The sequence below is a fragment of the Pinus tabuliformis genome, chromosome 4_2 (assembly GCF_031772625.1).
Source record: "Pinus tabuliformis cultivar Carrire ecotype Pingquan chromosome 4_2, CPIR1, whole genome shotgun sequence".
Taxonomy (NCBI): domain Eukaryota; kingdom Viridiplantae; phylum Streptophyta; class Pinopsida; order Pinales; family Pinaceae; genus Pinus; species Pinus tabuliformis.
In genome coordinates, this window is record NC_142304.1 from 1,122,385,336 (window position 1) to 1,122,457,424 (window position 72,089).

At 37.8% G+C, this 72,089-nt stretch overlaps 1 pseudogene across 1 annotated transcript; it reads right to left on the reverse strand.

Annotated features, from left to right (window-relative positions):
• Positions 1–10,242: 10,242 nt before the first annotated feature.
• Positions 10,243–17,991, reverse strand: LOC149173605 (subtilisin-like protease SBT5.3; annotated as a pseudogene). The gene is made up of 10 exons (XR_016259697.1): positions 17,792–17,991; positions 17,547–17,644; positions 17,113–17,298; positions 16,878–16,989; positions 15,781–16,308; positions 12,317–12,414; positions 11,931–12,176; positions 11,700–11,814; positions 11,366–11,579; positions 10,243–10,853 (listed from the first exon to the last, which is right to left on the reverse strand). The product of XR_016259697.1 is annotated as a subtilisin-like protease SBT5.3 (transcript).
• Between the last annotated feature and the right edge of the window lie 54,098 nt (positions 17,992–72,089).

A 72,089-nucleotide genomic window follows, 5' to 3' on the forward strand; every position in this document is an offset into this window, starting at 1 on the left:
TGTAGTGCCCATGATCTCAAAATTTGCAACGGTCTAAAGAAGTGGCCCAATTCTAGCTATATGACCTACATCCATGGGCTTGGTAGTAGCGTGGTAGACTATGTTATTCCCAATCTCCCTTTATACAACGAAATAATAAATTTTGACATCTTAAACAAGCACGAGCCTGACTCTGATCAGAAGCCTTTACTTATAACTCTCAATTTTGTCATGCATAGAGATCCCATAGAAGATAATATTTATAGCCAAAAGAAATTAATCTTTGATAGAAATAAAAACCATCTCTTTATAAATAAATTAAAAACCAATTTTCTTCCTTTATCTAATATAGACAACATAGAAGACCTCTATCATAATTTTACTACAACCCTCTCATATTCTATTAACAAGTTCTCAATCGATGTTTCAAGTAATAAAAGAAATAGCAAAACCAACCCATGGTATGACAAATATTGTAAAAGTGAGAGGAGAGCAATTAAGGAAGTTGTTGATGAATCTTTTAAAATTGGAAAGATAAAAATATACAAAGCCCTAACTAAAAGAAAAAAAGGCAGTATCTTCGTAAAAGACAAGAGAATCTCTTACACCTCTCTAAGGTAGCTCCTACGAAATTTTAGAGGTATATTCTAACTAGGAAAACTAAAGATAATAATAAAATTTCTTTACACGAATGGTATTCCTATCTTAAAAAGCTCTATGAATCTTCAAATGTCATGGATAACTTTGAAACCCTGCTCACAACGAAAGAAGTTTTCTCATTAGAAGACATTGATTTTGGAGTTAAACGCCTAGCAAATGGGAAAGCTAAGGATATTGAAGGTTACCAAGTGGAAATCTTAAAAATTGGAGGTCTTGTCCTCATCCCCCACATCCACAAGCTTTTCAATCAAGCGGTCAAGCAAGGGTTCTCTAAACCATGGACTTATATCCTCATTATCCCTATTTTTAAAAGTGGGGATACAAATAACCCCTCTAATTATCGGATAATTATGATCAACCCTCTCTTAGCCAAGTTATATGGTATTATTTTGGAAAAGAAGTTAAGCATATGGCTTGAAAGTGAAGGTAAGTGGGCTAAAGGCCAAGTAGGTTTTAGAATGTAGCACTCAACAACGAACCACCTCATTATGCTTAGGATCATTGTGGAGGAATGGCGCAATGAGAAATCCAATCTCTTTTATTGCTTTGTGGATTTTACAAAGGCTTTCGATATGGTTCATAGAAACAACCTATGGAATAGATTAGAAGAGCTAAAAGTTCCTTTTGACTTGAGAGTTTCCACTATAAGGTTATACGAGAATGTAATTGCCAAGTTAAAGAGCAATGTGGGGTGGTCGAAAGATATTAAGTGTAATATGAGAGTTAAACAAGGTTGCCCCCTCACCCTTACCCTATTTGGCATTTACATCGACAAGCTAGAAGGTTTTTTAGAGGAAGCATGTTGTGCTGACACGATCTTAGCTCGGATAGTCATCATTCTTCTTCTCTATGCTGATGATATTGTTCTTCTTGCAAGATGCCCATCTAATCTTGATAAGCAACTTAGACTTCTTAAGGATTTCTTCTCTACCATGGGTATGCCTGTTAACATTGACAAAACAAAATTTATGGTTATCAAATCCAGGAAGAACACTTACGCTAATTTTATTTATGACAATAGTAACTTGGAGGAAGTTTCGTCTGACAAGTACCTAGGAATTGATATTCATCACAAGCTCAACTGGAACTATAGCATTGAGAAAATGATTAATGGGGGGTGGAAAGCTTATTTTGGTCTTGAAAATAATTGTAAAACAACAAATCTCATAATGTGGGATAGAAAGAAGTTCCTCCTTGAAACTTTAGTCACTCATGTTATCTTATATGGATGTGTGGTTTGGGGTTGCAACATCTCTAGGGAATCTTGGAGAAAGATTGAGCAAATCCATAAGTCTTTTATAATGTATAACCTCAAAATTTAAAGCAATACACCCTATCCTATTCTCCTTATAGAAGTGGGTCTTTCCCCTATCAAGAGCCTAGCTATGTCTAAGCTTCTGTTGTACAAGCACAAACTCAATAACATAGGAGACCATAGACTTCCTACGCTAGCTTTAAATTCTAGCCAAAACCACCTAAGGCTCAAACGAAGTTGGTATAAAGAAACCAGGGCCTAGTTAAACCATTGGGAGATTGACGAGAATGTTGCATTACAAAACATTAAAAGTAATAAAAATATTTTTACTTCTAAGTTCAAAGAAAAAATGTGGTGTGAGAAAGATTTAGCAGTTAAAAGAAAATTAAGATATTATAAGGAGGTCATCAACTGATCTGAAATCAATCGTGAATGATCTTAGTTAATTAATGAAGGTATTATAGACCTATGTGCTAGGGTGTGTCTATGTTATTTTAAGCAATGGATCGATAAGATTGCGAATACACAGACACTTGAAACAGTAAGAGAAACACAACAAGCAACTATAAAAACACAACAAATTTAATAAGGAGTTCACCCAATCCTCCTGGGCTATGTCTCCTGGTCCAACCTTCAGTAGTGGCCTTTTCTATTGTGTCTTAAAGTAGATATTTTACAATAAGGAGCTCAATTTGAGTCTCACTTAACAGATGATGATTAGTAGGGTGGTACTTGGATTCCCCAAACCTCTAGAGTACACAGACTCCCCCTTACTGGATCTTGACCTCAACTGGTCTCAATGGTATGAACCTAATTTGGTACTCAATACCGGACAGGTATACACAAAAGAGTTGCTTGAACCTCCCAAGCCCTCTCTGGAGTTCACAAACTCTCGGACTCTATTTGTCTTTGTCTGCTTGATGCTGCCTTTGCTCTGCAGGTCAGCTCGGCTTCTCTGTTCTCTGCAATTCGCTTCTTTCTCTACTTTTGTTCCCCCTTTGTTCTTTGTTTGTTCATGGCTAAAAGACAATCTGCTCCCTGATTGTTCGTTTCCTCTTCCCGGCTCTCTTAATCGCCTTCCTTTGTCCGCTGAAATTCCCCTACTTTACATTGTCATCGCTGTGTAACGCTACACAGAGAGATGGCCACTTGTCGCCTTATGGATTGAGTGTCAGTTCTCTTTTGAACAGTCATTATTTCTGTTACTCCAGGATTTTCCCTCGAAATTGATCCTTCTACTGGCTCATCGGTCATTCCGGACCTCAAATCTTTATGTGCCTCGGTCTATTTTCCCATCGAATCTGGTTATCCATTGGGTTAATTCTCCGTTGTTGATCTGGAGCCTCCAGATCCTAGGATCTCCATATATATCGCACGGGTAAGTTGCTCGACGATTACTCAGGCAATGTAAGCGGTTTTCTCTCTCATCTGTTAGACACGTGTTGCCCGGTGTATGGCATCACGCTAAACTCGACCAAACCCGCTTATTGCTTGAAGTGCACGTGATATCCTATCGATTTTGGGCACGAGACCCACCTTCTGACGTTTTTTGCATGGTTTCCCTATTTTCATCGTGACCGAGTGCTCGGGGCTTTCCTTCTCTGAGGGTTTTGTCCTGCGATATGCTATTAGTGCTGCATTAATCGCGTATCAGAAACTGCCTCTGTTTCAGGATCTGGGCTTCTGATTGCCAATTTGCGTCCATGCACGGTCTCCATGGGCCAACGGTCAGCATGCTTTGACCAAGGGTCCTCGTTGTTCCATGCTGGCCACAATTGCCATTATCTAGAGGTCATTTTGATAAGCTTGTTATTCATAAGATTTGATCTGACATAATTTTGAAACAGTCATGAGAAATGTTTAAGGATCCAATTCGGATCACGGACTTCCCACTGAAAAAGCTTTTGGACCACTAAAAGTTGGTTTTCAAGCATTGACTAAGTGAGGATATAAGTGTCTCACTTGTCCAATCTCTATCCATTTTTCAATGCTTGGCTTTGAACCCTTGAGTCCAATCCTGAGGTACTCAACATCTCCCCTACGTGTCATCCTCAACTTTCTGTCTAGAACTATGTTTTCCTGCAATTCATTGATATATTCAGGTAACAGATCATCAATAGAAGGCAATTGACTTTTCTCTTCGGAATCTTCAATTAATGAAGGTTCAAATAGTCTCAAGTTGTCTGCATTAATGACTGAGTAGATTTGCATGTAAGCTGGTAAATCAAGGCAAAAAGTATTCTCACCAATTTTCTCAAGTATCTTGAAAGTTCCATACCTTATTGGCTTTAGATTTTTACCTTCACCTTGCATTTTATCTTTGCTGATATACAGCCAGACTTGATCACCAACTTGGAAACTATGCTCCATCTGATGCTTGTCATGAGCCTTTCCTTGTATTTGGCTTGGCTCTTTTCTAGTTGTTCCTGTACTACCTGGTGAATCTCTTGGATTTGTTTAATGAACTTAGTTGCCTTGTCCACATCACTGTGTCCATCAACTGCTATGTTTTTACCAAAGAAAAAATCCAAGGGAGACCTTGGTGTGAAACCAAAACAAGTCTCAAAAGGAGATCTCTGTGTAGAAAAATGTTTTGCTCAGTTGTAAGCATGTTGCACATAACACAAATGTTCATCCCAAAGCTTGAGATGCTTGCTGCAATAGCCTCTGAGCAACTAGATCACTGTCCTGTTGACCACTTTTGTTTGTTCATCTGTCTGTGGATGAAAGGCTATGCTTTTCTTCAATCTGGTGTCCATCAGTTCCCACAGACTCGACCAAAACTTCCCAACAAATCGGATGTCTTGATCAGATACAATGGAAGTGGGTAATCCAAAATGAACCCATACATGCTGAAAGAACAACTTTTCAGTTTGTTCAATTATAATCTGTTTATTACAAGGTATCAAAATACACATTTTGCTGAACCTATCCACAACAACATATAAATAGTCATGACCTTTCCTAGATTTAGGCAGTCCTCCAACAAAGTCCATGGAAATACTTTCCCAAGGATGAGAAGGAAATGGTAATGGAGTGTACAAGCCTAGTTTTCTATTGTCGTGCTTGCTTTTAGCACACATGGTACACCCTCTTACATATCTAGAAACTATCTCATTCATTTTTGTCCAATAACAAAATATTTGCAGCTATGCAACCATTTTACTTACACCAAAGTGACCTTATATTAGAGAAGTGTGTGCTTCTCCAATTATCTTTACTCTTTCAGTTTGCGGAATGCATAACTTCCCACAATGATACAAGAGGTGGTCCTTAATGTGATAATCCAATTTTTCTACTCGTTTGCCTTGACTTAAAGTTGCATATACATCTTTGAAATCTATATCTTGAGCATATTGTTCAATGTAGCTCTCATGCAGTACTGAATTATGCTTAAGTATAGTGGATGCATTTATAATAGTTCTAGACAACATATCTGCGATTTATTGTGTATTCCCTTTTTATATCTTATGACTAAATGAAATTGTTGTAGAAAACCCATCCACCTATAGTGTCTTGATTGTTGCAACTTAGTTTGGGAGTGTAGATATTGAAGTGGTTGATGATCAGTATGTATGACGGTCTCTTTGCCCATTAAGTAATGTTTCCACTTTTTCACACTCTGTACTAATGCATACAATTCTTTATCATATGTTGGATAGTTAACTACTACAGAATTAAATGCCTTAGAATGATAACATATGGGTTTACCATGTTGTATCAACACTGCTCCCATGGCATAGTTACTGGCATCTATTTGGATTTCAAATGGCCTTTGAAGATCTGGCAGTGCTAGTAGTGGTGTTGTACTAATATTTTCTTTCAAGGTGTCAAAGGCTTTCTGTTGTTTGCCTCCCCACTGAAACACCTTGTTCAATCCTATCAAAACATGTAAGGGAGCTGCAATTAAGGAAAATTTAGAAATAAAATTTCTCCAATATTGTGTTGCTCCTAAGAAGCTTCTCACTTTTGTAGCAGATTTGGGTTTAGGCCAGTTTATAATGACTGCAACTTTAGAGGGATGTATCTTCAATTCACCACTCGCTACTATATGTCCCAAATAATTCAAAGATGTTTTGCCAAATTCACATTTTGAGAGTTTAACCTAAAAAATTTCTCTTTTCAAAACATCTAGTGTCTCCTTAACATGCTTTAAATGTTCCTCCCATGTTTTTCTAAATATAAGAATGTCATCCATATATACAATAACAAAATCATCAAGAAAAGGTCTGAGTACGTCATTCATTATTCTCATGAAAGTAGCAAGAGCATTAGTTAAGCCAAAAGGATAACCAGCCACTCATACAAACCCTGCTTTGTTTTGAAGGCAATGTTCCATGCATCTTGTTCTGCAACTCTGACCTGATGATATCCACTATGCAAGTCTAGCTTGGAAAAATAAACAACTTCTTTTAACTGATCTAATAGTTCATCTATGCGATGAAGGGGATAACGATTTTTTATCGTTATCTTATTCAGTGCTCAAGAATCAATGAACATTCTCCACGAGCCATCTTTCTTTCTCACCAAAACGATTGGTGACCCACATGGTGATGTGCTAGGTTTGATGAACCCCTTCTTAAGCAACTCCTGCACCTGCTTCTTTATTTTTTCATTCTCTAAAGCAGACTACCTCTTATACCTGTGGCTGAAATGGTTGTTTCATCTCCTGAGTCCGTCCCCAAATCTTTCTGAATAGCTGCAGCAATATTCTTCTTCTTGCCCTCGAACTTCTTAGGTCTCAGCTCCGGATGCAGAATCCAACAGTGCTCATCATCATGCCCATCTTTTTTACAGTGAGTGCATGAAGACTTGATTTTGTGTGCAGTGTTGGCCTTCCTCTCTTTCCATCTCTGTTTTCTTTTCTCCTTATTCTTGCTTGCAATGGGTTTGGATGATCCCCCAACTTTTGGGTTCCCATTCTTTCCTCTAGCTTCTGGATGCGTAGCTTGAACAGATACCTCATCTATACTAGTGGGATTAAACATGAAGATAGTGTGCCTCATGTAGCTGTGTAGACCCCCCTATCTACTTCAACAAGTCTCAGGTGACTCTAATGAAATTCCTAGAATCAAAGTTCTCTTCCTAAATTCTTGAGTGTAACCCTGTACACTTTTCCCTTTCAATTGGCGAAGAGTTTGCCAGCTCATCATGGCTTGCTGCATGAAAGCTAGTGGATAGAACTATTTTTTTATTGCAGAAACAAATTCACTTCAGAAAGAAAGAATCTTACCATGTTTCTTCATGTTAGTTTGCGTCTTGCCTTCCCACCATACCAAGGTAGTGCCTCCCAGGTGTAGGCTGGCCAGCTAAATCTTACTCTTGTCTGAGTCGATACTCTGCACTCTGCAATACACATCAATTTCCCTGATCCAATTATCTAGCTTCTCTGTGTTCAACTCTCCATCATATATTGGTAAGTCAAATTTAACATCTAATTTAATCAAAGATGCCTTCTTTTTATGTTCAGGGCTATTCGGAGGTGTGAGAAAGCTTTCTTCTTTCCCATTGCCTTTTGAATGATCATGGAGGAGAGATTCTTCTTCTCCCTTATCTTGTTTGGAGCCTGATGAATCCTCATCTTTATGTTTCCTAAAGTCCTTATACATTTCCTCTACCATGGACCTCATGGCCAGGAAACTATATATAAATTGAGGGTCTGGCCCCAAGGGACTTTCTTCTGACATTTTCTTCCGAGGATAGACTCTTCTGATCTCTGGGTTAGTTTTGACCAGCTCTCCTTCTCCTAATTTAAGTTTTGATCTAGTTAGCATTCAACAGCAAAATCGAGCACAAGCTTGTCTAACCTTAAACAACCTAGGAGCTCTGATACCACTTGATCTGAAATCACTCGTGAATGATCTCAGTTAATTAATGAAGGTATTACAGACCTATGTGTTGGGGTGTGTCTATGTTATTTTAAGCAACAAATCGATAAGATTGCGAAATACACAGACACTTGAAACAATAAGAGAAACATAGCAAGAAAATATAAAAACATAACAAATTTAATAAGGAGTTCACCCAATCCTCCTGGGCTATGTCTCATGGTCCAGCCTTTAGTGGTGGCCTTTTCTATTGTGTCTTAAAGCAAAGATTTTACAATAAGGAGCTCAATTTGAGTCTCACTTAATAGATGATGATCAGTAGGGTGGTACTTGGATTCCCCAAGCCTCTAAAGTACATAGACTCCCCTTTATTGGATCTCGACCTCAACTAGTCTCAATGGTATAAGCCTAATTTGGTACTCAATATCAGGTCAGTATACACAAGGAGTTGCTTGAACCTCTCAAGCCCTCTCTGGAGACTCTCGGGCTCTCTCTGTCTTTGTCTGCTCGATGCTGCCTTTGTTTTGCAGGTCGTCTTGGTTTCTCTGTTCTCTGCAATTCGCTTCTTTCTCTACTTCTGTTCCCCCTTTGTTCTTTGTTTGTTCGTGGCTTAAAGCCAATCTACTTCCTAACTGTTCGTTTCCTCTTCCCAGCTCTCTGGATTGTCTGCCTCTGTCTGCTGGAATTCCCTTGCTCTGCGTCGTCATCGCTGTGTAACGCTGCACATAGAGGTGACCACTTGTTGCCTTATGGACTGAGTGTCGGTTTTCTTTTGAATGATTGTTATTTCCATTACTCCAAGATTTTCCCGCGAACTGATCCTTCTACCGGCTCATCGGTCATGTCGAACCTCAAATCTTTATGTTCTTCAGTCTATTTTCCCATCAAATCCAATCATCCATCGAGTTAATTCTCTGCCATTGATTTGGAGCCTCCAGATCCTACGGTCTCCATCTATATCGCGCAGGTAAGTTTCTCGACCATTACTCACGCGATGTAAGCGGTTTTCTCTCTCATCTGCTGGACACACGTCACCCGGTGTATGGCATCGCGTTGAACTCGGCCAAACCCACTTATCGCTTGAAGTGCATACGATATCCTACCGGTTTTAGGCGTGAGACCCGCCTTCTGATGTTTTCTGCACGGTTTCCCTGTTTTCTTCGTGACCGAGTGCTCGGGGCTTTCCTTCTCTAATCGCATATCAGAAACTGCCTCTATTTCTAGATCTGGGCTTCCGATTGTCAATTTGCATCCATGCACGGTCTCCATGGGCCAGTGATCAGCGTGCTTTGATTGAGGGTCCTCGTTGTTCCATGTTGGCCACAATTGCCATTGTCCAGATGTCATTTCTGATAAGCTTGTTATTCATAAGATTTGATCTGACATAATTTTGAAACAGTGACAAGAAATGTTTAAGGATCTAATTTGGATCATCAACCCCACCCTAGAAGATCAAAAGTGCATCTCTGTTTTAACTAGCTCAAAGAAGAAAATTAATATAGACAAGATTAGAATGAACTCTCACGAGCTACATAGTGAAACGAGTTGTGGGGTAGTTCCTAAAACACCATGGATGGAAAGGATCTGCCATCTCTGTGACAATATGAACATCGAGGATGAAAATCACTTCCTCTTAGAGTACCCCACGTACAACCACATTAGATCTGAGTTTCATAATCTTTGTTGCAATACTCACCTTTTTAGCCTTTTACGATGTCAAAATTATAATGAGCTCAAGAGGCTTTTTTCCGAGCTTTTTGAGCATAGGAATAAAATCTTAAATCAAACTAAATAATTCATTTCTTTAGGCCCAATAGACCAAAGTTTGGTCTGAATGGACGTTAACCATCATCATCATATCATCACATATATATATTTATATATTCAAAAATATTTTTATGTTAATATAATTTTATTATTTATGGAAGCAGTTTAATGGATGATTGTTGTGCTATAAAATATTATGTAAGTCATAAAATTTAATATTCAAATCTCATGGATTAAGTTGGTACAAATTATTTTTAAATGATTAATAAAATGTATATGATAATTAATAAAAAAAGGAATTGCCTATGGAGGCTGAAGAATTGCATGGACAATCGAAAGTAGTTGGGAACAAAAAAATTTTAAAAATTCTTGTAGATGTGGTGTTTGAATCATGTTTTTTTTATGGTGGAAATAGATTCAACACCATCAAAAACGTCCAAGGCACATAAATTTAAGAATTTTAACAGTTTTTTTTGGATCTACAAAAATCTCTGCCAAATGTTTTCCAAATATAACCAGAATTTCCATAATTTTCAAGGCAAAAAATTATAATTTTTAGACTACTACATAAAATAATAATAAAATTAAATTTTCATAAATCAAGTCCATCAATAAAATAATTATAATAATATTTTTTTTTCAAAATTATGATTAAAACCAATACAAAAGTACAGCAACAAAAAGAAACAAAGAAACGTTCCATTTTAGGGCTTCATTTCATCAAAATGGAAACTTCCATTTTATTGCTTTATTTCATCAATCTTGCACATGCGTGAAAAAAATCAATCAACAATGGTGGGTTGGTTAGTGATTCAGGCCGCGCTGGTCAGTCACATCACCCACAACAATGGGACTTACCACTGAAAATCGATCATGATTCCAGGATAGGGACCCAAATACAAAGTCCCCTGAAATTTTTTTTGCACTGAATGTTATAGTAAAAGATTTCTTCTCCCCTTTCTTGGAAAACTCAAGTTCTGTGGGATTCACTGACACCAAAACTCCAGGAGGACCCGTCACCTCCGCTTTATAAGTCGCATGTCCCTCTGCCACATTTTTCAGCGTTCTCTTCACAATCGCGGTTCCCTGCAATTCTGCGACTGTAATGGAAGGATAGTTGAGGTTCTCGATCTTCGATGGGCGTGCTGGACATGAGAATTCCTTTCCTATTATGGCCCTGATCTGTGTTGAAGTATAATTTAAGGCGCAGAAAAAATTGTAGTAATCTTCGGGTGATAGATCATAGACTAGCCCTGGATTTCCAGCCACATTCGGATTAACATGACCTGCACCATAGTTAAAAGGACCTGCTGTTTGCCTTGATGCATCCCGGATGGGCTCCTTCGTGTTGTCCAATTTTGTGGCTGTAATATACAAAGGAAAATAGAACAGAAAAAGAAATCAAAAGGATGGCAATTTATTACAGATTAACAATTTAGATATTATAAATTAACAATTTAAATATTATTCATTATAGTTACAACATTATAATGTTTGATAGGGATATCTAATTTTGATTGTTTATTTGAGAATATTTTGGAATTTGTTTAGAAGCTATGTGAAATAATTAATTTGATTTTTGTTTATGAGATGTTGGAATATTCCCAAAAACTAGAGTTCTAATAAAATAAACCACCATCTTTATCTTAATGAGATTTAAAAATCTTTTTAAAAAATAATGAACAAAATAGAGGTCAATTATTTGACTATCAGATTCAGTAATATTCCCAAAATCACTATATTCAGTTCTAATGAACCCACCATAACTGCAGTGAAAATGTGAGTTTTCCTAATGAAAATGAAAAATCATTCCCGTAATAAAGAAATTGATGATTTTGTGCGGTATATGTGCAAACAGATGGATAAAGGTATGTACCTGTAGTCATAATGGCAGATCTGATAGCTGCTGGGCTCCAATCAGGATGTGCTCCCTTTAATAAAGCTGCAACACCAGCAACATGCGGGCACGACATAGATGTGCCGGATATTATATTGAAAGGTAGATGCGAATGATCGAATGGGAGACCAGTTGGTGAGGCTGCCATTGAATATGCTGCTAGGATGTTCAACCCTGGAGCTGTAATATCAGGCTGCAATGGAGAAACAGTACAGTTCAAAACTTTTATTTGTGAAAAATTGCAGTAACATACAATGGAATATCATTATTGTGTAAACACATTAAGATTTGAGGATTGGATTCTGATTATGACCTTGAGGATGCCTGGATTAACAATATTTGGGCCCTGAGAGGAAAAGGCTGTCATCACTGGAGCTGGTTTTGCAAGCCGTTTTGTTGTTGGAGGAGAAATGTAAGCAACAGGGGACCTGAATGAATACGATTTTATGCCAAATTAGGATGCTTCCTGTAAGGTCATTCATTGACTAGAACCCTTTTTAATGTGGTGTTAATATAAAATAAAATAGCTGTCTTGAAAACCTACACTGTAGAGTTGATGTAGTTAAAGACTTTTGCCCCATCAGTTGCAGTCAAGTGTGTAGCAGGAAGAATATGAGCATCTGCAGAGACGTCGTTGGCATTTGGAGGATCATTGGCGAGAATCATGCCTAACCCCCCGGCCTCACGAACGGTTTCACCTTTCTCAACTCTTGCATTGACGCCACGAAGGCAAGCAACAATCTTTCCTTTAGCTTTCCGGGGATCCAGAGATCCAGGGAAGCAAAGTTGTCTGCAGCATTATTCCCATAAAACTGTTAAAACTTATCCTCAAAGTCATACTAGTTTCCTCTTTGAAAATAAAATGTCCTGTTGATAAGTGGACTCATGGTTATTATGAAAACTACTAAAATTGGTAGTAATGTAACATACGCAGATAGATTATAGGTCTTTGGAGCTGCAATATCAATTGAAGATACCAGAGGATACAATTTTTTCTCTGGTAACCGGAACTTCGATATGCTTTGTCCCTGGCATCAAACATAAACAAAGATAGCGTAAGAAGTTTTTTTAACTTCTAAAAGAATAATGCAACCGATCAGCTTTGTTGACTTCAATGGCCTTCACAGGCCACCTTCTAAAGGTTCAACAAAAACTCCATTAAACTTCAAAAGTACAATACATCAATTTTTTACTTTTGTAGAAGAACATAATGGAAAGTTCCATAAGCACGATTTCCCTGGAAAATGTCAATGTTGGAAATTACCTTCATATTCTTGGAAGTACTTTGTTTCTCTTTTGACCTTTGAAAATTTAATGGAATGGAATGAAATGGGTATAATTTTATTCGTTTATTTTGGTGTCTACTTGTTATACGGGTATTTGTTCTTAGGCATTTATCGGGAATGTAGAGAAATGGGAAAGTAGATATAGTAATTTAGATATCGGAAATGTGTGTTTAAGTGTTTATTCAAAACATGTAATAAGACACATATACATACATGAGTGAATAATTAGATTTAACAATTTTCTAGAACTTAGAAGCAAATGAGATCGACTTTATCTTATAATGACTAATCCAATAACAATCATAACCTTATTATATGTTCAAGCATTACATAATAATGCATAAGGCAAGTAGGAGTTAATAATTCCAACATTCCCTATTAATGAGTAATTTGTGTCAATCTCTATTAGGTTAGGCGTTTATCATCATCTACCCCTCTACAACACTTGCTTCACATGAATAAGAGGTGTTTTTATCAATAAAGTCTATCTCTATATCTTGATTCTTGTACCTTCATCATGTACACCTCTAAAATTTCAATCAAAACACATGGGCACCTAATTACTATAATTGCTAGCATAGTAGGATGTCCTTTAGGGACATGGTTCATTCAACTTCCTAATGGTCTCTACCTAAAAGTCAAGAAAACTTGAGGTTTTTTTATTGATACCTCTCAAATTCAACAACTAACACAATAGTAAAGAATTCTAACTGACACATGGACCACTCTTTCAAGTGTTACAAACTCCACAATAAAGGCTTTGCACTATACTATACAAATTTATTTAAATCATCAGGGAAACATGGGAAAGGGGTATGCATGGCTATCCAAGGATTATAATAACATGCTTTTTACATGTCACATAGATAGATATAGATACATAGCATTAGCACACTCTATGTCATGCAAATACTTGGTAGAAGCTTTATAATATCTCCTAGGTACCACACAATACTTATCCTATGTACAAGCTCTACGAAAAATACAAGCTCAAAATTTTCAAGAACATGTACCATCATACATCTATTATAGTTACAAGGTCTTTTATTGAAGAAAACACATAAACTTTACCTTGTTTTTTCATCACCCGTTTATTCCCATTGTTGACACAAGAACTATCATCAACATCCTTTGGACCAAACTCTAAAAGAAAACTCTTTGCTACATCTCAAACATCATTGTAATTCTTATTGCAATCTCACCCATTGGGAACAAAATGTACATTGAAGCCAAACATTGGTACCACACAATTTGACTAGGAACATGCCGTACTCCATGGCCTAACATAAGCCTTCAACGAAAGTATATACTGGCACAAAAACTAGTGATCCATGTATGATTACATTAAATTCTCTCTTTTGTCACTCAACCCAATTGTACATTTGCCTTGATATCATCCCTCGTGTTTGAACCCAATTGTAGAGATGTCAAATTATTATTTGACCCCCCAATGCAAGCATAAATGATGCATTCCTCCTATGTCTAGGTTATTCTAAGCCTAGATGCTTCTCTACATTCATTTATTGGTTTTACATATTTTTCCATCCCCAACCAATTAGTCAATCAATTTTGTTTACCATTACTTAGACATGCATAGAAATGAAAACCATATTTGTATGACTTATCTTTAACTAACATTAGCTTCCCATGTAGCATGTTGAATCTACTATAAAATGCACATGAATATTGAAGACCACAAAAGTTTTCCACAATAAATTTATAGTTCCTTGTGAGCACTAAATGAGTTCCCTAAACTCAAACACCAAGGCTACATGCTAACTTTTATGGATTTTACTAACTTAATGACAATTCCAAGGAAATCTTGCCAACCGTTTTGCAAAGCAATTTACATTATGAAGGTTATCTCAATAATTGCAAAGAAACAAGAGGAAATGTTTGGCATTGGATACATTAGGTTACACTCACCATGTAACCAATTGATATGGTTGATTCCACATAAATATGGGTGCATGAGAACAATCTACATGTACAGGTAGTAACATGATTATGATGATAGTTTCTCACTAGGTTCAATGCATGAATGACACTTTTATTCATTGTCGACTTAGCTATGTTGATACCCATCCACTCTCAAGGTTAAGGTGCATTCACACAATGGAGATCTTCTTTAATGGTAAGACCAATTATGGATCTCTACCATTAGTGAGTGTTGGTTTTGGCGTCAATGATATCATGATGGAAAGCCCACATAGTAAAATGGATGTCATGAATTTTCAACCTCCACACTTCAAAGAACTATACTCACAAGGTTGGAATCCCAAAAGCCTAATTCTTTGGATCTCTTTATACACCAAATCCACCTCCCGTGCATTTTCATGTAAATAAAACTCAAAAACTTATGTCACAACCAAGACTTCCATACCATCTCCAAAACCTGATTTTGTTTGAGCAATCAATTGATGATAACCATGCACAATAGCTCCATCATGGTTAATGCAATGTCGAATCAATTCTTACGACAAAACTTCACTAACACTCTTACCATCTTAATCGCTGATTTTTGGAAATCATAACATTACAAACAAATCATAACAACTATTTTTTGAAGATCCTAGCATTACAAACAAATCCTAACATAATGTTATAAATAAATCATATCAATATTCATAAAACAATTTACATTACTTACATTATTAAAGAGGATTAAAAATACTACAATACCATGATCATGGATCCTTTTGTCAGAGTCCGGTCTATATTGGCTCTAATACTATGTAAACGATGTGAGATATACATGATTTTCAAATAAAAAGAGTTGCGTTAAATATTTTATTTAATAGATATAATACTACAAATATAGACATATTTTTATTATATTATCAAATTATTGAAAGAATATCTCAATCAGACACCTAAATATAAATTGATTAGTTAAAAAATCTCTGAAACTTAAAAAAAAACTATTCACATATAAACACGCTTAACCAATCCAATAATAATGATAAAATATAGTACAACGTATGGAAGAGCTAGGAGTTAATAATTCTCTCATGGGAAGATTTTGTATATAGATTTCAGATGATGAATTAAATATACATTCACATTTACCCAAAACAAAAATGAACTTTCAGAAAAGGGTATACTCACTACGTATGTCCTGTTGTTTCCAAGAACAGCACCCGAAGGAAATTGTCTGTTAAGGCTGCTTGCTCCCACAGTTATGATCCATGGTGCCACATTTTCAACTGACCCCGGATCTGGACCAGAATTTCCAGCAGAACAGACAACTACCCTTCCTCTTTGGACTGCATGGAACGCTCCAATTGCAAGTGCATCCTGAAAATAATTAGCACGAGGGGGGATCCAATCGAAACAGAGAACACATCAACTCCGTCATGTATCCCTGCATCGAAGCCTGCAAGAATATCTGCATCATAGCAAGAACCCCAACAGACTTTGTAGGCTGCAACTCTAGCATGAGGAGCTCCTCCTTTTGCAATCCCTTTTCCATATCCATTTACATTCGCATTTTTCACAAAATTCCCACCCATAGTAGACAAAGTATGAGTACCATGTCCGTCTGCATCTCGTGGAGAAAGAAAATCGCCCGTTATATTGAAAGGCCCATTTTCAGCCTCATATCCCTTGATGAAGTACCTGGCTCCAATCAATTTCCTGTTGCAAACAACACATTGGATAATGAAACTTTGATTCTATAAAGAAATGGTCAGGAGAGCTGCCTCACTATCGAATCCCTATTGTACAAGACACTATAGAGTGTCAAACCATCGAATCCCTATTGTACAAGACACTATAGAGTGTCAAACCTTTATTCTATGAATACATAAAGTAGAGGTCCTGATTCTTTAAGCAGGTTTTCTCTCCTACAATGGAGGAGTTGGATTCTGAAGACAACAATAAAGTAACAATCTGTCAAGCACAAAAATGCAGTTGATTGTTTTTTCCCTTAGAGATAGAATGTAACAATAAGAAAAAATAACGACATTAGACTGTAAGGAATATTGCAAGAACAAAGAAGAAAACGTAAGTGTGTGCAAGAATAAGTTACTTGTTAAAGTTATAAACATAAAAAGAACATGGGTTTTTTTAACATTGAATCAAGATTCTTCGGAGAAGCCATTAAACTGACATGTAGACCCCAAAAAGAAGAAGATTTATAAACCATTGGGATTACTACAATTGGGTAAAACGCTGATTGATGAAATGGATTTTAATGGAAACACCTGTTGCATTGTGCTGCAGTGAAATTTGTGCCTTCTTGGCAGATCCCTTTCCATCGAGAAGGAACATGCCCATAACCGGTGCCATCGAAACTTTTAGATTCAGGCCACACTCCTTTAGCAAGAACAGAAACATAAACCAAAGAAATCAAATGAGCTCATTTTAGTATTGCCTGATTAGGAGAATATACAGAGAGAGAGAGAATGAGCTATTTCTATGGATATCATGGGGGGTCACCTGTATCTAAGTTAGCAACGATAACATCCTTCCCAAAATTAGACTTTCTCCACAGAGAGTGGCGAGAAATTACTTCAGTTTCAGACTCTCCACCACCATTTTCCTCTAAGCCTAGAAATCCCCATGAATTAGTTGTGTGCAGAGTTCTTCCTCTGTTAACAAACACAGACAGTACCTGTGGGAGCTCTGAATAAAAAAACAACGCCCAACAGCAGATTTATATATATAGTTAGAAATCCTAAATTCATGCTCTGAATAAAAAAACAACGCCCAACAGCAGCATCATATATATAGTTAGAAATCCTAAATTCATTTCATATATATATAGGTAGAAATCCTAAAATCATTGGATCTCCTAGCTTGAACATCCATTCATTCATTCACTGAAACAGAGAGAGAATGAAAATATGGTTTAATGATGCTAAACAATTCACCTGAGAGAGCGTGGGCGTGTTTTTCTTCAAGAGTAGCAGCAAAACCATTGATGGATCTTGTATAAGAGTAGAATATTGCCTCCTTGGCTGTCTCTTTACTGTAATTTTTCATATGATGTTCTCAAAAATATAAGAAACATACTGATATATCATGATTAAAATTTGATATCTATACTCATACAGAAATAAAATAAAACTATTAGACATTTGATAACATATACGACATCCAAGCATTTAAACATTACCTTCCTAGTATTGATCCCAAAAGCCCATGATGAGAATCAGCTACCAGTTCGTGTTCCAGACTCTCATCATGCTGTCCTCCCAAGTACACCACATAAGACTGCAACAGCCAAAGCAATAACATAACAAATTGAAATGTCAATTAAGATACATTACAGGTTGAAGACTACTTTACATTGTTGATACAGCAGAATAATTTGCATTCATTTTTCAGAAATCACAGCACACCGTAGATTTCAAGAATATCTTTGAATATGATGGAGAAGGGAGAGGTCAGTTGTTATTTTTTTTTTTATATATCAGATTTTAGGAATATGCAATTATTTCGAAGGAAATATATATATAATCAGGAATCTCCAATGGAGAGGTCAATTGTTTAACCCTTTTCCAGATTTTAGAATATGCAATTATCCAGAAATATATATATATATAAAAAATAATAGTTGGGACTTCATTAAACTGAAACATGTTATCTGGTTTTATTTTTCAATATATTAAAAATATTTTTAAAAATTTCATTAAACTGGAACATATCATCTAATTTAATTTTAGTACATATTAAAAATATCTTTAAAAACCACATTATTTAACCCTATAAAAACCCTTTATCTTTTTACCCTAACCTGAGTAACTTAGAAATCACACTCCTCAATCCCAAAAAAAAATTCAACATTCAATCAAAGCACATATCACAGTCATCACAAATCTTCGGTGTGAAGCAGCAGAAAACGCATACGATAATAATAGTAAAATAGTAAAGCAGCATTCACCATCCATGGTCAGAACGAAAACTGACACAGTAAACAAGATATTACTTCTTGCCTGTTTAGCCCCTAAGGTTGAGTGAATGAATGGCGATAAAAACACAACAAGTACAAGCAAAACCGCTATGTAGGCCATGGCTGCTTCCGCCTCGCCTGGTCACGCAGAACTCTTACAAAAAGTTCTAAATGCATTGAATCTATGTGCACGAGTACGATAATATATATGGATAGAGGACGAGAATTCTGTTTTCGCCTCAATCCCTAAGAATATGGCAATTTTCATGCCGGATCATATGTAATTTTCATGCCGGATTACAAGAATCTGATCGAATCATATGATTGGATTTGAAAGCTGTATATTTCGAGTTACATGGAGAAGTGACCATTTCTTTCCGGGTAGGGAATTTCTTTCATCACAATTCTTTGCACAGAGGAGGGGATTCACCACCTAACGACCAGGATACGAAGCATACGCGGACGCTGGGAGAGGGAATCCGATGAAACGAAGACTGTGAAGGTTGACTTTGAATTTTATAATAATAATTATAATTCAATTTTAATCCATTTTAGTCTGCATTTATATTCTCAAAAAAAAAGCATGCTCTTCACAATTAGATTTATATAATATATTTTATGATGATTTGTATGATGCTTTATAGGGGAGAGATTCCTAATGTTGTGCAGGGACCAGTAATTGATATAGTACTGGTCCCACCAAACCACCTAATTGAGACTTTTGAAACCAAAATTTAAACAGAAATAAATAACATTATGTATAAATAAGTATTAAATTATGTCCAAAAATCATCCATACATTGACTGGGCCACAACTCTCCATAAATAATATTTTACTACTTAATACTGCAAAACATATTGACCCAAGTAGAAAACAGCTAGAGCCATAAAGGCTTCCAAACTGGTCTATTCCAGAAGTACAAAACAGCAGTCACTTCAACCCCCACTCATCAGAACTGCAACTTTGCATCCCAAATAAATATGATTACCTGCACATAACAAAAGGAATGTATGTCAGCCATAACTGCTGTGTTGTTCAACAACTAAACACCCTATGTTCAATAAATGAGCCAGCTCGGCGTTCTGCGGTTGACGGGTTGGTCCAGTCATTTGATGTTTTTGCTGCTTGTTTGTCTGATCAATGGTTTTGTTGTTCTGTTGTCAAGTCCAATGGTGCTGAGTTGTACCTTTTTTCTGGGTTCCAAGTCCGAAATATGGATGTCTGTTGATGACATTTCAGGGATATATGTTTACTATTTTGCAATGTCAAACTGGTTTCCCCAAACTGGCGCAGTTTCGACTGGTTTGATGAACTATAGCAACAGAGGTTGAGGCGGGGCCTCAGTGTAATTATATTTTTTGCTTTTATTAATAGAATTAGTCTTACATAGAAAAAAAATAGAGAAATTGAGGAGAAAATTGTAGCAACAATATGCTTACTCACATGAAGTTGAACACAGAGGTGAATTTGGTATTTTGTTTTCAATAAATTTGTTAGATAAATTGTTGGTTATAAGTAGAAGTGAAGAGGATGATTACAATAGGAGGATTGCAACCAAGGACTAAGGAAGTTCTTCGAGACTTGTGGAAAAGAACCTTTACAAATTCTAGTTGAGGTTAGAAAGGAAGACAAGTGGATGTTCTTAGAAGAAATGAAAATCTTAAAAGGCCTACGAGGATTAGAGAAATCAAAGAGGTTCTAGAGGAGAGAAACAAGGATACCAACAGGGAAGGTTCAAATATATATTAGTGAGGTATTGTAGCAGGTTAAGGAGGAACTTGTTATTGCAAAGGCTTGGAGGCAATGTAGAGGTGGATAAGGTGAAGTTCAAAAAGGAAAGGAGAATATGACTACTAACAGTCATGATAAAGGTTCATGTGTAAGACACAATAGTGTAAAGGAATATTTCATAGAAAATGGCATATTGAGAAAGAAGAAGAAGATGAGTCTAGTTGAAATTGACAAGAAGTTGCATATTTTAGAGAAAGGCTCAACATAATGAAGATGATTATAGAGGAGAGTGAAAAAGACCAAAGAAATGGATGGAATGTGAAGAAGAACGTAAGTTGCTTGTAATGAACTTGTTTGTAAGGAAGTTAAGGAGAATATTTAAAATATTGAACACTAAGTTGAATGCTTGGATGAAAAAAGAGAAAATCAAAGGAGTTTAGTCTAAATAGAGGCCATTGAAGGAAGAAGTTCACTAATGTGGACTAAAATAAGGACCTATACCTAGTGAAGACGAGGATAAAATAATTGATAGGTTCCAAGGATCTCATGATTTTAAAACTAATGAAATTTTTGTGAATTTAGATCATGTAGGTGTAGATGTTGGAGAGTTACCTCATGAGGAAAATACCAAGGAAATTCCAATTAGTAGAATTGTGGATTAAATTATTACACCAGAGCAAGGAGACATCCTTAGAGAGGAGAGACTTACTGCAAGTATCATGAACTATTTTGAAATTTCATATCAAAATGATGAATTGATGTATGAAGAATGAAATGTGGCCACACAACCTTGCCATTTTAAATATGGAATTTTTTTTTGTAGTTTCAAGTTTTGATGAAGATGGAAAACCATATACAACTTTCACAGAAATAGATGAGAAATGTAATTTGATTTTTTTTCCAAGTGAAGAACAAGAAGGATTGTATTTATAAATCCTAAAAGAAAGACATTGCCAAAAACCTGTGATGAAGGAAGATGAGGAAACATAGTCCCATAAAGTGAACATGACACAACTGGCTCAGTAAGACAACCAAAAGGAGGACAATGATGAAGAACAACATACAAATGCAATGTCTGTAAGGGATGATGAAGGTCTTATGCCAGAGGAAAGAGACGTAGACTTCAAGGGAAGAAAATATCTCAGAGGAATGGTTGGTAGAGGACATAAATATTGATTATGACATGAAGGCTACAAATTAAATTCAAGGTAATTTTATTAATTTGTGTGAAGTCTTGAAACTTTTTGAGGAGAGATTACTAAATAAAAAAGTGCATATTCAAAGCTTGTAAAGTTGAATCTAGAAGAAGAGGAAATTATATTGGAAGAAACTAACAAGGAGGAAACTACAAGCCATGATCAGGAGAAAGTGAAGTAGGTGTATAAACCATATTTTGGTAAGAGTCTTGAAACTATTATGCACAAGGAAGATATGCAACAACAAGTAAGAGATGAAAGTATGTTTTAGCAGTCAAGGAAAAAGTTGGACGAGGAAATTAACAGTTTGTGGATGCTAATGAAGAGGATGATTGGGACAAGGTACAACAACAGGAAGAGGACAAATAACAACAAAGTATAGTTGGTTTAGAATATCTGCATCAATAAAGCAAGTGGACGACAGTAGAATGGCATTTGGAAGCCTAGAGAATTGAAGGTGGCATCACCAATAGGACAAAAACATGTTGAGATGAAAGGTAAATTGAAAAAAAAAAGTTTGGAATCCAGGAGGATTATTATATCAAAGGCTTATGATCACGTGGTCGTAATTTTTTTTTACCTTGGTAATCTAATGCAAGAGCATTATAGTTTCCCAAAACCATTAAGCTTTTTGAAGAAAAGCTCAAAAAGGGGCTTCAATATTGAAAATGAATTCTAATTCCCTTTTTGTAAAAATTCTTAGTTTCTTATAATTATTATAGAATAGTTTTAGAAAAGATTTTATCCATGAGGAAAAATAAAATCCTTTAAAAGCATGAGAGTTTTAGGAATAAATCATGGAGCGATTTTAGGATCTAGGAAAATCTACTTTGTTTCTTGTTGGCTTTGGTTGGGCTAAACCGAGTTTGATTCTTTACTCCGCACCAAAAAAACCTTAAATCATTGACCCTTTCAACAACAAGCTGCAGGAAAGTTGCAGTCTCACCCGTAGTGACTATGGGAGGTTGCAAAACCAGGTTTCTGCAGCCTTGAGGGATACTGAGATGTGGAAATTTTGTATTTTCTTATGCTTTAACACTTGTAAACTACTTCACACTTATATGTTACTTCGCATAATTACATTCATCACTTAAACATATCATAGACATCCATAAACTTTACAGTACTGAAATAAAGTGCATATAATAAGAAAATCAACACATGAAGACACATATTTTACCATGGTTCATCCCAATGTGGGACTACGTCCACAAGAATTGTTTCTTATAATAGATAATTTGGTACAACAAACAAGCTGCACACAGTTGCAGCTTGTTTGCGCACTAAGCTGCGGATGGTATACACACTAAGATGCAAACCTAGGCCCCCACGCACTCAGCCGCAGAACCTTGCCCCTTTCTTCGAAGTACAGATCACATTAATACAACCATAAACATAGATCTGGATACAATTTATTACTCATTAGATTTCTTCCTTATTTATTATTCATCCCTATATATACTATTACATTGAGGGATTACATCACTACATTACCATGGACCCAATACCATGGTTTCGAAAATACAAGGGACTATGGTCCAAAACAATTCAACTTTTACAATATCATATGCTTTTACAAAAAGGAACGGGCTTCACCGTGACTCCCCTATACAGCGTGATGAATTTGTTGTGCGGTCATTATTGTGCTCCACTACTACTATGCGGTCCACTTCGTAATCCTCGACATCTCTTCTACTGTGCACTCTACCTGCAAAATTTAGATTCCTTGCCAAAAATTTGGCCAAGTTGGGTTGCACCCAACAGGGCCCCAACACTCACATGTAACTCATCCCGATTCACTCAGTTAGTTTGCCTTTGATCTTGTTTGCAATGTTGTTGTATGTCTTGCTGAATTGCTATAGAATCTTTGCCAACTTCTTTTCCTTGCTATGCACTTCTTTTAATAATGCTTCAGTGACATGTTCTACAACCTTTTTTTCCAATTTTGTCTCCCTTTGTCAAAGTTGCTAAAGCTTCTCATCCACTGCTTGTGATAGCTAGAGGGCCTCACCTTGCCAAGATTGAGTCCTTTCTATCAAACTCTGCTCCTCCTTCTTCAACTCTTCTATTTTCTTTTGTAGCTCCTTTGCCTCATTAATTTTTGCGAGCCTCTATGAGATTGGAAAAGTATTCGCAACTTCCTAAATCTCCTCCAATTGGTGTTGCTTTTGCTACATTTCCTCTTGTAGTTTCTGAACATTTTGATCTTCCTGCAGTGAAGTCCAAATTTGCATGCTCTCATCCAACAATTTTCCACGTTCTTCCAATCCTGGCCATCCCAATTTTTAAGTCAATCTCCCTCTGCTCACACACTTCTGGTGGCATGGCTAGATGTAGCTTTAATTGTAGCTATTGATATTTACCTCATATTCGAATTATACATCTGCAATTTTCTTCTTGGATTCCTTGACTGCAAAGTCGAGCTTCACGACCTTATATTTTGTTGATTCCTCCTCATGGATATGCATGTCAGGAACTTCCCTACAAGTGGCTTCAACCACCTCTTTCAGTATCTACTGTTGTAGCTCTTCCTGTTCCTTATCCTTGATGGCCTGGTTGACTTGTTTCTTCAGTGCAACACACTCTTCTTATATGTGAATATTTAACTGTGAGGTGCTTTATTATCACTCCTTTAGCTCATTTTCACTGCCATGGTGTAGTTCATGTAATACAAAAGTAGGCAATGGTGCCATGTTCATATTGACATCGTCCAAACCTTTTGCCTACTGCTTGACTCTGGCAGAGTCGAAATGTAGAGCTCTGGAAGATATCTGCATTATCTGCAATCCCAAATGTTGTTTCCATTAGTATTTCTCGATGGATTACTTTTCCTATCTGCGCTGGTTGTATGGATGTTTACACCCAAATCTTCAGCTCTGCAATACTCTGTTGCACACCTGTGATAAGCTTTCCACAAATCTTCCACCCTATTCCATGATTCCATTGTTATCTCGTGTAACTTGTCTCTGATTTGATCTAGATCACCTTCAATGAGAGCCATTGGTGTGATTTTTTTTTTATCTGCCTTATGCTTCTTTCTACTCTTAATGGTATCTTCTCCTTGGATCTTTCTTTTCTCCGCGACAATTTTCTCTGTTTCTTCCTTGTATGTCTCCTTAGTCGTATTCTCGCCTCCTTGAGGGTCCTCCTCATGGTGTTCTTCATCAAGGTATTTGTCTTTTTGGTGTCCTTCTTAGTGGTGTTCTTCTTCATCTTCCTCTGATTCTTGCTCCTCATCTTTTCCACTGGCTTCACCATGTTGAGAAATGTCCAACTCTTCTTCTTCTGTCACGCTATCTCTTGCTTCCTCTAGCGGAGTCATCCATTCTATTCTCCTGCTCTCATAATGCTTGAGTGGTATGACACAATGAAGCATACCTCGTGGCCTCACATACATCTGAAGGAAGCGAAGGGAACTGTGTGTCCTCCGACTCTTTCTATGCTAACATACAATGATCAATATTAACCAAGAGTAGTGGAAAGATGTACCTTTCTCCTGGACCTCATGGCAATCATCCAAGAATTCCTTTCATAAGTATCCAACATAGTTATACTGGACTCCATTTGTGCACTGTGTTGCTAAAGACACCACTGATGCAGGAACTTCGTTTGCACAACACTTCCTCATAATATTTCCGACCAAAACGTGTGTGAAGAAGCAGACTGCTTGGTCGCCGAATGACTTTATGTCATAGCCCCTTTTGCCTTTGATCAAACCATACGTCTTCTTCATATTATTTTCCAAAGTGTGATCCTGATCCTTGCCTATGAACTCCTCTATGGGGTTCTGCCCTTGATATGGTAATTTTGTGATTCTCAAGATCAACATTTGTTCTATGAGGATCTTATTCCCCATCCACAGGTGTTCATCATGTACTAATACCAAAAATTGTTGCACGCGTGCTATGTTTGCTGAAATTTTTCTGAAGTGCAACACATTCAAAATATTGAGCAGTCTCAACCATGCCAACCCATTCTCTAACTATCGTGGTTCCAATCTTGTCACTTTTTTATTTGTGTAGTGAACTTGCTTCAAGTAACGGTCTCCTGTAAATTGAGGGTATTTCTTTTGGTCATTAAAATCATAGTCTATAAATTTGTTCTGTGGAATTTTCCCTAAAATATCTCCTGAAAATGACACAATTTCCAACAATAGTGGTGTAAATGTCCCATGCTTCACGTCTTTCAAATTATTTGTTGGTTTGGAACTTGGCTTCCGCAGCGGGATGTATGAGGGTAGAGGCAAGATGAAAACTGTGCCACATTCCTCTCCCTGTATTTCCTCCATTTCTTCTTCACCAATATTGGCCTGCTTAGGTTGCTTATGAGGTTTCAGAGGTTTGGTAGGCTTCTTGTCTTGCTTTTTCTTGGTTCTTTCTTCCTTTATTTGCTTATTCCTTAGCAATTTCCATTGTTTCTATGGTGACGGTGCTGCTACAGTAGGTGATGCTACTATAAGTGTTTCAACTGTTGGCGTGGATATATAAGTGGTTTCCATGACTCCAGACAATCCCTTCTCACAAAAATTCCGCACAATCTCCTCCCAAGATCGCTTAGAGACATATACAATGAAGTCTCCTACAACTTCTATGCATTATTAATCACTCAAGCTCTTGATTCAGCAAAGTTCTTAATTTGAGCAGGAGTTGGTTATTTATAATAATTCCAACCTTCGAACCTCCTCATTATATTTGATTTTGTCCCGATTTTGTTCATATTTCATCATTAAATGCATATATATCCTTAAATTCCACCAATTTGTCATCTTAAATGAAACTTTGAGCAAACATTTTCCCTTCTAATGGTCATAATTCTAATTTTTGGTGAATTTGAACACGTTCCCTATTTTAGCACACCTCTATCTTACATCACAACTTCTTGCAAACTTCGACATATTCCCGACTATAGTGAATTATGTTCTTCATCGAAGCTCTCTCTGCAGCATAGTTTATAGTCTAGTGCCCACTTTTAACTGCATGTGACACTAAGAATTTCCTTCTTTCTTCTTTAGGGAAAATCTATAGGGGAAGGGTTGTCCCTGTACAACTTCAACCTACTTCCATTTACTTTTCCTTGAATCAATTATCCATTTAACTTCGCTAACTGCACTACGCCTCCATTAGTAATATACTTAATAACATATGGGCCTAACCAGTGAGTTTTGAATTTCCCTTGAAATTTCACAAACTTTCTATCATAGAGGACAACAAGGTCTCCTACCTAAAACTTCCTTTTCATAATTTTCCTATCATGCCAAGCCTTTTCTCTCGCTTTTTATACTTGTTGATGAAATCCTACTCTAAACTTGTCTTATTCCAAAGCAAGTAACTATGACATCCTTTCTTCCATTATGCTGGAGTCTCCCATATTTGTAAAAGATGCAATTCTTAGTCCAGGGACAATGTATTCCATGGGAATCACAACTTCTTTCCCATAAACAAACCTAAAGGGTGTCTGATCTGTCAACTCTTTGCATGTAGTCCTATAAGCCCATAATACTGTTGGAATCCTAAGATCTCGGTGATCCCTGTTTACATTACATACCTTGGTCAGTGCATTCTCCAAAATTTTATTGAATGCTTCCACAGTTCCATTTTCCTGAGGATGATAAGGAGTTCTCTTTTGGTGGTAAATTTGAAATTCCTCAGTTAATGCTTCAATGGTCATATTCAAGAAATGTGACCCTTGGTCACTTATCAATATCTTTGGACATCCAAATCTAGATAGTATGTATTCAAAGATGAACTTCGCAGCAATTTCTACGCTACAACCCTAAACTAGAAGTGCTTCAACCCACCTTGTCAAATAATCAGTCACAGTGATTATATACCTCGCACTAGTCCTTTTTCTTGGTGGATTGATAGGTCCAACAAAATCAATAGCTCATTTATCAAAAGCCTATAGTGTTACTTGTGGCATTAGTGGCAAAAATATAAATCACTCTAAGAGAAACCAACAATTGAATTCTCAAGAAGTCCCATCATTTTCTAGGTACAAATATTTCTTCCATGAGTATTGTTATATGTGTAATTAATTTGTCCATAAAAGTATTCACTATAAAAAGGAAACCATACCGATATTTCTTGGGCATATTACATGTTTTGTTTGTGATAAATTAGGCCACAAGGCCAAAGATTGTTTGTTGAATGTGGTCCTTAAGGGTCCTCATAAACAAAGAAGTAACTGGAGGAAAAATGGAAAACTAGAAGGAAATCAAACGAGAAGGCAACATATTTCAGTCTGGAAAAGAAACGAATAGCTAGAAGGAAGATTTGAGACAATTAAAGATTTAAAAGAGATGGAGCAGTGCGTGGCATCAAAGAAAGATTGAGACTAACACAATCTTAAGGGGAGCATGCAATAAAAGAGTCATGATCTTCAATGAGCACCTGCAGTAGATCACAATGGCAATGACAATGAAAATTCTAAAGTTAGCATAACATATATATCTGGGCTGAGACCTTTTTCAATGAAATCTGCACATCTCACCTACAAAGGAAGAGAAGTTTAGCTCTTATATTTCCAAAAACAAGAATCGAGATCTAGATGAGTTTCAACACGTCCTATTGCCTCTCCATTAGTTATGATAGGGGTTTGCGCCAGGCATGGTATTTAGATATTTTAAATGGATGAAGCTCATCGCCCTGTATTTTGATGCATATTTTACATGCACTCCATCGCTTTGTATTGGTAGTTGAAGGACCTATTAGGCCAAGTCTTCAAGGAAAAACATGATGATAGAAATGAAATTATTTCCTTTGTAAATGAGATTCAAAGGGTGTAGTGCCACTAGATGTATTGCCTAAACAGGATGGATGCCCACTTGGCTCACTTTAAGAATCATCTTCAATGTGAGACTAAGCCCTTTGCGGCAACTAGAACAAGTGCAAGAAACCCTGCTCTGACATCATCAGATTCCTGAATATGTTGTTCTTTTTTTTTTTTATAAGTAGTTTATGATATTGCACCAATGTGCTCGATCACAATCTAATTATGTTGATACTATGTATTTCTTGATATTAGCCAATAAATCTAGTTTCTCTCATGGTGGATTGAGGCTTGATTATTTTTTACTCCAAACTTATCAATGATGTAACTTGAAATCTGAAAGTAATATAAAATTTAACTTATAAAAAAATAATACTAGAAAAATAATTAAAATTTTCAAATTATGATTAATTCTACTTTTTAAAACATTGTAATAACATAAATGGAAAATAAATTGAAATTTGAATTTGAATTTTTAATTAAAATTTTAAAATATAGCAAAATTATTTTTTTTGGCTAGAGGTGATCTATAGTGAGTATATGAAAGATTTTAAAATCAATAAAAAATAAATTGATAATTACATTACAAATTTTAAAATATATTATTATTAAAAAATATTTGTATATTAAACCTAAATATTAACAAATGCTACATAGTAGCTAGTCCTTGCCACTTAGTTTAAATATAGATAAATTAAAGTAGAAAACAATAAAAATACAAAGATTTAAAATTTAAAAATTTAAAAATGTTATAATTAGATTAATTCTAAATTGTACTTAAATGCATTATTGAATCTTGTAAATTAACATTATTTGTATTGCAACATAGAAATAATTATTAATAGCTTACATTTGACTTTTTATAGTTTATAGATATGGTCTTATGAAAATCTTATTATTAGACCTAGGTATCGAGGTCTTATCATAAATTTCTATTATACCTTGGTTTGTGAATATGAAATTTTTTATATTTATCCGTATTACAAACATCTTATTATTCTAGATATCATTCATTCATTAATAGCGTAAAATCTATCATATGTGGTTAAATTCGCACAAAAACCTAAGTGACCTCTACCCCTTAAAAATATAATGTAAAAATAAAAATATATCTCTTACATATCATTAATATTTTTTTGTTTAATTTACATATGTGATTTTAAATTATATATGTAATTTTAAATAATATATTTTTTATTAGATTATATTAATCATTAGCTACTTTTATAAATAAGAATATAAAATGATTATACTCATTAACAATAAATTTATAACCTTCTCAAAACAAATTGTATCGTAAATGCCAATTCTACACCTTGATGTGATCTATGTACTTCCGGTTAATTAATAGAGGTAATGAGCACATTAATAGAGACATAATAATAATATGTTCAATTTGATTGGTTATCAAATTGAATATAAATAAATTAAATTATTTTTAAAAAACCCTGTATTTCAATGTGTAATATTATACTATAAAATTCTATTTTTTATTTTATCAAAACCAAATTAATATAAATTTGACCAGAAACCCAACGCAATATCCACTCCTTTCTACAAAAATAATAAAAAAAACACTCACTATAAAATAGTATAATCACATGCCCTCTAAAAAATAATAACAAAACAAAAATGGGCATGAGTCTTGCAATACTCTCAAGTCAACGGCCTCATCTCTAGAATCGTCATTGATGGATCTCAAGCTATATTGGTAGGATACGTAGACTCCATCCTCTTCATAAAATAACTTTTTTTTTAATGGACGTTAGTAAAATATTCAATGATAAAATATTGATTTTATTGGTATAAAAGGGTATTAAAAAATAAAAATGATGCACTCCATCTCTAAAATGTTTTTAGTAATTAATAATAGATCATAAGCTATATTAATTTGATAATTGGATTATTCGTTTAAGATGTAATTGCATAAAAATATAAAATTTCTTACCAAATTATTTTATTAATTTAATGTAAATAAAAAATATTATTAAAATAAATATCTTGAAATAGATTCCATGAACATTCTCGATAGGTGAACCCATTATTCAAAATCTGAATGTCAGCGCTTACTTAATTATATGATAGGTGGACCCCACTTCTTTAATTTGTGTTGCATTGTAAACAAATTAAAAATCAAAATATCATTATGAATCGTCAACGAAAATATTTAAAGAGAAAATTGTTCGCTTCATTAATGTTACTTGAATAACATATAAACGGGAAAATAATCCCTTTATTAATCGTATGTGAATAAAAATATTTAAATTTTAAATACATTTATAAATAATTTGAATAGTCAATAAAATATCTCAACTATATTGATATGATAAATGGATTTGATTTCAGTTATATTAAAAACAAAATAAAATCTTTGATGAAGGTGTGAATAGTGAAGGGAATGGTGGTGCCTTGGAGGATGTGTTGAGATTACTATTTTCATCTTTTGGTCATGGCATGGCATGGAACATGTAAGAGGACTTGCGTTTTATATTTGATGTCTTTTTATTATAAATGCATGTTTGTTGTAATGGAGTGGCACGTTGGAGAATGCAGTGGGGAAGCTATTAATTCAATTTCTCCTTAATCTTAATAATTTCTTGTCAACTTTATTTATCTTTTTATGTTGCTTTTATTAGATTTTCTTCATCAAACAATTATTAAGAGAAAAACAGTGAAAACAATGGACAAAATATGAGCCTTATAATCATGATGTTGACTCTATTGACTCATGACAATAAATCCTATGGCCTAACAAACCCTAGAATCACGAAGAACATGATTTTACCTCGAAGATCATCAACAAGAAGCATGAAACCCATTCTCTAAAGTCATAATTTTGGTGGCAAAGCAGTTGTATATCTTGTGGTGCATGTAGATGATATTTTGATGACAGGGAACAATGAGAGCTATATTGCATCCATAAAGAAGGAATTGAGGAAAGGTTTTGAAATGATAGACTTGGGGTATGTTCACTAATATCTTGGTATTGAAGTAACTCAATATCCGAAGTTTATATTCCTCTCTCATAAGAAGTACAATGGAGCTATGTTGAACAAGTTTGGCATGGTTGAGTGCAATTCTTTGACTACTCCAATGGAACATAATTTAAATCTCACATCCACTGAAGGAAAAGAATTTGAGGATGCAACAAAGTATAGAAAGCTTGTAGGAAGTCTCAACTACCTGACTACTACTAAATGAGACATTTCATTTTTTTTATAATCCTCTCCATGTTTATGCAAAATCCTTATGAGAGACATTGGTCTATTGTGAAAAGAGTTCTAAAGTAATTGAAGGGAACTCGAGACTTTGGACTTAAGTATACACAGGTGGGTGACTTCACCTTGATTGGATACTCTGATTCAAATTTTATGTTATGTGTCTTCAGGTTGTGTTATGTGTCTTGGATCGGGAGTTGTCTCCTGGAGGTCACATAAATAATTAGTTCCAGCGAATTCCACAATAGAGGCAGAATATGTGGCAGCAACTGGAGTAACAAAGGAAATTGTGTGGCTTAGGAAAATTCTGGAAGATTTGTAGGAGAAACAAGTGCATTCAACTATTCTCATAACATACAACACTTACACAATAAAGTTGGCCGATAACCCGAAGTTCCATGATCGAACAAAGCATATCAATACAAAATCCCATCTGATTCTACATCATGTTGAGGCCAAGACAATTCACCTATGCCATTGTTCCACAATTGAGAAAATTGTATACATCTTCACCAAAGCGCTTGGAAGAGAAATGTTCGAAATATTCAAAATGATGTTTGGACTCGCCAACTTCCCTTCAGATTAACAGGGGGAATGTTGACACCTAATCTTTGGGATTACGTAAATCAGTGTAAAACAATGTAAATACAAAATAAAGAGAGTTGGAATATGAAGAGAAACTGGGAGATGAATCTTGAGACTCTTTCCCTCCATGTATATATCTATGATCAACCTTAATGAAAAAACACAATTCATTTTGAGGAGTTACCTCTTGGCCTCACAATGTTGGATGTTAGACTAATCCTTCTAGTTCATGTGTGCATCTTCTTGGGTGGTACTACTACCTCTCACTTAGAGGCTGACTTTCCTCCCCTTTACACAATAGAATAAATTTGACACATTTACAACTGAACACTCACCAGGCAAACCTTATTTCTTTTCAAAGGCACCATTGCATTCCTCTATCTTGCTAACAGTTAAAGTTGAGGAAAATATTTAAAACTTGGCAACAGGGCCTTTATTCTAGATAGGACTCCTACACCAAATGCTTTGAGGTCTAATTGGGACTTCATATAGTGGAGATCCCCTGAATTTTGATAGGTCCAACACCATCAATATATTCATATTCATATTCCCTACGGAGGTTTCCTTGGAGTGGGCCCTCCACTCTCCCCAATATAATAACAATGAAATTGAAGAGGAGATACAAATATTGGGGTACTAGGCACTCTATATGTGCCATATTCAAATCATATGTTATGGTTTACACCTCACATCAATGGAGACATAAATCACATGAAGCACGTAGCAACATCACATAAATTCCATCCTAGTGGCTCATTAAAGTGGCTCTCTAGCATGTTTGAGGTATGATGTATTTGGTATTGATTGCTAATCCTTATGTTGATTTGTGTCACAATAGACACAAACAACAAGGTCTTATTCTTCCTGGTAAACAAATGTTAGTGTTCAAATCATCCCCACATATGAACAACTCTAATACTCATTCACTGAGGACTCAGAAGCCCTCCTACTCTAGGTGCTATAGGCTGACCTCCAGTGCACCACAAGGGGTAACAAAGATGATAATTATATGAATTTTTATAAGAAAACATAATAAGGTTAGTTGATGATAGTTTCTTTGTTCTTGTAACTTTATGGTATTTACAGAAAATGAATTTCTATCCAAAAACCATCTCTAAAAGCTATAACTCAAATGCAAAAGATGAACCTTAATAATTAAATTTCGAAATTAGATTATATTTTTTTGCTGAAGCAAGAGTAGAACCTTCTTTACCATTAATAATATACAAAATTTACAAAAAGCCACTCTGAAAAGTGGCGAAGGAGATCACCCTCCCAAAGGAACCGAGAATGGGCCTAGTTAGAAGACTCGGCACCAAAAACTTACCTTTCAACACATCAAAGCTAAACAGGAAAAAAGCCAAAAATGAACCTAAGTAGTGGATGAACAAGAGTGAAAGAAAAAAGGGCCCCACCGGCCTTCCAAGACCTAGAGAGAACCGAGCCCCACAAAAACCATATAACAAAGAGGGGCCCATGCTAAACCCACCGAAAAAAAAAAAATTCATCGAAATCTGCGGTGAAGAACTGTGGGGCCCTATCCAACGGCTCCAAACAAATTCGCAAAGGAGAGAAGCACACCACTTAACTAGCAATGCCTCCAACTTGCTGGACTTATCACCGTCGTTGATTTGTAAAATTGGATCTGACAGTCAAGGGACATATCGCACCCACCAAGAATGCCGGACATTGGCGTGCGTGGGGGCCCCACCAAACTACTCGTTTGATCTCGAGTGTTGATTTCCCTTGCTCCATCGGACGGCTGAGCTGAAAATCGTACACCTGAAGTCATCACCCTTTAGGGAGCGGGGAGAGTGGTTTTTGGATCGGACCCTCCACCACGTGTCCTGCTCTCTATGGCATCGCTGCCAAAAATTAAAACCACTTTTGACATAAAAGCAGTGTGATTGCTACGAAACTGCTCCCTGACGATATTGACATTAGCCAATGAAAAAATTGGGTGATCCAGAAGTTTAGATGCTGCTTTCTTTGGTCAGGGAAACTGTGTCGCCAGTTGCGGAGAATATTCTTAATCGTGGTCAACAATGCCACCAACTTTGTCTTACCTCCCATCATGTACCTTTAAGTCCAACCTTGTGAAGCCCTCTGACCGCTGTCCAAAACTAGTTGGATTCAATCTTTTTTCTTCTATACTCTTCCTTGTCGTCCTCCGCCTGGATATGACAGAGTTTTTGCAGATCGCTCTGCACCATTGTGCTCCACCTCCTTAAAATTGTGCTGTCCTTGCAGCTGACACCTTGATTGGCTAGAATGTCTGCCAATTTGCTGGCCTTTCTCCTCACATGAATAAATCTGAGAGTACGAAGTTGTTGTAGATGTCCTTGAATCCTATGTAGAACCTGAGTTAACCTCTAGCATTTTGTGACCTTTTCCAGCCCTGTTCCATTACTGATTCTCTTGGCTGCATTTATGACTAACTCTGAATCCGCTTCTATTATGACATTTTGACAATTGTTTTGTATCAAAAATTCTAAGTATTGTTCCAAGGCCATTAGTTCTGCCATGTTGTTAGTGGATTTTCCTAAGTGTCCATGGAAGAGGGAGATTATGCTACCTATATCATCCCTTAGAACTCCCCCAAAGCCAGCCACCCTCGAGTTGCCTTTGGAAGCTCCATCAATGTTGTACTTTAAAAATCCTTCAGGGGGAGGATGCCAGAATTCCTCCACCTTATCTCTCATGCTTTCTTTCCTGTCAAGACCTTGAGGAATAAGCCCCTGCATGTCTTACAGCTAGAGGATTCTTAACTCTTCCACTAAGGGAGGATTTTTGGGGAGATTCCTAACCGTGGTGCCAACTATCTCCTTAAGTTGTTTTACGATTAGTTTCACCAAGCTAAGTGAGTCAGTATTTACCTCTTTCAATATTCTTTTGTTCCGTTCTTTCCACACATTCCAAATAATGAAGCTCGGCAAGAGATCCCAGGCTGTATTGAGAACTTCATTATCAGAAAAATTATTCCTCCAATTGTTAAGAGTGTTAGCAATACTTTCTTTGTCTCTATCAGACTGTTTGAAGATGTTGGTAAAAAAATCCCATATCCTGTCGGTGAAGATACAGCTGTTGAGAAGATGCTCAATAGTCTCCTCATGGGTCTCACAGAGATGACATCTGGAGGGTCCCAGCATGCCCCTTTTTTTAAGGTTGTCCCACATTAAAATTTTCCTGTGGTGAACTAACCACATGAAGAGTTTGATTTTCATCCAACCTTTGTGTCTCCAAAGCTTCTGCCAAGTTTTATTTGGAGCTTGGGGTTCCTGATCAAGGAGAAAACCTTTAGCTTCCTTAATATTAAAATTGCCCTCTTTGTTGTTACCCCATCTCAGTTGGTCCTGCCCTTCCGTTACTAAAATTATTCTCTGATCCAGCATTATCTTAAGGGACTCTGCTTTACTGTTGAGTGTTGAGATTTTCTGTTTGTAATGAAATAGGAAAAAATCTCAGCTGGTGACAACAATAGGAATTTAGGTCCTAGATTAACTCCAGGTTGTTGGGAGGGAGTTAATGCCTCCTATATTTGATGTGAGGGAATTAATGAGGCTGTTAGATTCTCTAGGCTATATAACAGGCAACCATTCGGATGTTTGCTAAGAGAGTGTGAGGATTTCTTGATGTAATCTCCAATTTTGATTAATAAACTCCTGATGCCTATGTTTGGTGGACGTAGCCCAGATTGGTTGGGTGAACCACGTTAAATACTGTGTCATATGTGTTTGATTTTCTGCTGTGTGTTTATGTTGTTTGCTGTGCACCTGAACCAACAATTGGTATCAGAGCATGTTGGAGGTGCTGAGATTGATTGCTGTTGGTGCGTTTGACTGGAGGTGTTCAACATCGTTGCTGCGGTGGAGAAATCGATTGCTGCGTGGGCTGTTTGTAATCGATTGCTGTGGCTGCATAACGTGGATTGCTGGAGCCGTCCATTGCCCTGCGCGCTGAGCGTGGATACATTTCAAACCGGCGTGGATCTGGTACTGCGTGGCGTGGAGTGAATATACTGCTGCGTGGATTTGAAGCCGATCTGGTGCTGGTGCGTGGTGGTTTAAAGACTGCTGCGAGGATTTAAGAATGGATCTGGTGGAGATGGAGGTAAACAACGTTGATATATATTTATAAAGTGCGTGGCAAATGGAATTACATTGAAAACTGTGTGGATGTGTTTTTTTAAAACATGGTGGATATATGTTGATTAAAACACAGCGTGAATATAACTGAAAACGGTGTTGATATGTGATCAAAACAGCATGAATATATTTCTAAAAAAAACAGCGCAGTTATATGATCTTTCAAGTGTATACGCAGTAAGTCATGTTTTTTTCATGTGTCATCCATTCAGTGAGATAACGCAAGCAGAAGCCCATAATTTTGTAATTACTGTGCACGCATTTCTTTCTTATTGGCAAACAACAACAAAAAATTATGGGAGGCTGTTAGCAATTGCCCCATTCCCCGTATGGTAAGGTTTGGAGTCGTGCGACGGTACAACTGGTTATTAAAGATGGACTGAAACGCTGTTTTTTTATCTCCAGCAAAGCGATTTGCAGGGGTTCACTGCCTCAATTATATAAACACGCTTAGTTTTTTCAAAACTACAAGCAAACCTCATATTAAAAGCTTGGTGCTCAGTTAATATACTGCAATTTAAAAAAAAAAAAAAAAACGCAGTGCTGGGATATTGAAGTTTTTTTTAAGGACGTATATTTTTTTTTAAGAAGTGCATATGGCAGAAAATTTTGATATAAGTGCAAAGGGAAGTTTTTTGTTTTAAAGGCAAAGGCTGAAAGACATAGGCAGACAATTTTTTTGTGTGAAGGGAAGATATTTTGTTTTAAAGGCATAGGAATTTTTTTTTTTTCAATTGCTGGTATTTAAAATGTTTATATTGGAGATTACTGTGTTTTTTGCTGATATCAAATGGCGAAAACTCAAAGTGCCCGTTTTGAAATTGAGAAGTTTAATGGCAAGAATAATTTTGAGATCTGGAAGGTGAAGATGCACGATCTGCTGGTTCAACAAGGTGTGGCGAAAGCACTGTTGGGGAAAAACAAAAGGCCTCCTTCCATGACGGAGGATGAATGGGATGAGATGGACGATAGAGCTCTGAGTGCAATTCAGTTATGTCTGGCGGACGATGTTCTGTTCAACATTGTGTCAGAGAAATCCGCCGCAGGCTTGTGGTCAAAGCTTGAGAAGCTCTATATGACGAAATCTTTGACAAATCGGATTCTCCTGAAACGGCAGCTTTACGGTTTGCGGATGAAAGAAGGTACCTCAATTGCTGATCACCAGAATGTTTTTAATACCTTATTGGTGCAATTAGACAGTCTAGATGTGAAATTTGATTCAGAGGATAAGGCAATAACTCTATTATGTTCATTGCCTGAATCCTGGGATCACTTTGTTACTTCCATAAGCTTTAGTACATCAGATATCCTTGAGTTTGACGATGTTGTTGGAGCCTTGTTGGCTGAGGAGACGAGGAAGAGGTCAAATGCAGACACCTCTACATCAGAGGTAATGATGGCCAGAGGTCGCTCACGAGAGAGATACTCCGGGGGAAAGTGTAGTGACTCTCGTTCGAAGTCCAAAGGAAAGAAGCCAAAGGTGAAGTGCTGGCATTGTGGCAAGGCTGGACATCTGAAAAAGGATTGCTGGAAGCGAAAGCAGGCTGCTAAAGAAGGCTCTTCGACAGAAAAGAAGGAAGCCAACACCACAGATACAGGTTCAGTATCCGGTTCAGGTATGAGTGATGAAGTATTGTCAGTTAATATTTCAAAACATGATCAACATTGGTTGTTAGATTCCGGGGCATCTAACCACATGTGTATTCATAAAGATTGGTTTAAAACATATAGATCAATTGATGATGGTGTTGTGTACATGGGTAATTATGTAACATGTAATATTGTGGGAATTGGGAGCATACAACTGCAAATGTTTGATGGGACAACAAAAATATTAACTGATGTGAGGCATGTAACAGATTTAAGGAAAAATTTGATTTCATTAGGAGCACTGGATACGAATGGATATAAAACTGTAATTCAAGGTGGAGTAATTAAAATTTACAAAGGCATATTACTAGTTATGAAAGCTAAGAAAGTAGGAAATATATTTCAGTTAGAAGGTAGAACTGGGTCAGATCATGTGTCGGTGTCTGAACAGGACAGTAGTTCCATTCGCCTATGGCATCAAAGGTTGGGCCATATGAGCGAACGAGGGTTGAAAATTTTGGCTGACCGCAAGTTACTTCCTAATCTAAGATCTGGAAAGCTAGATTTCTGTAAACATTGTCTGTTTGGTAAACAAAGTAAACAAAAGTTTAAAACAGGAAAACATACTAGTAAAGGTATACTTGATTATATCCATTCAGATGTTTGGGGTCCAGCCCCTACAACGTCATATGGTGGCTCGTCATATTTTGTATCATTCATTGATGACTTTTCTAGGAAGGTATGGGTCTACATGTTGAAAAAGAAGTCTAATGTTTTTACAGTTTTCAAGCAATTTAGAGCATTGGTAGAAAACAGCACTGGTAGAACTATAAAATGTTTAAGAACTGACAATGGTGGTGAGTTTTCCTCCAAGGAGTTTGACAGCTATTGCAAGGATGCAGGGATCGAAAGACATAAGACCACGGTTTATACTCCTCAGCAGAATGGAGTTGATGAACGCATGAACAGGACTCTTCTAGAGAGAGCAAGGTGTATGCTGAGTAACGCCGGGTTGCAAAAGGAGTTGTGGACGGAAGCAGTGGCAACAGCTTGTTATGTGATAAACCGATCTCCATCAACGACAATAGGCTGCAAGGTTCCGCAAGAGGTATGGATAGGACACCCTTGTGACTATTCTAAACTCAGAGTGTTTGGTTGTGATGCATATGCTCTAGTGCCTAAACATCAGCGAACAAAATTAGATCCGAAATCGAAAAGGTATGTCTTTGTTGGGTATGGTGATGGAACAAAGGGATATAGATTGTGGGATCCTACTACCCGCAAAATCATCATCAACAGAGATGTAAAGTTTGATGAATCCTCTCTTGTACAGTTAGATGTAAATAGTAGATTGAAACAGGATGATGTATCTGACTTTCAGCACATTCAGTTTGACAGCATTTCTAATGATAGTCATAACGACCATAGTTCAGATTCTAGTCATGAACAGGTTTCAGAATCAGATTATGAACAGGGTTCAGATGGAGGACATGAACAGGTCTCAGATGGCGATCATGAAGAAATTCCTACAGTTGATAGACAGCCAATTGTGGAAGCACCAGAAACTTTCTTAAGGAGGTCTACAAGGATCAAACGCCCTCCGAGAAGGTATGATGATCATGTTACTTCAGTTGCTTTGATCGCTAATGATGATGAACCTTTGTGTTATCAGGAAGCTGTAGAAGGTTCAAATAGTGACAAATGGAAAGCAGCCATGAAGGAAGAAATGATGGCCTTAGATAAGAATGGCACGTGGGATCTGGTTGAGCTTCCGAAAGGCAGGAAAACTGTGGGGTGTAAATGGGTTTTCAAGCTAAAACGGGGTGTGAATGATACGGAAGACAGGTACAAAGCGCGACTGGTTGCAAAAGGGTTTTCTCAGAAAGCTGGTATTGACTTTCATGAGATTTTTTCACCAGTGGTTAAAATTGTTTCAATTAGAATTGTGTTAGCATTAGTGGCTTTGTTTGATTTGGAGTTGCAGCAGTTAGATGTTAAGACTGCATTTCTACATGGTGATTTAGATGAGGAAATATATATGGAACAACTGGAAGGGTTTGTTCAGCATCGCAATGAGAAATTTGTCTGCAGGCTCAAGAAGTCATTATATGGCCTGAAGCAGTCGCCTCGGCAGTAGTATAAGAAGTTTGATTCTTTCATGTTGAGTCAGAAATATGTAAGAAGTGAATATGATCATTGTGTTTACTTTAAACAGTTAAATAATGGCATGTTCATTATCTTAGTGTTGTATGTTGATGATATGCTTTTAGCAAGCAAAAGCATTGAAGAAATCAACAGGTTGAAGACTCAGATGGCAAGGACGTTTGATATGAAAGATCTAGGAGCCGCAAGATAGATTTTGGGCATGGAGATTTTCAGAGACAGGAGTAATGGTAAGTTGTGGCTATCACAACAAAAGTATATTGAGAAAATACTTTTGAGGTTTGGTATGAATAATGTGAAGCCTGTTTCAGTCCCTTTAGCTTCCCATTTTAAGCTTTCTTCGAGTTTATGTCGTAATACCGTTGAAGAAAAGAATTATATGTCTCGAATTCCATATGCCAATGTAGTAGGATGTTTGATGTATGCGATGGTGTGTACTCGACCAGATATTTCTCATGCAGTTGGGGTTTTCAGCAGGTACATGGAAAATCCGGGTAAAGAACACTGGTCAGCAGTGAAATGGGTGCTTCAGTACTTGAGAGGCACAAGTAGTTATTGTATTTCTTACAATAAGAGTAGTGAATTTGTTTGCGGATATGTTGATTCCGATTTTGCAGGTGATTTGGATAAGAGAAGGTCAAATTTAGGGTACGTCTTTACTCTTGCAGGTGGAGCTATCAGCTGGATGTCAAAGCTACAGAACATTGTTGCTTTGTCCACTACTAAAGCAGAATACATTGCTTCTTCTCATGCTTGCAAAGAGGCGGTTTGGTTGAAAGGTTTGCTTGGTGAGTTTGGTAGGTTACAGGAAAACATCAGGTTACTTTGTGACAGTCAAAGTGCAATACATTTGGCTAAGAATCTAGCCTATCATAGTAAATCAAAGCATATTCCAATCAAGTATCATTTTGTAAGACAGGTTATCACTGAAACGGGTGTTTCTCTTGAAAAGGTGCATACAAAGGAGAACTGTGCAAACATGTTCACGAAACCAGTTTTGTTGGAGAAGCTACGCTGGTGTTTGGCTTCTCTTGGCTTGCAGAAAATATAAAATAATAATAACAGGGCATCAGGCGAATTGTTGTCAAGGTGGAGATTGTTGAGATTTTCTGTTTGTAATGAAATAGGAAAAAATCTCAGCTGGTGACAACAATAGGAATTCAGGTCCTAGATTAACTCCAGGTTGTTGGGAGGGAGTTAATGCCTCCTATATTTGATGTGAGGGAATTAATGAGGCTGTTAGATTCTCTAGGCTATATAACAGGCAACCATTCGGATGTTTGCTAAGAGAGTGTGAGGATTTCTTGATGTAATCTCCAATTTTGATTATTAAACTCCTGATGCCTATGTTTGGTGGACGTAGCCCAGATTGGTTGGGTGAACCACGTTAAATACTGTGCCATATGTGTTTGATTTTCTGCTGTGTGTTTATGTTGTTTGCTGTGCACCTGAACCAACATTGAGGGTCCTATCCTCTCTGCCCTCTATTTTTTTCCAAATTCTCCATTTTCCAACATTATGTGGATTCTCCCAAAAGTCTTTCACCTTTACTAAACCTTGATTGTCAGTCTCATGCTTGAGGCCTAAAAATTCTTCCTTCAGTAGATTAGGTTCTTGTTGCCATTTGTCCTCCCAGAAAAGTGCCAGATCTCCCTCTCTGATTTCCCAGAAACTATTTTTTTGAACCACTTCTCTATTCCCCCAGGCCTTGTTCCATATGGGGGAGCCTTTCACTGTTCCAGTCTTATGTATGATTTCAGAAGCCAGCAAAGCATTGGCATATTTTTCCTTCCAGATGCTTGCCCATTGAGCTTTAGGATCCTTAACCGACCTCCACCAAAGTTTGGCTCCAAGAGCCTTGTTGAGAATCTCTGGATTGTCTAAACCCAGGCCTCCTTGGTTCTTGGGTTTGCAGATCTTTTCCCATGAGACTAAAGCCCATTTTTTCCTTGTTTCCTCTTTTCCCCAAAGAAAATCTTAATGAATATTTCGAAATTGTTGTAAGAATCCTATTGGAGCTGGGAGGGTTGATAGCATAAAGATTGGGATCACTTGGAGAACTGCTTTAGTAAGAACCAATCTACCAGCTAAATTTAAAGATCTATTTGTCCATTTCCTGAGTTTGTCTTGCATTTTAGTTACTAGAGGATCCCATATACTCTTGTTTCGGGGTTTAGCTGTAAGAGGAACTCCCAAATACTTAGAGGGAAGGGATTCTCTTTGAAAGCCTAAAATTCTGGAGACATTTCTCTGGATGGCGATATGAGTGTTAAAGAAAAAGACTTTTGATTTGGAAAGGTTTACTTCCATACCTGTAGCCTTCTCAAAGTCATTCAAAATTTGTTTGTAAGCAAGTGCTTCTTTAACTATGGGAATTCCCTGTAACATGGTATCATCTACAAACTGTTGATGAGTCAGAACTTGCCCATTCTCCGAAAGTTGGAGTCCTTGAATTTTTCCCATTACTCTTGCATGCTTGATGGACTACCCCAGCCCTTCCATCATGAGGATGAAGAGAAAAGGAGAAAGCGGATCTCCCTGTCTACGACCCCTGGAAGGGAGAAAAAGTTCAGAAGGAGAGCCATTCACTAAAATTGAAAAGTTGGAAGAAGTCACAAGGGCCTTGACACATCTGACCCAATTATGATCGAAACCAAATGTTGTGAGCACTGTTTTGATGTACATCCAATTTACTTGGTCATATGCTTTGGCTATGTCCAGTTGCATGATCATTCCCGCTCTATTGTTGCAAGTTAACGAGTGAACCACCTCGTGAGCTTGAATTATGTTGTCTAGAATTTGTCTTCCTTCTACATACCCTGTTTGTTCCCTGGAGATGAGCGTGGGTAGCAGGGGTTTGAGTTTGTTAGCCACAACCTTGGAAATTATCTTGTAGACAATATTGCATAAGGTGATGGGCTTGTATCTCTTTAGTGTTTGAGCATTATCCTATTTTTGAATAAGGGCAATAAAGGAGGTATTGAGAGCTTTCAAAATGGTCTTGTTCCGCCTGGAGTCTTCGACAATCTCGACAATATCCCTTTTAACAATATTCCAGTAGGCTTTGAAGAAATCCACATTAAATCCATCTGGACCTGGTGCCTTGCCATTTTGCATTTCCTTGAGGACCTCACTAATCTCTTGTTCAGTCACAGGTCTGTTGAGATTAAAATTATCCTCTCTAGATACCAATATAGGTATATGTTTAATTAAGTTCTTAATGAAAGGTTCTCTTCCTCAAAAGTTTTCCTTGTCAATGTCCCGAAAGTTCTTTACTAACACCGCATCTATCTCCTCATGGGATTGAAGAATTTGGCCATTCTCGTCCTTGATCGAAGAGATTTTATTGTGAGATATGTTCACAATGGTAGATCTGTGGAAAAATTTAGTATTTTGTTCTCCTTCTTTTAGCCATAGATCCCTCGATTTTTGTTTCCAAAAAATTTCTTCTTGTTTACACAACATTTCCCATTCTTGGTGATATTTCTCTGCTTGATCGTTTTTGTCTTTATCAAAGCCATTCTTGATTAGAGCTTGGTTGACCTCTAGGATTTTGTTTTCCACAATTTTGTTACTTATGAAAATATTGCCAAATTCCTTCTGGTTCCATTCCTTTAGCTTCTCCTTGATGTGTTTTAATCTCTTATGTAGTAGGAACATGGAAGATCCCTGAATCTGCAAGTCTTCAACCCACTATTTTCCAATGTTGCTGATGAAATCCGGGACTTCTAGTTCTCAAGCTGTGTTAACCAACCCTTTTCCCCAAGGGCAACAATTACTTGCTGGCACGAGTTCAAATCCGGGTACCTCCACAGGGGGCAACCAGGAAGGGGAGAAATCATCAAATGTTTTCATGATAGGTTCTAATGTCCATGTGGCCACTCGGTCGCGTGATTATAGTGAAGCTGAGACTTCCAAGGACAAAGCTGCTCCCGGAAATATCGGCCTTCATATTGAGCGACCCCCTTCGAGGCTATATTGCGGATACTGAAAGGTTCCACTAAATGTGTGACTATTAATCCTAATGCTAGGGCCGCCCAAAATTACTCCATTGTTGAGGATCTGGCTCAGAGTCCATGCGCCATGTCCGCTTTAGAGGTTCTCCAGTCGTGTCCAGCTTAATGAAGTGCTTTACTGTCGGCAATTGGGGCAGTTGATCCAACCAACTCTTTAGTGCTCACTTTCGACATGTTAAATGTCAAAAAACGACTCCCTCCTCATATGACTTTTCAGATAAAGTCTACATACCGGAAGATTAACATTTTTCGTACCATTATTGATGAAGGAGCTTCCACGTGCGTCATGTCGATGTCATGCTGGAAGGCCATTGGATTGCCTTCGGTTGTTCCTTCACCTACCCTCCTAACTGCATTTGATGGGCATTCTCACAAGCCGCATGGGATTATCCCGGACTTTCCTATATGTGTTGGCGGGAAGGTCGTCAATATTGAAGTAGAAGTCATTGATGCTAACCTAGACTACAATCTCCTCTTAGGAAGGAACTGGGTATATGAAATGGAAGTCGTTGTTCCGACTTTGTTTCGCGTCATTTGCTTTCCTCATGAAGGGAAAATCGTTAAGGTTGATCAATTAGATTATTGTCCAGTCGATCCTCAAGTAACTTCTGACTCTACTGTTCCTTTAGCGGATAACCCTCATCCGCCTACTGAGAATCTAGGAGTTGGGATGTATTCTTCATTAATGGGTACGTTTGATTTCCCCTCTCCTATCGCTAGAATTAATGTCGTTTCATCATCTAAGGAGTCTCCTCGAGAAGAGTTCTTCCGAACTCATTATTTTTCAGACCCTTGGACCTTGCCTTCACCTACGACCACATTAGCTAAAGGAAAAGTCAATGGAATGGCATTCCCTATGTCTGCAACTGAGCTTAGATATCAATCTATCGTTAACTCTGCAGACAACCACTCTACTCCTTTTTCTGAGGAGGAGTTAGATGGTGATGTGGCCCCGGCCTGGACCCTTGATTTTATCTCCGCCATGGACTGCTTAGATATGGTTTTACCTTCTGAAGAAGCAATCCTAGAATTAATGATGGGTGTAGATCGACCTTGGGAAGACTTACACCATCGTTCATATTTTCTTCCTCCATTGTAGGAAGTAGAATCTAGGTTCTCCGAGCTCTTTACTAGTGATGTTTGTACGGTATCAAATCGTTTGGTTCTGGCACACTTTTGTGCCAAAGGTAATATGTCAGTGATTTCAGAAATGATGTCTATAAACATCTCTAGGAACCCTAACGTGATTGAGAATCTCTTCATCGGAGTCGAATGTTCCCCTGAAGAAATTCAAATTTACACTTACCTTTTGAAGGAATTTCGAGATGTATTTGCTTGGTCTTATGAAGAAATGGTTGGCATTGATCCTTCTATAGTTCAACATGAGATCAAGACGTATGAAAACGCCAAACTGGTTCGTCAAAAGCTTTGGCTGGTCAATCCTAGGAAAGCAACAACCATTAAAGCTGAAGTAGAGAAGCTGCTCAATGTGGGTTTTATATACCCTATTCCTCTTACCGATTGGGTTTCTAATCCAGTTCCGTGGATAAAAAGCAAGGAACAATCCGAGTATGAATCGACTTTAGAGACTTAAACAAAGCTTGTCCAAAAGATAATTAACCCATGCCGTTCATTGATCAGATTATTGACAAGTGTGTGGGTAATGAGATTTTTTCCTTCATGGACGGTTTTTCCGGTTATAATCAAGTCTCTATCCGTCCTGAAGATCAACATAAGACAACTTTTATATGTCCCTAGGATACCTATGCATACAGAAAGATGCCTTTTGGTCTTAAAAATGTTGGAGCTACCTTCCAGCCGGCCATGTCATATGCTTTCCATGACATTAAACATATCATCGAAGCATAATTGGATGATCTCGCTGCTCATTCTCAAAAGAGAACTGATCACCCTAGTCATCTTCGATTGGTTTTTGAGTGATGTCATTTTTATAAGATCCGGTTGAATCCCAATAAGTGCGTTTTCGTGGTTACGTCTGGTCGGTTATTAGGGTTCATTGTGTCAAATGAAGGGATTAGGGTTGATCCCTTCAAGGTAGAGGCAATAATTCAGTTGCCTCCCCCGTCCTCAATTCAGCAACTTCAAAGTCTTCAAGGGAAGGCTAATTTCTTAAGACGGTTTATAGCGAATTATGCCGAGATCACTAAAGGGTTTATGCGTTTGCTACGCAAAGGAGTTCCATTCATGTGGGACGAATTTGCGCAGCGGTCATTCGATGCTTTGAAAAAGGAATTTGTCTCTACCCCGCTTTTGAGTCCATCGGATTATGGTAGGGACTTTCTTTTATATCTCACTGCAGCAGAATCAACCATTGGTATGGTTCTTGTTCAGGAAGATGATGCTCTTATAGAGCATGTGATTTATTATTTGAGCCGAGGCTTGATGGGTCCTGAACTTCGCTATTCTCTTGTTGAGAAGTTGGCCTTGGCAGCTGTCCATGCTGTCCAACGGCTCCACCATTATATCTTGCTATGCAAAACCTTTGTCTTAGCAGCGGTCAATCCATTTCAATTTGTCCTTAGTAGGCGAGTGATTGGGGGCAAATATAATCGATGGATAGTCATTTTACAAGAATTTGATCTCTAGTTCTTGTCCGTTAAGTCTAAGAAATCTATGGTTTTTTCCGAGCTAATTTCCGAGCTGTCTTGTGGATAGGATACTATTTATGAGGAAACTTTTCCCGATGAACATTTATTCCTCATCTCTTCACTCGACCCTTGGTATGGAGATACCATTGTCTATCTCCAGACTTTGAAGTTCCCCTCTACTTTCTCTAAGGATGAACACCGAAAGTTACATCACCTGGCTACAAATTATGTTATCATTGGTGATACCTTATATTGTCGAGGGGTTGATTCAATCCTTCAGCACTGTTTAACCTTAGAGGAAGCAGAGTCAGTGCTCAATGACTACCACAGTGGAGCTTGTGGTGGTCACCTATCAAGGCTTGCTACAACTCAGCGTATCTTGCGTGCCGGCTATTTTTGGCCTTCTCTCTTCAAAAATTGAGTTGAAGCGGTCAAATACTGTCACCCCTATCAAATTTATACTCGGAAGATGTGCGCACATGCAACTCCTCTTTTTCTCGTTGTCACTATCGGTCCTTCTACTAAGTGGGGTATTGATTTTACAACTTGTAATATGCCTTCAGCAGCGAATCACAAGTACATTATCGTGGCCATCGACTACTTCATGAAGTGGGTTGAGGCCATGCCCACTTATAAAAATGATAGTGAAACAGTAGCATTGTTCCTTTTTAATCAGATTATCTCAAGGTTCCGTATCCCAAGAGAGATTGTCACTGACCATGGAAGTCACTTCCAAAATCAACTAATGTCTGAATTGGCCTTGAAATTGGGTTTCCGGCAGGAACATTCATCTCCTTATTATCCTTAGGCCAATGGACAGGTCAAGGTAGTGAACAAAACCCTTAAGACAATCCTGCAAAGGACAATCGACATAAATCGGTCCAATTGGCATCTTATGTTGTATCCGGCTCTTTGGGCTTACCGAACCTCGGTAAAGACTGCTACAGGTTTTACACCTTTTTAGTTAGTTTATGGGATGGAATCTATCTTTCCTGTCAAATGTGAAATCCCATCTCTTAAGTTAGCTGTTGAGCTCCTTCCAGAGACTTCTAGTCTCGAAGAGCGCCTCCTTCATTTGGAACATCTCGATGAGTAGCGTCGAGATGCTGCCATGGTAAATGAGGCTCATAAGAAAAGGTTTAAAACTTAGTATGATAAAGCTGTCCGTCCTCAAGTCTTTTCTGAACGTGACCTTGTCTTGGTCTATGATCAAGGTAAGGACACCTTGGGGGCAGGAAAATTTAAGCCTATGTGGTACGGTCCCTTCATAATTAAACGAGTTTTAGGAAAAGGGTTGTATGACTTAATCGATTTTGAAGGAAACTAGTTGGCAGAGCCCCGAAACGGGCTCTACATCAAGAAGTACTTTGCTTAAGTAGCAGCTAGGAAATGGCTTCTTTGTATATTTTGTACATTTGTACATATCTCATCGAGAGTTTTTGATATCAGCACTTTTTGGTCTGCTGTGGCAGGTGTTGATGGATAACTTGGTCTATTTTGGATTCGCTGATGGTGCTAGTCGGCACACTCGGAACCTTGCTTCCACAGCTTGGGTACTCTACTATTCAACTGGTCAGTTGATGGTATCAAGGGGAGTATGCATTGGTCCTGCTTCAAATAATATGGCTGAGTATACTACCATCATTAATTTACTATCCGAGGCAATTTCCCACGGAATCGACTCGTTGGTAGTTTATCTTGATTCACAATTGATAGTGTCACAATTGAATAACATTTATCGGGTAAGGGATCCATGTTTATATCGCCAGTATTTAAGGGTGAGGTTGTTGCAAATATCATTTACTTATATTACTTATTTGCACATTCCAAGATCTCATAATTGGTTAGCTGATTCTATTGCTAATCAAGCATTAGACTGGCATATCAATCATTCATCACAATAAAATCAAGCATAAAAAAGCAGAACTGTATATATATCATAAAACATCTCGAGTGTACATAAGTCTGTCCAAAATAACATACAAAATTGGGACTCAAATGCCCATAATCATGTCCAATATATCTAATGCCCCGGCTCAGGATGAGCGGCTAAGTAGGAAACTACTACATTTCCCACACGCCTAAGAGTGTGGACCCAGTCTCGTGGCATGCCAACCACATGATGCTGCATAACTACAGGAAGATCCTCTACGGCTACCATCGGTACTCCATGAGTTAGTCTCACCAAGTGCCGTTGAACTGTGTGGAGTAGTCACTCTGTGTCTGCAGCTGCCTCTTCGGCTCCTCGGCTGCGACGTTTGTGCCGTGGGAACTCATCTGGTCATACCGACCCAATATCTGGAACATGATCATCATATTAGTCATTTGAACCCTATCAAAAACATTTTTTAAAGTTCATTATTATATTTGAAAAATCACAATTTTTTTTATAAAAATAAAAAAAAACTTACCAATGTCACCCCATGCTGCGGTTGGTGGTAATACTAGACCGGGATCTCCTTGGAAGTCCAACCCAACATAAGGGTAGTCATCTATGGCAATGATCTTTTGCTCCCACCAGGAGAAGAATTCATCGTCAAATGCATTCCCCACCTCCTAGACGTTTCATCAGGTCAGCCCACCTACCCATTCGTGGATCTCGTGGGGTGCTAATTGAAACTGGTACTCTAGGACGAAGTGCAGGGACCCTCTTGAAAAAGAAAGAACACAAAATAGTTCCGTACCCAAAGTTTTTGGTCTGCCCTCTCTTGATGGAAGTAAGCTGGCTTTTCAGGCTAGTCAGAAGAGGAGTACACTAGTCAAATACGGTGGTGAGACAGCCTACCGCCAAGCTCATGGCTAGCCGTGATGCCTGGTGCAGATAAGTTGATCCGTTCACTCTAGCTATAGTGAACAGGATTATCCTTAGCGATAAACTCTCCACATGTGTGATTGAAATTTGACTTTCAACCTTTTTTGGATGTCTCGGGCAATATATATGTACATAGTCCTCGATCGAGAGACTGCTTCGTGTCTTGCCCCTGGAATGTACTACCTCTCCCCTTCGGGAAAGGCCTGTGATGAAATAAATGTCTTCCACTTCTATCCTGAGTGGCATCTGGTCAATCATAAATGAATCATCCTCGATACTCCAATAGTCAATGAGCATCTCAAGCAGGCGAGTGTTTGAAGAATTTTAGCAAACCACATCCCCGTAAGGCATCCAAAGCATTGGGATCATTCATAGACTCATCATCCACTGCGGTATGCTCTCTTTCTCACCAAGTGACTGGCATCCTGAAGAAAAAATGAATGTAGATCGTTAGTTTTTTTTTTGAAATGTTTGCGGTGTATACGTGGGTCCATTTACACACAGTCGCGTGTATTGCCCACGTGTATGTGTGTTTCATATATTCAACTTGCGAATACACCGTGGTGAAATTTTTGACAAAAAATTCAACGATAAAACATAAATTAAAAATTCTAAAACTAGTCGCAATTGATTGCAAGACAAGTTTAAGGGTTACCTGGTGATTTTGGAAGGATCTAAATGGTTGAATTTGGCATATGGAAAAGTTTTCTCCTTTTGCTCCACTCCTTTTCTATCAAACTCAAATGGTGAAAATGGTGAGTCCAAAAACTATTTTATAGGCTTTGAAAATGCAATTTTTTTTCAAAACTTGATTTTGTTTGGCCTCATGTAACTTTTAACTTGGGAGCTTGGAATGTCGAGAATGGTTTGATTTTCAAGACATTTTGGACGTTCTTTCGACAGTTTCGAGACGATTTCATGACTGCTGACCCGTCATGGCAGGTATCGTTTTCTCACTGGCATACAGGTTAGGGACACCATTTTTTCGTTGCATTATGCATACTAGCCTCCATTTGTCGATACACTTGCCATAGGGTTGATCCCATCATGTTATGGTTCGTAAACCACTTTCACTCGCCGGTTTTTTAATCATGACACAATGGTAGAGCCATCCTTTTCATGGGCATCGTAGTTAGCACCTCACTGACATTTGTTGCTCATGTTGATCTGATCTGAGTAGGCTCGGGAGTCCTCTGTAGTCCCACCATGACTTATGCAATGAAGACTCATTCCTCTTTGCTTATTCGCTTCGTTCTGACCTTATACCCTAGAGGCTCCTTTGTGTTGAGTTGTATTACTGCATTGCATTTTGACCATTTTCACCTTTTGGCCTTGAGCCGGCTTCACTTGGACTCGTGTTTAAGCCAACTTTTGACCATGATGACTACAAAATAAAACTTGCATACCTTTGACTTCTGCAACTTGAAACACCTTGACCCATGGAAGGAACACACCTCTGAGTGTCTTTGACCAGTTTTCACCTCCCTGCATTGAGCATAGGATTGTTCCAATCCCAAGAACTAGATCATCTGCTTCAATAACACTCATTCTTTCCAATGTAGTATAGCATTCTTTTATTCTTTTTCCAGCTTAAAATAAAAAGACAAAAAAATATATATTCCAAAAAGAGCGGGAATGGGACAATATTCCCATTTATTTTTGGCAGCTAGAGTCAGTCGTGTCGCCCTTGAACAAAGCACACAAAACAAAGTCTCCTCTGTTTGGGTGGCATTTAGTTTGACTTAGGTACGCCTTAACCTTGTTATTGAGTCAGTTCTCCCCTGATTGGTTATCTCTTACAATCATATGGAGGGTTCATTCATGCCTCTTGCACAACAAGCTTATATAGAGTCATCATGTGCTGGCACATAGTCACATTGAGTCGTGCTTTTGTTCAAGGGAAGTTAGCCTGAGTCGGACTCTCTGCAGTGTCTCTTGACTCATTTTTCAGTCGGCCATCCCTAGTTGTCAGTATCGTGTCTATCATCACATCAACTATATTGGTCCTTTACTCGTGCCGGTTTGAGAAGGTCCCCATTGACTTCTTGCTGGCAGGTCTTGTCCTTATCAACGATGACATCTTGCTCTGAGGACAGGCCTAGAGCTCCACCCTGGCCCTATTTTCATTTTTGATAGGTCACCTTGTGCTCATCCAGGGTCTTTTACTGAGTAGTTTCCCTTTTTTTCGACATCAGCTTACATTACCACACATTGGGATTCATGCAGTACCTTGGTTTCCATTTGACCCTATTGGTGGATACCTCGCCTCTGTGTCAGCTTTCATTATTGGTTGGTTCAGAGGGTTTCTGTCGTGCGCTAGCCACATCTTGTGTACACCGGAAACGTGCTTTGATCGGGTTACTACATCTTTTTCGTCTGATTCCTTCCACATTATTGGCCTACAGGTTACACTCGCACTACATTGATGAAGGATGCCTTAATGCCTTCCTTCTAGCGGATCTTTCCCTATTGACTATGACTTATTGCTCTGGGGCAAAGATCTAGAGTCCATTTGGCAGTACCTTGGGGTTTGCAGTGATTAGTGGCAGATCCTTCGTTATCGACAGTGGGAAACCATCATTGTCTCCTGATTGATAGATTCTTACAGGTGTTCGACTTCAGCTCATCTATTCACACTTGTTAGATTGTACTAGGTACCTTGACACTCATTATCATTATCGATGAGTAGTCTCGCGTTTATTAACGGTATGCATTAATGACTGGTAATCAAACGATTTCTCACATGGTCGACTTCAGATCATTTATTCCCATGGTGTAGAAATGTACCACTGCGGTCGGTGAAGACCTCAGGTTGTATCAGCATTCGTTGGTTCACTTGACAGTTGCTCCTATTGCTGCTAGTTGATACCACTCCACCTTATATGTTGTAGTCATTCATGGCAACATTTTATATGCTGGCACCTGAGTTTGCAGTGTAGTACCATATTATTCCATCATCTTCATTTGGTAATTTTTGGGATCAGTCTTTGATATCAGTGATCCGCTTCATCCTTCAGCATCATTGACATTCTTATATGTGATATTCAGACATGTACTTGTTCGATCGTGATCAGATGATCCATTATGTATTTTCCAGTCTTTTATACTTGTATACTTAGTGGATCCGCTTGTACTTGATATGCGGACATGCTGTACTTCTCTGAGCAAGGGTATGCCCACCTCAGACAGTGTTTCTTTCTGATCTTCTTTTGTGGCTTGGAAGGCTGAACTCTGGTGAAGTCCTTCTCAGTTTTTGACAGATTTCCTTTCCATGAACTTGCTTAATACATTTCGGCCATCATGTACCCCTTCTGACCTCATATATTAGGGGGCATCTGTTATAGCTCCAAACCTCACTCTTGATGTTTGTGATGCTGCACTCATGGCCTAGGTAACCCCTCCTTCCAGACCTGGTCCAAAAGTTAAAAAAAACAGTGTTTTACTCCCTATACACGACATTTCCCTGAGCTAAAAGTGTGTGTACGCGGGTCTATGTATACCCAATCCACGTATATGTATTAAAACACTTAAAAAAATTAAATCTCCTTAATTTCAAGCAGAGATCATGGGTTTCACTTGTTGATTACCTATTAGTGCCCGTGGCCTAACTGTTCCCAATGAACTCCCAACTAAAAAACTACTTTGGGAGAAGTATAAAAAGGCTTCAATGGGAAGGCCTAAGGGAGGAGAGAAGAGAGAGAAAGATCACTCTGCTAAGATTTTCCCTGACCAGGTCTGGAGATCCTAGTGCTTCCAGCACTTCCCCATTTACAGGAAACCTTGTTTCCTTGTGCGATGATGTCTTTTACTACTTGAGATATCATGGAGTAAGTCATGGAAGGAGTTTGTCGAAGGCTTGAGACTGGACAAATCCAGAGGACGGTTCTGCTTGGAGCCTGCGAAAGGATGACTCATGTGAACTCATTCCTTTCTGTACTTCAGTTATCTATAATAAAAGAAACACTTGTCTTTGTTCCTGATATAAATCTTCTTCATGTTTATGATATCAATGTTATGATTATCATATGAATGGTTGTTTTAATTGTGTAACTAACTACCTTTCAATATGCTATGAAGATGATTTCTTTATGATGCTTGTTCCATATACTGCTGTAATTTCTTGAATTGATTGTTTTGCAGGTTGAAGGAGCAAAAGGAACTCCAAGAGGGTTTGGACCCTGGCTGGATCTTCTCAAACGAAGGACCCCCAAGTATGCCTCTCATCGTAGAGTTTGTTTATATTAGCATCATGGCTATGTGGAATGTGTGTTTCTCTGTATAGATAACCTCGGATCTGCTAGGGTATCAAGCCAAGACCCTAGGGGAATTTATCCCTTAACAATAGCCCCTTTTGCCTTTGATCAACCCATACATCTTCTTCATATTATTTGCCAAAGTGTGATCTTGATCCTTTCCTACGAACTCCTTTGAGGGGTTCTACCCTTGAGATGGTAATTTTGTGATTCTCCAAATCAACATTTGTTTTATGGGGATCTTATTCCCCATCCACAGGTGTTCATCATGTACTAATACCAACAATTGTTGCACACATGCTATGTTTGCTGAACTTTTGCCGAAGTGCGACACATTCAAAATATTAAGAAGTCTGACTGTGCCAACCCATTCTCTCACTATTGTGGTTCCAATCTCATCACTTTGTTATTTTTGTAGTGAACCTGCTTCAAGTAATGGTCTCGTGCGAACTGAGGGTAATTCTTTTGGTCATCAAAATCATAGTCTGTAAATTCGTGTTGTGGAATTTTCCCTAAAATATATCCTGAAAACGACACAATTTCCAGCAATAGTGGTGTAAATGTCCCATACTTCACGTCTTTTGAATTATTTGCTAGTTTGGAACTTGGCTTCCTCAGCAGGATTTATGAAGGCAGAGGCAAGATGAAAACTGTGCCACATTCCTCTCCCTGTATTTCCTCCACTTCTTCTTCACCAATATTGGCCTACTTAGGTTGCTAATGAGGTTTCAAAGGTTTGGCAAGCTTCTTGTCTTGCTTTTTCTTGGTTCTTTCTTCCTTTATTTGCTTATTCCTTAGTGATTTCCACTGTTTCTATGGTGACGGTGCTACTACAGTAGGTGATGCTACTACAGGTGTTTCAACTATTGGCGTGGACATATAGGCAGCTTCCATGACTCCAGACAATCCCTTCTCACAAAAATTCCACACAATCTCATCCCAAGATCGCATAGAGACATATACAATGAAGTCTCCTACAACTTCTACGCATTATTAATCACTCAAGCTCTTGATTCAGCAAAGTTCTTAATCTGAGCAGGAGTTGGCTATTTATAATAATACCAACCTTCGAACCTCATTATTAGATTTGGTTTTGTCCCGATTTTGTTCATATTTCATCATTAAATGCATATCTATCCTTGAATTCTGCCAATTTTTCATCTTAAATGCAACTTTGAGCAAACATTTTCCCTTCTAATGGTCATAATTCTAATTTCCGCTGAACTTCAACACGTTCCCTATTTTAGCACATCTCTATCTTACGTCACAACTTCCTGCAAACTTCGACATATTCCCGAATGTAGCGAAGTACGTTCTTCATCGAAGCTCTCTCTGCAGCGTATTTTGTAGTCTAGTTCCCACTTTTAACTGCATGTGACACTAAGAATTTCCTTCTTTCTTCTTTAGGGAAAAGCTATAAGGGAAGGGTTGTCCTTGTACAACTTCAACCTACTGCCTTTTCCCTGAATTAATTATCCATTTAACTTCGCTAACCGCATTGTGCCTCCATTAGTAATATACTTAATAACATATGGGCCTAACCAGTGTGTTTTAAATTTCCCCTTAAATTTCACAAACTTTCTGTCATAGAGGACAACAAGATCTCCTACCTAAAACTTCTTTTTCTTAATTTTCCTATCATGCCAAGCCTTTTCTCTTGCTTTTTATACTTGTTGATGAAATCCTACTATAAACTTGTCTTCTTCCAAAGAAAGTAACTATGACATCCTTTCTTCCATTATGCCGGAGTCTCCCATATTTGTAAAAGATGCAATTCTTAGTCTAAGGACAATTTATTCCATGGGAATTACAACTTATTTCCCATAAACAAACCTAAAGGGTGTCTGATCTGCCAACTTTTTGAATGTAGTGCAATAAGCCCATAATACTGTTGGAATCCTAAGATCCCAGTGATCCCTGTTTACATTACATACCTTGGTCAGTGCATTCTCCAAAATTTTATTGAATGCTTCCACAGTTCCATTTTCTTGAGGATGATAAGGAGTGCTCTTTTGGTGGTAAACTTGAAATTCCTTAGTTAATGCTTCAATGGCCTTATTCAAGAAATGTGACCATTGGTCACTTATCAATATCTTTGGACATCCAAATCTGGATAGTATGTATTCAAAGATGAAATTCACAGCAATTTCTATGCTACAACCCTAAACTGGATGTGCTTCAACCCACCTTGTCAAATAATTAGTCACAGTGCTTATATACCTCGCACTAGTCCTTTTTCCTAGTGGATTGAGAGGTCCAACAAAACCAATAGCTCATTTATCAAAAGCCTACAGTGTTACTTGTGGCATTAATGGAAAAATATAAATCACTCTGAGAGAAACCAACAATTGAATTCTCAAAAAGTCCCATCATTTTCTAGGTACAAAGATTTCTTCCATGAGTATTGTTAAATGTGTAATTAATTTGTCCATAAAAGTATTCACTGTAAAAAGGAACTCATACTGATATTTCTTGGGCATATTACATGTTTTGTTTGTGATAACTTAGGCCACAAGGCCAAAGATTGTTTGTTGAATGTGGTCCTTAAGGGTCCTCATCAACAAAGAAGGATCTGGAGGAAAAAAGGAAAACTAGAAGGAAATCAAAGAAGAAGCCAACATATTTCAGTCTAGAAAAGAAACGAATAGCTAGAAGGAAGATTTGAGACAATTAAATATTTAAAAGAAATGAAGCAGCATGTGGCATCAAAGAATGATTGAGACCAACACAGTCTTAAGGGGAGCATGCAATAAAAGAGTCATGATCTTCAATGAGCACCTACAGTAGATCACAATGGCAATGACAATGAAAATTCTAAAGTTAGCAGAACATATATATTTGGGCTGAGACCTTTTTCAGCGAAATCTGCACATCTCACCTACAAAAGAAGAGAAGTTTAGCTCTTATATTTCCGAAAACAAGAATCGAGATTTAGATGAGTTTCAACACGTCCTATTGCCTCTCCATTAGTCATGATAGGGGTTTGCGCCAGGCATGGTATTTAGATATTTTAAATGGATGAAGCTCGTCGCCCTGTAGTTTGATGCATATTTTACATGCACTCCATCACTTTGTATTGGTAGTTGAAGGACCTATTAGGCCAAGTCTTCAAGGAAAAGCATGATGATAGAAATAAAATTATTTCGTTTGTGAATGAGATTCAAAGGGTGTAGTGCCACTAGATGTATTGCCTAAACAGGATGGATGCCCACTTGGCTCACTTTAAGAATCATCTTCAATGTGAGACTAAGCCCTTTGCGGCAACCAGAACAAGTGCAAGAAACCCTGCTCATGTGACATCATCAGATTACTGAATATGTTGTTTTGTTATTTCTTTTTTTTTAAGTAGTTTATGATATTGCACAAGTTTGCTTGATTGCAATCTAATTATGTTGATATTATGCATTTCTTGATATTAGCCAATAAATCTAATTTCTCTAATGGTGGATTGAAGCTTGATTATTTTTTACTCCAAACTTATCAATGATGTAACTTGAAATCTGAAAGTAATATAAAATTTAACTTATAAAAAAAATATTCTAGAAAAATAATTAAAATTTTCAAATTACAATTAATTCTACTTTTTAAAGCAGTGTAATAACATAAATGGAAAATAAATTGAAATTTGAATTTGAATTTTTAATTAAAATATTAAAATATAGGGAAATTATTTTTTAGCTAGAGGTGATCTATAATGAGTATAGGAAAGATATTAAAATCAATAAAAAATAAATTGATAATTACATTACAAATTTTAAAATATATTATTATTAAAAAATAATTTTTATATTAAACCTAAATATTAACAAGGGCTACATAGTAGCTAGTCCTTGCCGCTTAGTTTAAATATAGCTAAATTAAAGTAGAAAACAATAAAAATACAAAGATTTAAAATTTTAAAATGTTATAATTAGATTAATTTTAAATTGTAATTAAATGCATTATTAAATTTTGTAAATTAACATTATTTGTATTGCAACATAGAAATAATTATTAATAGTTTACATTTGGCTTTTTATAGTTTGTGGATATGGTCTTATGAAAATCTTATTATTAGACCTGGGTATAGAGGTCCTATCATAAATTTCTATTATACCTTGGTTTGTGAATATGAAATTTTTTATATTTATTCGTATTACAAACATCTTATTATTTTAAATATCATTCATTCATTAATAGTATAAAATCTATCATATGTGGTTAAATTCGCACAAAAACCTAAGTGACCTCTACCCCTTAAAAATATAATATAAAAATAAAAATATATCTCTTACATATCATTAATATTTTTTTGTTTAATTTACATATGTGATTTTAAATTATTTATATAATTTTAAATAATATATTTTTTATTAGATTATATTAATAAATAAAAATATAAAATGATTATACTCATTAACAATAAATTTATAACCTTCTCAAAACAAATAACATGAATAACATGAGACTTGCAATACTCCCAAGTCAACGGCCTCATCTCCAGAATCGTCATTGGTAGGATAGGTAGACTCCATCCTCTTCATAAAATAACTTTTTTTAATGGACGTTAGTAAAATATTCAATGATAAAATATTGATTTTATTGGTATAAAAAGGTATTAAAAAATAAAAATGATGCACTCCATCTCTAAAATATTTTTAGTAATTAATAATAGATCATAAGCTATATTAATTTGATAATTGGATTATTCGTTTAAGATGTAATTGCATAAAAATATAAAATTTCTTACCAAATTATTTTATTAATTTAATGTAAATAAAAAATATTATTAAAATAAATATCTTGAAATAGATTTCATGAATGTCAGCTCTTACTTAATTATATGATAGGTGGACCCCACTTCTTTAATTTGTGTAAACAAATTAAAAATCAAAATATCGTTATGAATCGTCAACGAAAATATTTAAAGAGAAAATTGTTCACTTCATTAATGTTACTTGAATAACATATAAATGGGAAAATATTCCCTTTATTAATCGTATGTGAATAAAAATATATTAATTTGAAATACATTTATAAATAATTTGGATAGTCAATACAATATCTCAACTATATTGATATGATAAATGGATTTGATTTCAGTTATATTAAAAACAAAATAAAATCTTTGATGAAGGTGTGAATAGTGAAGAGAACGGTGGTGCCTTGGAAAAAGCCACTCTGAAAAGTGGCGAAGGAGATCAGCCTCCCAAAGGAACCGAGAATGGGCCTAGTCAGAAGACTCGGCACCAAAAACTTACCTTTCAACACATCAAAGCTAAATAGGAAAAAGCCAAAAATGAACCTAAGTAGTGGATGGACAAGAGCGAAAGAAAAAAGGGCCCCACCAGCCTTCCAAGACTTGGAGAGAACCGAGCCCCACAAAAACCATACAACAAAGAGGGGCCCATGCTAAACCCGCCGAAAAACAAATTTTTCATCAGAATCTGCAGTGAAGAACTGTCGGGCCCTATCCAACGGCTCCAAACAAAATCGCAAAGGAGAGAAGCACACCGCTTAACTGGCAACGCCTCCAACTTGCTCAACCTATCACCATCGTTGATTTGTAAAATCGGATCCGACAGTCAAGGGACATATCGCACCCACCAAGAATGCCGGACATTAGCGTGCGATGGGGCCCCACCAAACTACTCGTTTGATCCTGAGCGTTGATTTCCCTTGCTCCATCGGACGACTGAGCTGAAAATCGTGCGCCCGAAGTCGTCACCCTTTAGGGAGCAGGGAGAGTGGTTTTTGGATCGGGCTCTCCACCACATGTCCTGCTCTATATGGCATCGCTGCCAAAAATTACAACCACTTTTGACATAAAAGCAGTGCGATTGCTACGAAACTGCTCCCTGGGCGGTATTGACATTAGCCAATGAAAAAATTGGGTGATCCAAAAGTTTAGATGTTGCTTTCTTTGGTCAGGGAAACTCTGTCGCCAGTTGCGGAGAATATTCCTGATCGTGGTCAACAATGCCACCAACTTTGTCTTACCTCCCATCATGTACCTTTAAGTCCAACCTTGTGAAGCCCTCTGACCGCTATCCAAAACTAGTTGGATTCAATCTTTTTGCTTCTATACTCTTCTTTGTCCTCCTCCACCTGGTTATGACAGAGTTTTTTCAGATCGCTCTGCACCATTGTGCTCCACCTCCTTAAAATTGTGTTGTCCTTGCAGCTGACACCTTGATTGGCTAGAATGTCCGCCAATTTGTTGGCCTTTCTCCTCACATGAATAAATCTGAGAGTACGAAGTTCCTGTAGATGTACTTGAATCCTATGTAGAACTTGAGTTAACCTCCAGTGTTTTGTGACCTTTTCCGGCCCTGTTCCATTATTGATTCTCTTGGCTGCATTTATGACTAACTCTCAATCTGCTTCTATTATGACATTTTGACAATTGTTTTGTATTAAAAATTCTAAGCATTGTTCCAAGGCCATTGTCCTGCCATGTTGTTAGTGGCTTTTCCTAAGTGTCCATGGAAGAGGGAGATTATGCTACCTATATCATCCCTTAGAACTCCCCCAAAGCCAGCCACCCCCGAGTTGCCTTTAGAAGCTCCATCAATGTTGTACTTTAAAAATCCTTCAGGGGGAGGATGCCAGAATTCCTCCACCTTATCTCTCATGCTTGCTTTCCTGTCAAGACCTTGACAAATAAGCCCCTGCATGTCTTACAACCAGAGGATTCTTAACTCTTCTACTGAGGGAGGATTTTTGGGGAGATTCCTAACCGTGGTGCCAACTATCTCCTTAAGTTGTTTTACGATCAGTTTCACCAAGCTAAGTGAGTCAGTCTTTACCTCTTTGAATATTCTTTTGTTCCTTTCTTTCCACACATTCCAAATAATGAAGCTCGACAAGAGATCCCAGGTTGTATTGAGAACTTCATTATCAGAAAAATTATTCCTCCAATTGTTAAGAATGTTAGCAATACTTTCTGTGTCTCTATCAGACTGTTTGAAGATGTTGGTCTCGTGTCGGTGAAGATACAGCTGTTGAGAAGATGCTCGATAGTCTCCTCCTGGGTCTCACAGAGATGACATCTGGAGGGTCCCAGCATGCCCCTTTTTTTAAGGTTGTCCCACGTTAAAATTTTCCTGTGGTGAACTAACCACATGAAGAGTTTGATTTTCATCCAACCTTTGTGTCTCCAAAGCTTCTGCCAAGTTTTATTTGGAGCTTGGGGTTCCTGATCAAGGAGAAAACCTTTAGCTTCCTTAATATTAAAATTGCCCTCTTTGTTGTTACCCCATCTCAGTTGGTCCTACCCTTCCGTTACTAAAATTATTCTCTGATCCAGCATTCTCTTAAGGGACTCTGCTTTACTGTTGAGGGTCCTATCCTCTCTGCCCTCTATTTTTTTTCCAAATTCTCCATTTTCCAACATTATGTGGATTCTCCCAAAATTCTTTCACCTTTACTAAACCTTGATTGTCAGTCTCATGCTTGAGGCCTAAAAATTCTTCCTTCATTAGATTAGGTTCTTGTTGCCATTTGTCCTCCCAGAAAAGTGCCAGATCTCGCTCTCTGATTTCCCAGAAACTATTTTTTTGAACCATTTCTCTATTCCCCCAGGCCTTGTTCCATATGGGGGAGCCTTTCACTGTTCCAGTCATATGTATGATTTCAGAAGCCGGCCAAGCATTGGCATATTTTTCCTTCCAGATGCTTGCCCATTGAGCCTTAGGATCCTTAACCCACCTCCACCAAAGTTTGGCTCCAATAGACTTGTTGAGAATCTCAGGATTGTCCAAACCCAGGCCTCCTTGGTTCTTGGGTTTGCAGATCTTTTCCCATGAGACTAAAGCCCATTTTTTCCTTGTTTCCTCTTTGCCCCAAAGAAAATCTCATTGAATATTTCGAAATTGTTGTAAGAATCCTATTGGAGCTGGGAGGGTTGATAGCATAAAGATTGGGATCACTTGGAGAACTCCTTTAGTAAGAACCAATCTACCAGCTAAATTTAAAGATCTATTTGTCCATTTCCTGAGTTTGTCTTGCATTTTAGTTACTAGAGGATCCCATATACTCTTGTGTCGGGTTTTAGCTGTAAGAGGAACTCCCAAATACTTAGAGGGAAGGGATTCTCTTTGAAAGCCAAAAATTCTGGAGACATTTCTCTGGATGGCAATATGAGTGTTAAAGAAAAAGATTTTTGATTTGGAAAGGTTTACTTCCATACCTGTAGCCTTCGCAAAGTCATTCAAAATTTGTTTGTAAGCAAGTGCTTCTTTAACTGTGGGAATTCCCTGTAACATGGTATCATCTACAAACTGTTGATGAGTCAGAACTTGCCCATTCTTCGAAAGTTGGAGTCCTTGAATTTTTCCCATTACTCTTGCATGCTTGATGGACCGCCCCAGCCCTTCCATCATGAGGATGAAGAGAAAAGGAGAAAGCAGATCTCCCTGTCTAAGACCCCTGGAAGGGAGAAAAAGTTCAGAAGGAGAGCCATTCACTAAAATTGAAAAGCTGGAAGAAGTCACAAGGGCCATGACCCATCTGACCCAATTATGATCGAAACCAAATGTTGTGAGCACTTTTTTGATGTACATCCAATTTAATTTGTCATATGCTTTGGCTATGTCCAGTTGCATGATCATGCTCGCTCTATTGTTGCAAGTTAACGAGTGAACCACCTCGTGAGCTTGAATTATGTTGTCCAGAATTTGTCTTCCTTCTACGTACCCTGTTTGTTCCCAGGAGATGAGCATGGGTAGCAGGGGTTTGATTCTGTTAGCCACAACCTTAGAAATTATCTTGTAGACAACATTTCATAAGGCGATGGGCCTATATCTCTTTGGTGTTTGAACATTATCCTGTTTTTGAATAAGGGCAATAAAGGAGGTTTTGAGAGTTTTCAAAATGGTCTTGTTCCGCCTGGAGTCTTCGACAATCTCGACAATATCCCTTCAACAATATTCCAGTAGGCTTTGAAGAAATCCACATTAAATCCATCCGGACCTGGTGCCTTGTCATTTTGCATTTCCTTGAGGACCTCACTAATCTCCTGTTCAGTCACAGGTCTGTTGAGAGACAATTATCCTCTCTAGATACTAGTTTAGGTATATGTTTAATTAAGTTCTTAATGAAAGGTTCTCTTCCCGAAAAGTTTTCCTTATTAATGTCCCGAAAATACTTTACTAACACTGCATCTATCTCCTCATGGGATTGAAGAATTTGGCCATTCTCGTCCTTGATCGAAGAGATTTTATTGTGAGTTATTTTCACAATGGTAGATCTGTGGAAAAAATTAGTATTTTGTTCTCCTTCTTTTAGCCATAGAATCCTGGATTTTTGTTTCCAAAAAATTTCTTCTTGTTTACACAACATTTCCCATTCTTGGTGATATTTCTCTGCTTGATCATTTTTGTCTTTATCAAAGCCATTCTTGATCAGAGCTTGGTTGAGCTCTAGTATTTTGTTTTCCACAATTTTTTTACTGGTGAAAATATTTCCAAATTCCTTCTAGTTCCATTCCTTTAGCTTCTGCTTGATGTGTTTTAATCTCTTATGTAGTAGGAACATGGAAGATCCCTGAATCTGCAAGTCTTCAGCCCACCATTTTCCAATGTTGCTGATGAAATTCGGGACTTCTAGTTCTCAAGCTGTGTTAACCAACCCTTTTCCCCAAGGGCAAAAATTGGCGCTAGTTCAAATCCGGGTACCTCCGCAGGGGGCAACCAGAAAGGGGAGAAATCATCAAATGTTTTCATGATAGGTTCTAATTTCCATGTGGCCACTCAATCCCATGATTATAGTGAAGCTGAGACTTCCAAGGACAAAGCTGCTCCCAGAAATACCGACCTTCATATTGAGTGACCCCCTTCGAGGCTATACCGCAGATACTGAAAGGTTCCACTAAATGCGTGACTATTAATCCTAATGCTAGGGCCGCCCAGAATTACTCCATTGTTTAGGATCTGGCTCAGAGTCCATGTGCCATGTCCGCTTTAGAGGTTCTCCAGTCGTTTCTAGATTAACGAAGTGCTTTACTGTTAGCAGTTGGGGCGGTTGATCCAACCAACTCTTTAGTTCTCACTTTCGACATGTTAAATGTCAAAAAACGACTCCCTCCTCATATGGCTTTTCAGATAAAGTCTACATACCGGAAGATTAACATTTTTCGTACCATTATTGATGAAGGAGCTTCCACGTGTGTCATGTCGATGTCATGCTGGAAGGCCATTGGATCGCCTTCGGTTGTTCCTTCACCTACCCTCGTGACTGCATTTGATGGGCATTCTCACAAGCCGCATGGGATTATCCCGGCCTTTCCTATATGTGTTGGGGGAAAGGTCGTCAATATTGAAGTAGAAGTCATTGATGCTAACCTAGAGTACAATCTCCTCTTAGGAAGGAACTGGGTATATGAAATGGACGTCGTTTTTCCGACTCTGTTTCGTGTCATTTGCTTTCCTCATGAAGGGGAAATCATTAAGGTTGATCAATTAGATTATTGTCGAGTCGATCCTCAAGCATCTTCTGACTCTATTGTTCCTTTAGTGGATAACCCTCGTCCGCCTACTGAGAATCTAGGAGTTGGGATGTATTCTTCATTAATGGGTACGTTTGATTTCCCCTCTCCTATCGCTAGAATTAATGTCGTTTCATCATCTAAGGAGTCTCCTCGAGAAGAGTTCTTCCGAACTCATTATTTTTCAGACCCTAGGACCTTGCCTTCACCTACGACAACATTAGCTGAAGGAAAAGTCAATGGAATGGCATTCCCTATGTCTGCAACTGAGCTTAGATATCAATCTATTGTTAACTTTGCAGACAACCACTCTACTCCTTTTTCTGAGGAGGAGTTAGATGATGATGTGGCCCCGGCTTGGACCCTTGATTCTACCTCTGCCATGGACTGCTTAGATACGGTTTTACCTTCTGAATATGCAATCCTAGAAGTAATGATGGGTGTAGATCGACCTTGGGAAGACTTACACCATCGTTCATATTTTCTTCCTCCATTGCAGGAAGTAGAATCTAGGTTCTCCGAGCTCTTTACTAGTGATGTTTGTACGGTATCAAATCCTTTGGCTCCGGCACACTTTCATGCCAAAGGTAATATGTCAGTGATTTAAAAAATGATATCTATAAACATCTCTAAGAACCCTAACGTGATCGAGAATCTCTTCAACGGAGTCGAATGTTCCCCTGAAGAAATTCAAATTTACACTGACCTTTTCAAGGAATTTCGAGATGTATTTGCTTGGTCTTATGAAGAAATGGTTGGCATTGATCCTTATATAGTTCAACATGTGATCAAGACGTATGAAAACGCCAAACCGGTTCATCAAAAGCTTTGGCCGGTTAATCCTAAGAAAGTAACAACCATTAAAGCTGAAGTAGAGAAGCTGCTAAAGGCGGGTTTTATATACCCTGTTCCTCTTACCGATTGGGTTTCTAATCCAGTCCCGGTGGATAAAAAGCAAGGAACAATCCAAGTATGCATCGACTTAAACAAATCTTGTCCAAAAGATAATTACCCCACGCCGTTCATTGATCAGATTATTGACGAGTGTGCGGGTAATGAATTTTTTTCCTTCATGGACGGTTTTTCCGGTTATAATCAAGTCTCTATCTGTCCTGAAGATCAACATAAGACAAGTTTTATATGTCCCTGGTGTTGGCATTATGAGACAAGTATTGTCCTTGATGGCAAATCACACTGATAACAAATCATAGTGCAGAAGGATAGCAGCAAGGAATTGATGATCAGTCTACAAGTATGAAGAAAAATATATACACGCTGGTTCACTATATACCAAGTCGCGTATACAAGTAGGTTCACTATATACCAAGTCGCGTATACGCAGGTTCGCTATATACCAAGTCGCGTGTACACGCTGGTTGGCTTCAGTAAAAGCGCGTGTATGTGGAAAACTTATCTTTGGTCCACGACGGTTATTCCTTGGAAGTTGTGCCTATGGTTTTGGACCTTGGTGTCTCGACGGACGTTTTGATCCCTAGTTTTGAAGTTGATGGTATTGGATTTCTATGGTTTTGGCTCTTGGTATTGAACAAGGCCTAAGGCTATATAAGGAGAAGGAAATCATTAGGCAAGTGCATATGAAAAGTCTTGAATATCTGATGAAGTATTAGATCCAGTATGCAGGTTATTGGTTGATGATGTATTGCTTGATTTGAGCTAAGGAGAGATCTCATCGGTTGATGGAGAACAAGATCTAAGGAGAGATCGGGATCAAATGGTTTGAAATGAACTATCTTTATATGGTTGATTATGCGATCTACATATTGACGCAATGTTATGTTCTGGGTATACTGATGTCTGGTACAGCTGCAAGTTATGAAAAATTATTTTTAGATCTGTACGCAGGTTGTCTTCGGTAAAACCGCGTGTATACGCGGGTTGCCTTCATTGAAGTAGCGTATATCTTTTGGAGCTTGATTTTTGGATTGCAGCTGGGTCTGACTGTTATTGCAGAGTTCTGTAGTCTGCTCTGTGTTCTAGTGACTGGGTTTGACAGGGTTTCAGTGGTTCAGTGATTGTTGGTTGTTTTGTAATCTGCTATGAAAGTTGAATGAACTGTGGTCTTCAGATTGTAACGTTGTGCTTCAGGAATATCGAGTATGAAAATGTATGAAAGGTGGTACCTGAAGGAAAGAAGATTGTAGGCCAGCACCTACGTACTAGTATCTTAGCTAGTACAAGAGCAAAGGGGGTTGGAGCTCCCTTCCAAGAAAGTTTGGAGAACGAGAGAAGGTTGAAGCCTTCAGCAGGTTGTAGCCTGTGTACTGGTATAAGGCTGCACCAGTACAAAAGATTGTAAACTGAAGTTTCATATTAAAGAAAGATAGAGACGACTTGCAGCAGGTGGTTTTCACCCACATTGGGTTTCCACCTTATATCATGGTGTTCATGTGTGTGTTTTCTGTGTGATGATCTGTTCTGTTATACTGCACCTATTTTACTATCATGGTTAATAATGTCCTGATGCATTTACTGAAGATAAGCTACTGAATCATAAGTTTTATTGTTATACGCTGGTTGCTTTAGAAAAAGTTGCGTGTACACGCTGTTTCACTTAATTGAAGTTGCGTATATGTCTCTGAGCATAAAATGAAAAAGTTTTTCTGATAATACTGATTCACCCCCCCTCTCAGTATTATTTCCAACAATTGGTATCAGAGCAGGTCCTTCAGAGAAGCTTGATCTCTTGAAGGTAGATTGTTCATCATGAGCAACTATGAGAGAGAAGCATCAATCAGGCCACCGATTTTTGATGGGACAAACTTCAATTATTGGAAGGTAAGAGTTGCTGCCTATCTTCAATCTCTTGGTACAGAAGTTTGGGACATTGTAGAGATAGGCTACGCTTTTCCTTCAGCTACTCCTACAGATGCAGCCGAGAAAAAGAAGTATGAAACAAATGCAAAAGCAGTCAGTACCCTTCTAGGGTGTATATCCTAATCGGAATTCATGAAGGTAATGCACTATAGATCCGCAAAAGAAATATGGGACAAAATTGTCACGAGCTATGAAGGAGACGAACAGGTAAAGCGTGCTAAACTTCAAACTCTCAGGATTAAGTATGAGACTCTCAGAATGTATAATGATGAAAGTGTGGCTAACTATTTCCTTAGGGTAGATGAGATTGTTAATTGCATGAAAAACTTGGGTGAAGAAATAAAAGAGGCTATTGTGGTTGAAAAGGTTCTAAGATCATTATCCCCCAAATTTGAATCTAAAGTGTCTGCAATAGAAGAAAAGGAAAATCTACGAATTCTTACTATGTCTCAGCTTCACGGAATTCTAACTGCTTATGAAATGAGAAAAGGAGGTCCATCAGACAGAAGAGAAGCTTCTTTCAACGCTTCGGGCAAAGAAGATTATTATGAAGCAAGTCACGTGCCAGAAGATGAAGAAGAAGAATCAAATTTTGTCAGAAATCTTCAAAGGGGTTCTGGAAGGTTCAGAGGTAAGTTACCTTTTAAATGCTTTGCTTGTGGAAGAGTAGGTCATTATGCTGCCAAATGTCCTCACAAAGATAAGAATGACAAGGGAAAGGAACTTGTTAAATGGAACAAGAAACAGAATGAAAAGAAGAAAAGCTATTACACTCATGAAGATAGTGATGGTCTTTCAAATAGTGACGAAGATTAACAAGGTTATAGATATAAACTTCTAATGGCTTTTGAAGATGATGATTACATGGATGCTATAGATGTAGAAGGTTTTTATGAAGAAATGAATGATCTCAAGGTTTGCTTAGAAGAGAAGAGTGCTATTATTGATTCTCTACAATGTCAACTAGTTGAAAAGGAAAAACATCTTGAAAAATTGGAATGTGAGATTGTTTGTCTTAGAAAGGAGATTGAGAAAACAAAAGCGATTAATCTTAAATTTGTTAAAGGATCTGAGACCTTGGATGAGATTATCAATGTTCAGCGATCTCCTCTGATCAAGACAAGTCTTGGATATAATGGAGAAACATCTCAAGCATCTACCTCTAAAAGCTATCTTGATGTAGCAAGGAGAAGCGAGCAAAGGCCAAATAAAAGTCATCAGGTGAATCAGGGACAGTATACCTCAAATAAAGACCATCAAGAAATTCGGGGACAAACTGCCTTAAGGACAAACAAAAGCTACAATCAGCCTCAGGTAAAATCTTCCCAATTTGCTCCAAGAATGAATAGAAGCTACAATCGATTGGATGATAGATCTGATTATCGCAGAAGTTTCTTTAATGGCCAATGCTTTTCTTGCCATAACTTCGGTCACAAAGCAGCTCAATGTGTTACCTACAAGACAATCATGACTAGAGAAGCTCAAAAGTAAGGGAGAATGACTGGAACCATGAAAAGGAATTATAACAACTTTTCGGTTCTTGAAAATGAAGTTGAATGCTCTATTTGTAATAACTTTGGTCATGAAGACTCTGAATGCAGGAGCAGGTTCCGGAAGACAACTCAGAAGGAACAAACCTCAAATGTCAGAACATGGAGAATAAAGGAACCACAACCAGAAAGATGTGGGATAGCCTTTTATGAAGAAGGTCAAGAAAGTCTATTGTACATTGACAGTGGATGTTCGAAGCATATGACAGGGGACAAAGAAAAGCTTGAGTCATATACCGCATTAGAAAAGGGGAAGAAAGTTTCTTTTGGAAGCGACATCTCTGCAGCCATAAAAGGAAAAGGTGTTGCTCCATTGAAAGAGAAGGTCAAAGCTGGAAATGTTTTGTATGTTGATGGATTGAAGCATAATCTTCTGAGTGTCAGTCAGATGTGCGATCAAGGAACGGAGGTAATATTTAGATCAAATGGATGTTGTGTTCGTGACCTTGATACAGGTAAAACAGTGATCAAAGGAAGAAGGACTCCAAATAATCTATACATATTTGAAGAAGGACCACAACAATGCTATTTGAGCAAGGATGATGAACACTGGCTATGGCATCGGAGGTTGGGGCATCTAAGCTTTTCACAAATAAGGAAAGCATGCAAATATCAGGCAGTTCGTGGTCTTCCAGATATCAAAATTCCAGACAACACTATATGCAAATCTTGTCAGTTTGGAAAGCAAACCAGAACTAACTTTCCAGAGAAGGAAGGATCAGCCAGCATACCTCTTGAGCTAGTCCATACAGATGTATGTGGTCCATTTAGGAAAAGGACACCTCGAGGAGAAGAATATTTGATATTATTCATTGACGATTTCTCCAGGTTTGTCTGGTTAGGGCTTATGAAGCACAAAGATGAAGCATTCGAAAAATTCAAATCCTTCAAAGCTTTGGTTGAAAATGAATCAGGACACAAAATTAAGTGCCTCAGATCTGACAGAGGTGGGGAGTTTACCTCAAACGAATTTTTCGATTTCTGTGAAGAACATGGGATAAGAAGAGAATTCTCTACAGCTAGAACTCCTCAGCAAAATGGGGTTGTGGAAAGAATGAACAGAACAATCCAACAAATGGCTCGTGCTATGCTTGATGAATCAGGTACTCTCGCAACTTTCTGGGGTGAGGCTGCACATGCTGCGGTTATTATTCTTAACAAAACAAATGTCCGAGTAAACAGCACTCAAACACCCCATGAGCTCTGGAGTGGTGAGACTCCTTCGGTGAAGCATTTCAAAATCTTTGGGAGCAAATGTTATATTAAGAATACTGATGAGCAACTTGGAAAACTTGAACCAAGAGCAGATGAAGGCATTCTTCTTGGTTATTCTCCACATAGCAAAGCATACAAGTGCTACAACAAAAGACTTGGCAGAATTGTTGACAGCATTGATGTAGTGGTTGATGAGAAGGGATATATTCCTAGGCAAGTTCATCATGAAGACATTGAAGAAGATGAAGGCTACCCTCAAAGGCAAAATGATGAAGAAGAAGAACCTCAAGAAGAACCTCAAGAAGAAGAAGAACCTCAAGAAGAACCAGAGGAGCAGACAAGAATAGAAGAGAAGACTCCATCCAGATATGTTCAAAAGAATCATCCAGAATCTCAGATTGTGGGGCAGAAAGAAGTAGGAATACAAACAAGAAGAAGAATTGCAGAAGCTTCAAGCTATTTGGCATTACTCTCTTCCACTGAACCACAAAATGTGAAAGAGGTATGCAAAGATGAATATTGGGTCAAAGCAATGGATGAAGAACTTGAGCAGATCGAAAAGAAAAATACTTGGGAATTGGTTCCTAGACCAAAAGATAAAAATGTCATAGGGACTAAATGGGTCTTCAAAAATAAATTGAATGAAAATGGAGAAGTAATTAGAAACAAGGCCAGACTTGTTTGTAAAGGGTATGCGCAGCAAGAAGGAATAGATTTTGAAGAGACCTTTGCTCCTGTTGCAAGACTTGAGGCCATCCGAATGTTCCTTGCTCTCTCAAGCTTTCAAAACTTCAAGGTATTCCAAATGGACGTGAAATCAGCCTTTCTGAATGGAGACTTAGAAGAAGAAGTATATATTGAGCAGCCAGATGGTTTCATTCTTGGGAATGATCCAAACCTTGTATGCAGATTGAAAAAGGCTCTCTATGGTCTCAAACAAGCTCCAAGGGCTTGGTACTATTGTTTGGACAAATATCTTCACAAACAAGGTTTTTCAAAAGGATCAGCAGATAACAATCTCTATATGAAAGTTGAAAATAACAAATTGCTAATACTTGTTGTGTATGTAGATGATATTATCTTTGGTAGCAATGAAGAGGCTATGAGTCAGAGCTTTGCCTTGGTTATGCAGAAAGAATTTGAAATGTCATTACTTGGAGAATTGACATACTTTCTTGGATTGCAAATCCAACAAAATGAAGGAGGTATTTTCTTGTCTCAAACCAAGTACCTCAAGCAGATCTTGAAGAAGTATGGCATGGAAGATTCAAAGCCAGTTTGTACCCCCATGGTTACAGGATGCAACCTCAGTGCAAATGACGAATCAGCAGCAGTTCACCAACCCACTTATAGATCCATGATTGGGAGTTTGCTTTATTTGACAGGTACCCGACCAGATATTATGCATGCTGTAGGAATTGTTGGAAGATTTCAAGCCAACCCAAAGGAAACTCATCTTCAGGCAGTCAAAAGAATCTTCAAGTATCTTCAAGGGACCCAAAACTATGGCTTATGGTATCCTAGAGATACAGATCTCACTCTTCATGCTTACACAGATGCAGATTGGGCTGGAAGTGTGGATGATAGGAAAAGCACAAGTGGTGGTGCTTTCTTCATGGGTTCCAGATTAGTATCTTGGTTCAGCAATAAACCGAGTTCGATTGCCTTATCTACAGCTGAAGCAGAATATGTGGCTGCGGCATCTTGTTGCACACAACTTCTTTGGATGATGCAGACCTTGCAGGACTTTCAAATCACTTGCACTCCACCAGTCTCTATCTTATGTGATAATACAAGTGCAATCAGCATTTCAAAGAATCTAGTCATGCACTCAAAGACCAAGCACATACCAATCAAGTACCATTTTCTTCGGGAACAAGTGCTTGACAAGAAGGTCAAGCTGGAGTATGTTCCTTCTAAGGAACAAGTTGCTGATATTCCCACAAAACCACTGCCCAGCGAAACTTTTGAATATCTCAGACAAAAGCTGGGAGTAGTTGATGCTTCATCCTGCTGTTGAAGCTTGTCTGTTCTACAGAAAAGTTGGTATACACACGTTACGTAAGGGATATCCGCGTATATACGCCGATTTATGCTGGGAAAGTCGCGTGTATGGTGTACGCGTGTTGCAGAAAGCATATCAGCGTGCATACGCTGTTTCATGCAGGAGAAGTCGCGTATATGGAGTTCTGAACAGCAAGGGCAGACTCCGGTTGGAGAAGGTCTGAGATAGGTATGCCAGAATTCTTCAGGCACAGTTTCAGGGGCTGCAGTAGGCACAGGTTCAGGGGGAGTAGCTTAAAGTCTCATAGAGCATTGTTGGCATTTAGATGCTTTTTGTTCTAGTACACAACTGTTGTTGGTTTCAG